This window comes from Arachis hypogaea, chromosome 16 (genome assembly GCF_003086295.3).
Source record: "Arachis hypogaea cultivar Tifrunner chromosome 16, arahy.Tifrunner.gnm2.J5K5, whole genome shotgun sequence".
In the NCBI taxonomy this organism is placed as follows: domain Eukaryota; kingdom Viridiplantae; phylum Streptophyta; class Magnoliopsida; order Fabales; family Fabaceae; genus Arachis; species Arachis hypogaea.
The window spans coordinates 44,611,291-44,683,379 of NC_092051.1; the positions used below are offsets into that span (position 1 = coordinate 44,611,291).

At 36.5% G+C, this 72,089-nt stretch overlaps 2 protein-coding genes, 1 non-coding gene and 1 pseudogene across 3 annotated transcripts; all 4 read left to right on the plus strand.

Annotated features, from left to right (window-relative positions):
- Positions 1-1,310, plus strand: part of LOC112757041 (uncharacterized) — a 1,367-nt pseudogene extending 57 nt beyond the window's left edge.
- Positions 1,311-24,429: 23,119 nt separating this feature from the next.
- LOC112760424 (small nucleolar RNA R71) lies at positions 24,430-24,537 on the plus strand. Its single transcript, XR_003180866.1, has one exon. It is a non-coding gene; the product is annotated as a small nucleolar RNA R71 (small nucleolar RNA).
- A 12,287-nt stretch (positions 24,538-36,824) lies between these two features.
- Positions 36,825-40,749, plus strand: LOC112754096 (RNA polymerase sigma factor sigF, chloroplastic). Its single transcript, XM_025801685.3, has 10 exons — positions 36,825-36,958; positions 37,052-37,184; positions 37,333-37,484; positions 37,611-37,735; positions 37,854-38,057; positions 38,128-38,416; positions 38,507-38,737; positions 38,842-38,982; positions 39,206-39,406; positions 40,244-40,749. The coding sequence occupies exons 1-10, from the start codon at positions 36,905-36,907 to the stop codon at positions 40,529-40,531; spliced, it is 1,818 nt and encodes a 605-aa protein (XP_025657470.1). The 5' UTR covers positions 36,825-36,904; the 3' UTR covers positions 40,532-40,749.
- Positions 40,750-44,483: 3,734 nt separating this feature from the next.
- Positions 44,484-45,365, plus strand: LOC112754118 (small polypeptide DEVIL 16-like). Its single transcript, XM_025801706.3, has one exon. It carries the CDS (start codon positions 44,764-44,766, stop codon positions 44,977-44,979), a length of 216 nt encoding a protein of 71 aa, XP_025657491.1. The 5' UTR covers positions 44,484-44,763; the 3' UTR covers positions 44,980-45,365.
- Positions 45,366-72,089: the final 26,724 nt, after the last annotated feature.

A 72,089-nucleotide genomic window follows, 5' to 3' on the forward strand; every position in this document is an offset into this window, starting at 1 on the left:
ATGAACCAAATTCAGTTTTCATTCCATTCATATTTGATGTGCACACAGAAATAAAAAGCATAGCTTGGATCTACTAAGTCATCAAAAACAGATGAAAAGATTCGGACATCACCTTAAACTATTGTTCAGTGATAAGAAACCATCATAATCTCAGACAAAACAACTCTGCAGAGGTTTCTGTCAGGTAAACACTGATAAGATTTGTTCATTCTTAATGGTTTCAATATTATATATGTTGTTGGGTTTTTGTTTCAGGGGACTAAGGTTGTTTCTCCAAACCAAGATGATTTTGCTATGATTTCATCAAGGATTAAACTCAGAGATGGGAAGCACCTGGCTTATCTTGAGAGAGGGGTTTCTAAGGATGTGGCAAAGTACAATATCATCATTGTCCATGGTTTTGGAAGCTCCAAAGAGATGAACTTTCTCGCACCCCAAGTACAATTACTCATTCCCTTTCAACTTAAACAGAATAGTAGTACTATACAATTAAGATATTCATATGCTGAATAAGGTTACTCAACGTGTATATATACATATATACAGGAACTAATAGATGAACTAGGCATATATCTGCTGATCAGTTAGAGTTAGGGCCACAGTTCAATGTCATTGGAGTCTCAATGGGTTCATATGCTACATGGAGTTGCCTTGAGTACTTACCCCACAGGTACATAATTACAACCTTCCATATGGATATATAGATTGCAAGACAAAATAGTCTATTAGGATTTGTTTGATAAGAGGGAAATTGATAAGAGATTAATTGAGTATCCAGCTGGATTTTGATCTGAGATTGCATCGCAGTTAGGGAAACAGAAATGAGTTCAGAACGTCTACAAGAAAATTAAGTTAAATAAATTTTCTTCTTGCTTATATTTATATAAATTATATTTATAAATAATTTTTCTTATTGCTTATATTTTCTTCGAATTTGTGTGCTCAGGTGAGAGAGTTAAGCATAGAATTCGCTCGAGTTGGCGGAGTGGAGATTCCGAACAACAAGAGAATTGAGTTCTCGCTGCAGTACATCCATGGAATCGGAAGGAGCAGAGCTCGCAAGATTCTCTGCAATATAAGCATGGACAACAAGGTCACTAAGGATCTCAGCGAAGAGGATCTCATCACTCTTAGAGATGAAGTCTCCAAATACGTCATTGAAGGCGATTTGGTTAGTTTCCTTTCGCTTAAACCATTCAATTAATTAAGAAGAAAGTTTAATTTATTGATGTGTTTATTGATTTTCTCAGAGGAGGTTTAATGCGCTGAATATAAGGAGATTGAAGGAGATTCAATGTTACAGAGGATAGGTAGATAGGTACGTTTGCTGAAGAAGGCAAACGAAATATCAGTGCTATGCGATGCCGAAGTCGCACTAATCATCTTCTCTACCAAAGGCAAGCTCTTCGAATATTCCAGCGATCCCTGGTTCGTACCTCTTCATTCTCCCTCTCTCTGACCCAATATCACCTTTACTTAATTTCACTGCTCATAACTATACATAATATGGATCTTGATTAATTAGTGAAATTTTAATTTCTGTGTGGAAATTACTTAATTCAGAATGCCACCGATTATGTATTTTCCTCTGTTTCACATTAAGTGTACTGTCCACATGCAGTAGTAGGAGTATATATGCTTTTATATTTCCTATTTCCTCTTATATATATACTTTCTGTATGTAACAAACTCTGCTTTTATGCTTAATTAAATTTGATTAGCTTTCATATTCCTAATTAAGATAGTATTTTGTTGAACTAGATTGGGGTTGGGTGCTTATTAGAGTAGCTAATAAGGCTAATAATTTGAATTTCCTCATATAGAACTGAAGCTTGCCAGACTTATTTTTCTTCTTGCTTATATTTATATAAATTATATTTAATTTGCTCTTTTTTTGTGGTTTAGTAATTTTTTTTTGAGATAATGCATATTTTAGAACGAGTGAAATGAGAAGAACCGGTTGATTGTAGAAAGAGAAAAAGCTTTTAGATATTTGTGCAAAAATGTTCATGATTTGTTCAATTAAATTTGACAATCAGTTACTATCTGATTGGAATTCGGCTAAATATTTGTGCAAGTGACATATATTAGATACACACGTGGAAAAAAAGAACAAAAAGCAAAATTGATACTGATATTATTGGGTATGTGCGATGGGCCTTTTGTATTGGAATAATTTAGAAATGACATTATTTCCTCTCGAAAACATGGAATATTACGGAAGAAATTATTTACTTTGTATTTTTAATGCATATTTGCTTTACAAATAGATGTCTTATCTATTTTTATTGAAACAATTATGCAGAAGTTGGAAAGGAAATTTGTTTTTTTTTATGGTTCTGTTATCCAAATGCTTTTGTAGAACCTAATGAAAAAGAAATGCTTGATAGAGGACAAACATGGTTCCTGAGATTGCATAAGGATATTCCTTGCTTGCACCTTATAATTAACAAAAAAGGTATCTCGCATAATTTATGATTTGAAATCATGTACTCATTTTATTACATGTGACTTCTGTAAATTAAATTACTACTAAAACTTGAAAGGTAGATGCAATGATGAAAGTTATCATTTTATGTCATTTCAAGATATGATCTAAACATATGGTGCTTACTTTTGCTCTTTTATATTTTTTTTTTGCAACGATGAAACAGTTGTTTTCAGTAGCTGAAGAATTTGGTTACTCTAATAAATAGATTCAATTTGATACTCCAGTTGTTCAAATAAAAGTAACAAAGAACATCCTGTGTTTTGGCTTTCTTTTGATTTTAATGCATTCTCTTTTATTAAAATGCCTATTGCTACTCAAGAAAATGAGAATTTATATTGAAAATTTTTTCAATCACCGGACAAATTTACAAGTTTTAAAATTATGAAGGGTAGAGTATGGAGGAGGACAGCAACTTGAGGGTCATTTGTTTTACGGCGAAGGATTTTAGTGTGGATCACTTTCTGTAGGTAAGTTTAAGTTTTGCCCGTTCTGTTTATTTTTTAAAGGTTAGCTTTTGGAATTTGCTTTCTGGCTTCGCTCATTTTGGTTTTTTCTGACTTTATTTTGTTTCAATATTAAAGGGTTAGTTTGTGTGTATGGAATGTTCACTGTTTTTTATTCATATTTCCTAAAAGAATTTAGTATGTTATTTTTCACAATTTAGGAATTAGGTTGAATAAGTTCTGTAGGTCTGGGATTCAGAGTTATGCATGTGTCGGATGTAGATTAGATGATAATGTTGTTGTGTCTCTTTTTTATTTTACCTTTTGTTTATGTATTTTTTCCATCTGAAACATGTATTGTGGAAGCATTTTTATGAGGTGACACTTTGCATGATATCGATTTTTATTGGTTTAAAGTTGATTGAGTTAAGTTATTGTGGCGTATTAAGCATTGGCAATTGATCTATAAATTTATTAATATTTGATGTCTATAACCAATTTGAGTTTAAGAAAATAATCTCACTTCATATTATAAGCATTAGAACTAATAAAAATGAGATAGATAATTGGGTATTAGGTTAGAGAGACGTTATATTTTTGCTCCATTTACGTTTAATTTTGAGATTGGATTACTATCTTTCATTGGTTGATTCAGAATTTTTTCACTTTTATCTAGCCCATTGTATTTTCTAATAGAGTTTGTTTTATTAATTGTAGTCTGGTTTTCCTTCATCTTTTTCATCCCATTTCAAAATGAGAACCCCATGGATATGATAAATAAGATTAATCTTGAGAAGGAAACATTGAGTCTTAAGGTTAGGGTGATTAGGCTTTGGACTATTTTCAATTTCAGTGGTCAGTTCTTCCCAAATTCTACGATGTTGATTTTAATTGATGAATCTGTGAGTTCTTGTGTTCCAAGCATACCTCAATTAATATATTATGGTCTAATCTTTTGTTATAAATGCATTGTTCTTGGGTTGATTTGGGGTGTTTTCTTTGTTGTGTTTGTAACTCTTAAACATGTGAAATTTAGCATGTTTTGTCCTTATCTCATTCTCACTTTAATCTACTCCTGGATTTTTTGTATTTAATGTTTGGCTCTTTGCAATTTGTCTTATATTTTGTCCTTTTTATTTTTCGAACTGTTATTTCATTTAATGTGTCAATTATACATTTTCTTTCCTTGGTCAATGATGCCAAATTTGATACAAATTATCTTGTGTATTGACAGAGGTGCAAAATACAAGTTACTGTTCAGAGGCCTATGATTTTGTCGGAGGGTCAAGTATATGTGATGAAGCACTTTTCTTATATTTTGATTTTGTAATTCTGAATAATTATTTGTACAGTTGTTAAGTCACCTATATACTTATATTACTTATATCACCTTTTTTTTAAACCATTAAAGTTATTACTTTACCTATGTCATTTTTGAAAATGATTCATTATACGGTAAGCTTATTCACTGGGATTCATGATTTAATTATGGTTGGAAATTAAGAAAGAGAAAAAAAGAGGAACAGAATATTTGTCGACTGTAAACACCCTTTGAGAATTCATGTTTTTAAAATTTTAATATAGAGCTAGACTAGAGTGGTATGAGGCTATTAGAAATTTGTATTTCCTACACACAAATGCATTTTTGATTTTTTGCAATTGTTGTTTAAGTTGACCTCTTTCTTTTATTGTTATTGTACAACTCTATACTTCTTTAATTTTATATCTTTGTTGGTTGGATAGATATTTTTAGTAGTAGTAGTAGTATAGGTTGAAAAAAATTTAGAGGCACATTAGGAAGTATTTTTGAAATACTACTCTTTATTTTTCAAATGGTATATTAAAAGTAAATTATATTTTTGCTTTACCTTTCAAATAAAAGGTAAAACAAAAAGCAACATCCGAAAGCAAAAAGTAACGTCCTCTACAGTGCTTTTTTTTTTTAACTAAGTTAGGATTCAAATTAAAAGGTAGTGGTTAAGAGATTTGAAGGATAGTTCAAGTTGAAAAAAAGCTTTGTTTTTATTTCTGTATTTCTCTTTTTCATTTTGAAAAATAAGTTTGATGAGAGATTTCAGATATTTATTCTTTCTCTTTTTTTCAATCAACAAATAAATAAAATCAAAGGTCAAAATAGTAGTTTTTTTAAATCTTTAAGTTCCTCGTCTTTTTATGCACTGGGTCTTTTAAATTTGAGTAAAGTATTGTTTTTGTCCCCAACGTTTGGGGTAAGTTCTATTTGTATCCTTAACGTTTAAATCGTCTTATTTGTATCCTTAACGTTTATAAAAGTGATTCAATGTTATCCTACTATGAATTATACTAACAAATCAGATTATATTTTTTAATTATTCTCACTTGAATGTATTCATTCTCAATTAGGTTTCACTTGGATGTGTTTGGTTTTAATATTATACCCACTATTTGTGTTTAGATTCAATTATGTCTCAGAAAAGTGAATTATGTAAATGTTGTAGGAATTAGTTTCAACATTAGATGAGCTATTTTTCGGAGTAGATCATCGATTCTATCCCAGACATTTGTATTCTAACTTCAAGAATAGATTTTTAAAACTCAAACTAAAGCGCTCATGATGTGTAATTGACGGCAGGATAACATTGAATCACTTTTACAAATGTTAGAGATACAAATAGGACGATTTAAACATTAGGGACACAAATAGGATTTACCCCAAACGTTGGGGACAAAAACGATACTTTACTTTTTAAATTTTATAGACTTTCATTAGCATTGAAAAATGATAACTTATATTTTTGTAAAATAATTTTTTTATCTAAGAAATAAATTATTTTAACACAATAAATCAAAGAATTTTTACATAAATGATATTGGTTATGGTTCTTATTTATGTTTTATCTTTTAAATTGTGTCGTTTATATGTTTAAATTGTATTTGTTCTCGCATAATTTATGAAGTTGAATATAATACAATATACTGTGAGGCATGATTTTTTTAGCCAATTCTAAGTGCTCATCAAATGGTATGCTTACATTCAAATGAATGTTTTAAAAAATAAGAATAGAAAGAATGAGTATAAATTTAGTTTTAATTAAAATTTTTTTTACAAATTATGATAGATTAAGAAATGATACTTATGCATTTTGAGTAATGATAAAATAAATATTCTTTAAATAAAAAAATTAAACAACAAAAATACTTTTATTAATGTAAAAAATAACAATATAAAAGTACTGAAAAAAGAAATAGAAATTTTCAATCCGTGCAATGCACGGTCTTCTGCTAGTATATAAACAAGCCACGTTTGGCTTTTCTTTTTTTTTTTTTTTTTTTTTCTTTATGGCCTCATATACATAATGTAAACAAGTCATACGTTTGCCTTTTTCTTGATTTTTGTTTCCTTAATGGCTTAAACTAAAAGAAAGGAATCAAGGAAATTAATATCAAATAATAATACTAATCAAGGTATCATACTTCCATTAAATAAAGGGTCGGATGTACACGGTCATATATATATATATATATATAAAGCCAAGTTTCATTTCTTTTTTTTAATAGCTTTGTTGAATATATAAAAGCCTAGTTTCATTTTTTTTAATAGCTTTGTTGATATTTTTTTATTATTATATGTACATAACGAACTCATTAATAATAATAATAATAATAATAATAGATTAATTTAATTTTGTTTATCAAAATAGTTTTTAATAAATAATTTAAATTAATAGAACAAGTCATAATTAAATTAAACTTTAATAATCATAAAATTTAATTTAATTATTTTTGTTAAAAATATTTTTTTTTTAAAAAAACAAAATCTCAACAAATATAATAACTCATAAATAACTAATTATTTAATTTTTAAAATTTTGGGGTATTACAAATCCCGCTTACGTTGAGAGGTGAGGTCAGGCAGTGTTTTTCGCTCGCATCCTTTCTGATCACAAAAGTGTGCTCAGGCATTATATCTCGTAAGAATGTGCTAGGATACTATATCTTAGGGGCTAATTTATATACGTGATGTAAGACTCCGGATTTTTGAAAATTAAAAAATAAATTATTTATTATTTATTTTATTTATTCGAGAATATATTTTCAGATATTTTTATATTAATTGGATATTTTCTTATTATTGATTTAAAGTTTAGTAATTAAAAAGTAATAAGAATTTTATATGCTTTAATTTGAATAGGGAGCCACCGTAGCCGTCGCTGTCGAAGGAGGACAGGAGAGAGAGATCGAGCAGAGATAAGAAGACAGAGGAAAAAGGGAGCACGCGACGGAAAAAGAGGCGCTGCTTGCACCGTCGCACCTCGTTGCCATTAATGGAAAAGAAGCCGCCGAGCTTGCCTTCGTCGTCGCCGTCGATGGAGAAGACGCCGGCACGCCGCCGAGCAGCAGAGATCCCCGGTTTCGTGCCAGTCACGACGAATCTGCCACGTTTGTTGCTGTCTTGCCGCCACCAAAGGTCCATCGCTGCCATGCTCGTCGTCTTGTCCGCCCGCGGAACTGTCAGAGGCTGCTATCGCCGCTGCCTAGGTCGTGCTAGTCCGAACTTTCGAGGATGGAGCTCACTGGAGTTGCTCGGGGTTTGCCGCCACTTGTTCTACCTGTGCTGCTATGTCTGGTCGCCGTGAGCAGTGCTGATGTCGCTGGAGTCAACCGCTAGAGCTGTGGCTATTATTGGTTCTTTTTTGGTATAGTAAGTGTCTTTTGTTATAAATTATTAAGGATTTTGCAACATTGATGTCATAGGGTTGAGTTTCAGTTTTTGCATGGTGCATGTGATGATTGTTGCTGCTGAGTGGATAGTCGAATTTGATGTTGCTACTGCAAAATCAGAGTTTTATGGGTTTCGCCGCGTAGTTAAGTCACGATCGAGGTAGGAGCGCTTTCTTTAAACTCATTTTATCGTCAAAAATTGCTATAAGTCAACATTGATGCAAAAATATATTTTTGGTGATTATGTGAGTCTTATGGATTGAACTGTGTTGCTTTGAATAAATTTAATTACTTTTCTGGTTGGTTGTTGTTGAAGTGGTCGTGTAACACCCTAACTTTTAGCACATCATGATCGTACCAAAAGTAAGAAGTTACTAACCTGTTTTCCTTATTTACTATTTAATATTGAGCCTTTAGTTCGATATCGTATTTCAGTTTTATAGAAAATGCCAGAAAATTTTGTTTTTAGTTTTAAAATCATAAATAAAAAATCATCAAGTAATAATAATCACATAATTATTAATAATAATAAATATTATACAAAAGAATTCAAAAGAAACTCAGACACAATTCCTATCCCTCTGTATAAAATAAAATCTTAAATAACAAAGGCGAGAGAATTCTATGAAAGCAACTTGTTCCGAGGGTTACCTGAAACGGAGTGGTCGATCTCGGGTGAGACCTTCTAGTCTGGTTATAACTGCTGTGTCCGACTTGTTGCAGCGGAGGATCAGCTGCTCAGTTCTTGATCACCGGTGGATGGTGGTACCTGCAAGAGACTCCGATGCTTAAGTCAGTATGGGCTTTAGGCATGTTTCTTGTAGAATTGGAGTATGAGTTATACCTGGGTGCTCCAGTGTATTTATAGTAGTGTTTGATGATCTTCCTTTGAGGTAAGTTTGTTATCTTATCTTATCTTTCGTGGGTGAGATCATTATCTTTGGCTAACCGCTTTCTAGTAGTCGGCGGTCCTTTCATTCTGGGCCTCCTTGGGCCTCTGTGGTGATCTTCCGAGCTCTTTGAGGATAGTTCATTGTAATGGGCCAACCTTTTAAAGAGGTTGGTCCCTTGTCTTCGTGCAACCCGGACCCTATAGCTCGGTCTAGGGTATGAACAGTGCCCCTGCTTGAGCTTCGACATTTCCACGAGGTTGTGCTTCCGAGCTTCGACCTCTTTGAAAAAAGTCGTGTTCAAGCATCTGTTCGGTTGCGCCCGGTCTACTCCTTCTCATGCGAGTTTTGCGTCTTTAAATGCTTCTTCAAAATGCAAGCGTTTTTGTTTTTGCTCTTTAATTGATGTGTCATTTTTTGAGGGCGTTATTTTCTTGGGAGCATGCAAGCGCTTTTAAAGCCTATTGATTTGGGCTTTTATTCTTTTTGCCATTTCTTTTCCCTCTTTGGATTTTGTTTGAAAGCAGAGGGGTTTTGCTTCCTTTCAGTTTCTTAGTTCTTATTTGCTTCTGTTCTGCTTTCACTTTTCTGGAGAAAGAGCCTTTTTCCTTTGCCTTTGTTCCTTTGGTTTGCCCCAAGCTTTCTTCCTTCTCTGTAGTTTTGAAAACTTCGTTGGTGTAGATCGTTCGTGACTCTGCTGTACGCTTGCTGCCACTATTTCTTCTTGCTGCAAGTTGGTACTTGTCTTATGCCTTTCGCATTTTCCTTGTTTGTTGATAGTTGCAATCCTCCTTTGTGCTGGCTTCTGGTGATGCTGCATGCTTTTATTTCTTGAAAAATTTTGATCTTTTATCTTGTTGTTTGTTTGAAACATGTTGGCACTTGGGTTTTTGGTTTTCATTCGCACTTTCCTTTTTTTACTGAAAGGGCTAGGGTTTTGATTCCTTGTGTTTTTTTCTTTCTGTATCTTTCATTGCCTCCAAAGGGTGCTCCTAGGTTTTGATGGTGGTCTTCTTGTTTCATGTAAACCTTGGGGCGTTCTTTTGTTATTGTGTTGCTGTTTGCTTGTTCGCTTTTTCATGTTTCATATTTCTGGCCAAGTTGTTTGGTAGTGACATCCCTTTCATTTTTCTTGCTGTAGGCATAGTTTCCATGTCTTCTTGTAGAAATATTGTTGAAATGTCTACAAAGGTCACCACTGGTATGGCTAACTGGTTAGATTTCGTAGTGTTAGGATGTGTTTCTGTAGCAGACCCAGAGTATTGTGAGAAGTTTAGGAGGTTTCATAGGATCTACGAGAATTGGAGGATGAGAAAAACTACAAGCTATTGTCGCTTGACCCTGAGGAGAGGGTTAGTTTCCCTCCCTTAAGTCGGGCAAAGCTTCCCTTCTTTTATGCTTATGACTGCTTTTTTACCGAATTAGGTATTACCCTTCCCTTTACCGCATTTGAGACTGATATCCTGTGGAACTGTAATGTGGCTCCTTCTCAGCTTTATCCAAACTCTTGGGCTTTCATGAAGATTTTTCAGTTGTTGTGTCAGGAGCTGGGTGTTTGACCTACCATTTCTCTTTTTCTTTATCTGTTTCTGATGACCAAACCAGGGGCGGCCAAGAAGAAGGCTTCTTGGTTCTCTTTCCGAGCCACTCAGAGAAAGAAAGTCTTTTCTGTTTTTGATGATTCCTTCCATGATTTTAAAAACTTTTATTTTAAAGTCCAAGCTGTCGAGGATGTTCACCCCTACTTTCTAAATGAGAACAATGAACCGACCTTCCCTCTTTGGTGGCAAAAGGACCCTGTAGTTCTTGAGTATCCTTTAGAGAGTCTTGATGTGGTGGAGAGGGCCTTTGTGAATATTTTGGAGGAGCACTGGGGAGAGCTTCCTCATCTGGATACTAAGAGGTTTTTAGGGGATCCCGCTCTTTCCCGTTCTGAGCTAAGTAGTGCCCGACTTTTCAAAAAGAAATTTATTGTTATTTGCTTGTCATTTGTCCATTATGTGACTTGTTTCCGTGGTTTCCTTTTTCCAAAGATGGTTGCCAGTTCTGATTCAATGAAGTTCTTACGGAAGACCAAGAAAACGGTGGCCGTCCAGAACATCCAAAAGAAGACGTCGGGGGAGGGTCTAGCCAGGTCCCACCGAAGAAGCCGGAATATGATCATCAGGGTCCGAGGAAGGTCATCCCGACCCCTCGAGTTTGGGTGGCCTCTACTGATCCACCCCTGGTAACTTCTGGAGCTGCCTCCTCTCCTTCTTCATCTGTCCCTTCCCCTAAGAGGCCGAGGATTGCTGAGGCTTATGATCTTAATGACAAGGACTTCGACGGCGTGGCCATTGCTGCGGAGCATATCGCCTCGTACAGTTTCATTCCAACTAATGACATATTCATTCTTCACCATCTTGATTTCATATCTAGCAAAACAGCATCTAGATGGCCAATCTTAGCGCCGCTCTATCTAGGGATTTCAAGAAGTCTCCCATCCATGCTACTAGTGCTTTTCTTGAGAAGGCTAAGGCTGCTTATGATAGGGTGGAGGGGTTGAGGCTTGAGTTGGAGGCAAAGAATGTTGGGCTGGAGCTTATGGTGGAGAGGGAGAAGACCTGGGCTACTGCTGCGGAGGCGGCTGCTAATTTGGCTGAAGACATGGCCAAGAAGGCTAAGGAGAGCTACACCCGGACTTATGGCGAGCTTCTGGAGGTTAAGGAGAAACTTCAGTCTTCTTACGATGACTATGCTGAGCTTCAAGGCCACGTAGTGAATGGAATGAGAGCTCTGTACGAAAATTTAAAAGCTCAGGTCCGAGTTCTTGCTCCAGATGCCGATCTTACCTTGTTTAGTATGGACAATATTATTGAAGATGGTAAGATCGTGCCTGCTCCTGTAAGATCCCTGTGTCGGACCCTTCCGCCAAATTTTCTGCAGCCTCGTCTGCCGAGGCGTCCCGACTTGAGGCTGATCCCGAGTTGGAGATCTTGAATGGCCCGGATGGTGTTGTCGGAGCTGTTCCAATCTCAGCTATCCCTCCTACTCCTCAGGATGCAGCGACTGGGGCAAAGCTGGATCCTTTGTGATTCTATCTTTTATTTCTCTTTTTATTATGTATTGATGCGATCTGACTTGTGGACCTTTTGCACTCTCGGTTTTGTAACTGTTTGCATAACTCTTCTGACACTTTATAGTTGCTCACTAGTAACTTTTGGTTTTTAATCAAAACACTTTTACTCTTGGGTTGCTGTTGGGTAACATTTGAGTTTTTAATGTTTTAATTTTTTAAGACTTTTGTGTTGATTTGTTCTGGTGGTGTGCTGGCCGACTTTAGCAAAACGCTTTTGTCTTTAGGTTGTTTCCTCAACCTTTTATGGTGATAGCGTTCCTTGGGTTTTCCAGTCATGCCTTAGAATTAGGTGTTTAAGCTTTCCAGCCAGTATCTTTTTTGACAATTCTTGAGGTAGTGTTCGTTTTATGAACTTCTACCTTTGCTTCTTGGACCTCGCCTTTTCTTAGTTGTGTTGTCAACCTTCTGCTTTGGCGATATCGTCCTTGCAGCGTTTTAGTCAGCTTCCAATAACTTTCTAGGTAGTGTTCTTATGTAGAACCTTTTCTTTTTAGTTTATTTGGACGACTTTCGAGCCTTGTGTTGGGTTTGAGGTTGCCTTTTTGCTTTTTAGGTAGCGTCCTTTTCAGACCTTTACCTTTTAACTCGGCGGTTTTAACACTTACCTTTTCGGGCCTTTGCAAGGCTAAGTAGGCTTTGTTCCCTTTTTAGTGATCCTTTAGCTGGTCCAACTTCTCTGTCGGGTCTTTTCAAGTTATTTTTTGCAACCATATTTTTTGTCCGACCTCATCAGGCCGCTTTGTACGGGTTGCTTTTATAACTTCTCACATTAATTTTGGCTTTGTCGCTTCACCTTGCCGACCTCTAGCTAATCGGACGATGAATTTTGCATTTTTTCGAGCATAAATTAATACACCTTGGTAGGAAACTTTTTTAGGGACTCTCTATGTTTATTAAAATGAAATGCAATAAATAAAAAGTGTAAGTAAGAGTATGTACATGTGTAGGGCTACCCTGCAAGTCGGGCCACCTTGGGGTCTTGGCTTGGTGTCTCGTTAAAAAACCCTTTAGTGGAAAAAAAGTACACCTTGGCTCAAGGCCTTTCTCTAGCTATAGTAGATTCTTAGGTCACAGGCGTGCCATGACCTTGGGAGCTCCTGCCCTTGGAGGTCGGCCACCTTGTAGTAACCTTTTTCTAGTACTCCCGTGATCCGGTATGGGCCTTTCCAGTTTGCTGCCAGCTTTCCTTTTCCTAACCGTCCTGTTCCGATGTCATTTCAAATTAGGATGAGGTCGTCGGTAGCGAAGCTTCATTGGACTACCTTCCAGTTGTACCTTGAGGCCATTCGACGCTTCAGGACTTCCTCTCTTATCCGAGCTCTTTCTCGGACTTCTGGAAGTAGGTCGAGTTCTTCCTTTTCTGCTTGGGAGTTGGTGTCCTCGTTGTAGAAGATCACCCTAGGAGATCTTTCATCTACTTATATGGGGATCATTGCCTCCATTCCATAAGCAAGTCGGAAGGGCGATTCCCCGGTGGTGGAATGAGGCGTTGTTCGGTATGCCCATAGGATTTGGGAGAGCTCTTCAGCCCAAGCTCCTTTGCATCTTATAAGTGACGTTTCAACCCGGCCAATATGACTTTGTTGGTGGTTTCCGCCTGTCTGTTGGTTTGTGGGTGTTCTACCGAGGTGAACTGGTGCTTGATTTTTAGGTCAGCGACCAGGTTTTTGAAGCACGTGTCGGTGAACTGTGTCCCGTTGTCTGTGGTCATGGAGTGGGGGACTCCAAACCTTGTGACAATGCTTCTATACAGGAACTTCTGACTTTTCTAAGCGGTAGCGACAGCCAATGGCTCTGCCTCAATCCACTTTGTGAAGTAGTCTATTCCTACTTTGGGAAATTTGACTTGCCCTGATCTCTGGGAGAATGGTCCGAGGAGGTCGAGCCCCCACTTTGCGAATGACCAGGGTGAGGTGATGCAAATGAGCTCTTCAGGCGGGGCGACGTGGAAACTGGCGTGTTTCTGGCATGGAGGGCATGTTTTGACGAACTTGGTTGTTTCCCTCTATAAGGTCGGCCAGTAGAAGCCGGCTCGGAGTACCTTTTTGGATAGAGCCCGTGCCCTGAGGTGGTTGCCACACATGCCGCTATGAAACCTCCAAGACCTCTCTTGTGGAAGAAGTCGGGACACACTTTAGGAGGGGTGTTGAGATTCCTCTTCTATACAGGACATCGTGTATCAAGGTGTAGTGTTGTGCCTCCCGTATGAGCCTCTTTGCGTCCTTCTTTTCTATGGGGAGTGTTTCGGACTTGAGGTAGTTAATTATAGGGGTCATCCATCCTTGGTCCTGGTCTGCTATGTTTAGGACCTTCTCTTCCCCTGAGGTTGATGGGTACTATAGAGTTTCTTGGATGAGGCTTCTATTATTGCCCTCTGTTTTGGTGCTGGCTAATTTTGAAAGTGCATCAGCTCGGGCGTTTTGTTCTCGAGGTATATGTCGGATCTCATATTCCATGAAATTCCCGAGCTGTTCTTTAGTTATGTCTAGGTACTTTTTCATGGTGGGATCCTTTGCCTGGTAGCTTCCTTCTATTTGCGAGGTGATTACTTGTGAATTGCTGAAAATGGTAAGTTTTTGGGCTCCGACCTCCCTAGCCAGCTTCAAACCAGCCAGTAGGGCTTCGTATTCGACTTGATTGTTTAAGGCAGGGAACTCAAATCTTAAGGAGAGTTCGAGTTGGGTCCCTTGGTCGCTTTCCAGGATAGCGCCTGCTTCACTCCCGGCTTTGTTTAATGAGCCGTCAACGTAGAGGTTCCATTCAACGGGGGTTCCTGAGGTGTCAGTATACTCTGCGATGAAATCAGCTAAATATTGGGACTTGATGGCCGTGCGAGCTTCGTACTTGAGGTCGAATTCAGACAAATCGATCGCCCATTGTAGGATTCTTCCAGCTAAGTTAGTTTTCTGCAGGATGCTTTTTATGGGTTGGTTGGTTCATATTCTGATGGTGTGGACTTGAAAATATGGTCGAAGTCGCCAGGAGGTAAGTATGAGGGCGTAGGCAAACTTTTCTATCTTTTGGTAGTTTAGTTCAGCTCCTTGCAAAGCCTTGCTGATGAAGTGGACGGGTTGTTCTCCGTTTTTGTCTTCTTGGACTAGCGCAGATGTTATCGCCCGACTTTCAACGGCGAGGTATAGTATCAGCTCTTCTCCCTGTCGAGGTCGGGTCAGGATGGGTGGTTGCCCCAGGAATGTTTTGAAGTTTTAGAAGGCTTGTTCGCATTCTGGGGTCCATTCGAACTTCTTCCCTTTCCTTAGTATTGCATAGAAAGGGAGAGATCTTAGCGCCGACCCGGCTAAAAATCTGGACAGGGCCGTTAGTCTTCTGTTTAGCTATTGTACCTCTTTCATGCAGGTCGGGCTCTTCATGTTGAGTATGGCTTAGCATTTGTTTGGGTTTGCCTCAATGCCTCTCTGCGTAAGCATGAACCCTAGGAATTTGCCGGCCTCTACTGCAAAGGTACATTTTGTCAGGTTTAGTCTCATCCTGTGCTTTATTATAGTGCCGAATACTTCGGCGAGGTCAGGCAGTAGTGTTTCTTTTTTTTTTTTGTTTTTATTAGCATGTTGTCTACGTAGACTTCCATCAGCTTTCCGATGTGGTAGGCAAACACTTTGTTCATTTGGCATTACTACGTAGTAGTAGTTCGCTCTCGGGGTTAGGAACGAGGTCTTCTCTTGGTCGGGTCGATGCATTGGGATCTGGTTGTACCCTGAGTAAGCGTCCATGAAGGAGAGGTACTGGTATCCCGACGAGGCGTCGACTAGGGTGTCGATGTTCGGGAGGGGATAAGGGTCCTTTAGGCAGGCTTTATTGAGATCGGTGTAGTCTACACACATCTGTCACTTTCCATTTGGCTTTTTGACCAGTACAACGTTGGCCAGCCACAGTGGGTACTTGACCTCCCTTATGAACCCAGCCTCTAGCAAAGGCTTGCACCTGTTCTTCTACGACTTGTGATCTTTCCGGGCCGACCTTTCTGCACTTTTGTTACACTGGTCGAGATCTAGGGTACACTGCCAGTTTGTGGCACATTAAGGCGGGGTCTATGCCAGGCATGTCCGCGGCCTTCCATGCGAAGAGGTCGGAATTATCCCTTAGCAACTTTATCAGTAGCTCCTTTAGGTCTTCTTTTAGGTTTGCACCTATATTGGTTGTTTTATCTCTGGTGTTACCGATTTGGACCTCTTCTGTCTCGCCTTCCGATGGGGGACGAAGTTCCTCGCGAGTTCGGGCTCCTCCGAGTTCGGGCTCCTCCGAGTTCGATTGCATTGGCTTCTTTACCTCTGGGATCGCCCTTTCGGTTCAAGTTTTCATTATAGCAGCGTCGCGCGAGCTTTTGGTCTCCTTTGACGGTGGCTATGCCTTCTAGGGTTGGAAATTTCATGCATAGGTGGGGCGTGGAGACTACCGCGGTGAGCTGATTTAGGGTTGTCTGGCCTATAGAGCGTTGTATGCGGAGTTCACGTCAACCACGATGTAGTCTATGCTCAGTGTCCTGGACCGGGTTCCCTTTCCGAAGGTCGTGTGCAGTGGGATGTATTTGAGGGGTTGGATCGGAGCGTCTCCTAGCCCGAATAGGCTGTTGGGATATGCTCTGAACTCCTTTTCTTGTTGTCCGAGTTTGTCGAAAGCGGATTTGAATAGGATATCTGCGGAGCTTCCCTGGTCAACCAGTGTTCGGTGTAGGTTGGCATTGGCCAGTATGATGGTAATGACCACAGGGTCATCATGCCCCGGGATGATACCCGCGGCATCTTCTTTGGTGAAAGAGATAGTGGGGAGGTCGGGCGACCTATCCCCTTCTCCTACGTGGTATATTTCCTTAAGGTGTCTTTTACGAGATGGTTTGGAGATCCCTCCTCCTGCAAATCCTCCGTTGATCATATGAATGTGCCTTTCCGGGAATGTGAGGGGGACGTTCAGCCCGTCCACCCTCTTCATCCCTTCTTCTCTTTTTTGGCTCGTCCGTCCTGTTGGCTAGGAATCGATCTAGTCTTCCTTCCCGAGCCAGTTTTTCTATGACATTCTTCAAGTCATCGCACTCGTTAGTGGGGTGCCCATAGATCCTGTGGTATTCACAGTACTCGGTCTAACTTCCTCCACTTTTGTGTTTAATTGGGCGAGGTGGTGGGATCTTTTCCGTGTTGCATATTTCCCGGTAGACGTCCACTAAAGATACCCGAAGAGGGGTGTAGTTGTGGTATTTCCTGGGCTTCTCTGTGGGTTGGTCCTCCTTTTTTCTTAACTCTTTATCTTTGTCGTGAGGTGGGTAGGAGAACCCGACTTTGGAGGTTTTCCTTAGTCGGGAGTTTTCCTCCATGTTAATGTATTTCTCAGCTCGTTCCTGTACTTCGTTCAAGGATGTCGGGTGTTTTTTAGATATAAAGTGGTTGAAGAGCCCCTCACGTAGACCATTAATAAGTCCCATGATGGCCGCTTCTGTGAGGAGGTTCTGTATGTCGAGGCATTCTTTATTGAACCTTTCCATGTAGCTTCGGAGGCTTTCCCGATCTCCCTGCTTGATCCCTAGCAGGCTTGAAGCGTGTTTAGCTTTATCCTTTTGTATGGAGAACCTGGCTAGGAATTTTTTGGCGAGGTCGTCGAAGCTTGTGATTGATTTTGGTGGTAGACTGTCGAACCACTTTATAGCTATTTTGGTGAGAGTAGTCAAGAAGGCTTTGCAGCGAGTTGCGTCCGAGGCATCCGTGAGGTACATCCGGCTCCTAAAATTGCTGAGATGATGGCTTGGGTCAGATGTCTCATCGTATGGGGTCATATCAGGAGCTTTGAAGCCTTTTGAAACTTTAGCTTTCATAATTTCTCTTGTGAATGGGTCTTGCTCCCTGTGGGGGCTAGTGTCGCGGTCGGATCGTGTAGTTTTGGCTTTGAGGTCGGCCTCGAGTTTTTGGAGTTTTTCTTCCAGCTCTCTGCGCCATCTTGTTTCTCTTTGCAGATCCCGCTCGGCTTCTCGTTGCCGTTCTGCCTCTTGTTCGAGCTGTTTGAGGCGATCTTGTTGCTCACGGATGGCATCTAGGATTTCTGCATTCTGTGCTAGTTTGTCTTTTTTAAAGGTATTCGCTTCTTTTGGGGACGGAGGTGTGGCATCTGTGTTTTTTGTTGGTGTACCATCTTCTAAGCCAGAGGTATGGTCGTTGTTAGGAGGGTCGTTTGCCATGATGTTGGAATGACTTCAAGGTTCCCCGGCAACGGCGCCAATGTTTCGAGGGTTACCTGAAACGGAGTGATCGATCTCGGGTGAGACCTTCTAGTCCGGTTATAGCTGCTGTGTCCGACTTGTTGCAGCGGAGGAGCTGCTCAGTCCTTGATCACCGGTGGGTGGTGGTACCTGCAAGAGACTCCGATGCTTAAGTCAGTATGGGCTTTAGGCAAGTTTTTTGTAGAATTGGAGTATGAGTTATACCTGGGTGCTCCAGTGTATTTATAGTAATGTTTGATGATCTTCCTTTGAGGTAAGTTTGTTATCTTATCTTATCTTTCGTGGATGAGAACATTATCTTTGGCTAACCGCTTTCTAGTAGTCGGCGGTCCTTTCATTCTGGGCCTCCTTGGGCCTCTGTGGTGATCTTCTGAGCTCTTTGAGGAGAGTTCGTTGTAATGGGCCAACCTTTTAAAGAGGTCGGTCCCTTGTCTTCGTGCAACCCAGACCCTATAGCTCAGTCTAAGGTATGAAGTTTGAACACAACTCAAAACATAAACTTAACTCGAATAAGATTAATAATCGCCCGCAGCTTCAAACTGAGTCTTCGAATCTGTGGCACTGTAAGGGTGGAAGATTTTGGGGTGAGAACCAACCACACGTTCTCAGTAGGGAATGGGAATACCGTAAAAGTAATGAATATGATGCAAATAATTAACTTACTCAATAAAACTATTTTGTTAAACCTTTGAAAATACTTTTTACTTTTACTTTATATAATTAATTGCCTTCTTTAAATTTCCAAACTTAAAACAAATCTCAATCACAACCCCAGTTCTCAGTCACCTTAATACACAAACAAATAGCACAAGAAACAGATCAACACACAAACAAATTGTAATAAGACAAATAGCAAAATCACAGAGAAACAAGATAAGTAAACACAATCAAATGCAAATGCACAAATAAGGATGATGCATGTCTGGTCCTATACAGGCCATGAGCTCCTATGTCGGTTTGTTGCCCGATTCCCGACACTGGTCTTGAGATAAGCGTTCATACCGCCGTCCTTATCTCAGCCATCGTCCACTCCATGAGCGTTACGTATCACTGTCCTCATGGGGGAAACTTCCTTTCGGTCTCCAGTGAGCGTTACGCATCGCCGTCCTCACTGAACCGTAACCTTTCTTTCGGTCTCCAGTGAGCGTTACGTATCGCCGTCTGGTGCACGAAATTGTGATCTCAGGCAAAGGTGCCAAAAACTCTGTACGCACGTCTTAATAAATCGTTTTTCATTCACAACTTTGATACAACTAACCAGCAAGTGCACTGGGTTGTCTAAGTAATAAAACCTTACGTGAGTAAGGGTCGATCTCACGGAGATTGTTAGTATGAAGCAAGCTATGGTCATCTTGTAAATCTCGGTTAGGCGGATAATAATTGATTATGGAGTTTTCGAAAATTAATAATAAATAGACAGAAAATAAAGATAGAAATACTTATGTATATCATTGGTGAGAATTTCAGATAAACGTATAGAGATGCTTTCGTCCCTCTGAACTTCTGCTTTCCTGCTGTCTTCATCCAATCAGTCCTACTCCTTTCCATGGCTGGCTTTATGTAAGGACATCACCATTGTCAATGGCTACTTTTAATCCTCTCTGGAAAATAGTCCGATGTGCTGTCACTGCATGGCTAATCGTCTGGAGGCATCACCGTGGTCAATGGCTGCATCCCATCCTCTTGTGAAAATGGTCCAAATGCTCTGTCACAGCACGGCTAATCATCTGAGGTTCTCGATCATACTGGAATAGGATTCACCCTCCTTTTGCGTTTGTCACTACGCCCAGTACTCGCGAGTTTGAAGTTCGTCACAGTCATTCAATCCCAGAATCCTACTCGGAATACCACAGACAAGGTTTAGACTTTCCGGATTCTCATGAATGCCGCCATCAATCTAGCTTATACCACGAAGATTCTGATTAAGAGATCCAAGAGATAATCATCCAATCTAAGGTGGAACGGAAGTGGTTGTCAGGCACGCGTTCGTGAGGGAATGATGATGATTGTCACGTTCATCACATTCATATTGAAGTACGAATGAATATCTTAGAAGCGGAATAAGTTGAATTAAATAGAAAAACAGTAGTACTTTGCATTAATTCATGAGGAACAGCAGAGCTCCACACCTTAATCTATGGAGTGCAGAAACTCTACCGTTGAAAAATACATAAGTGAATAGAGGGTAAGCATGGCCGAGTGGCCAGCCTCCCATGGGGTCTAGAGATCTAAAAATGATCAAAAGATGTCTAATACAATAGTAAAAAGTCCTATTTATACTAGACTAGCTACTAGGGTTTACAGAAATAAGTAATTGATGCATAAATCCACTTCCGGAGCCCACTTGGTGTGTGCTTGGGCTGAGCTTGAATGTTACACGTGCAGAGGCTCTTTCTGGAGTTGAACGCCAAGTTGTAACGTATTTCTGGCGTTCAACTCTGGTTCGTGACGTGTTTCTGGCGTTTAACTCCAGACAGCAGCATAGAACTGGCGTTCAACACCCATTTGCGTCATCTAAACTCGGCCAAAGTATGGACTATTATATATTGCTGGAAAGCCCTGGATGTCTACTTTCCAACGCAATTGGAATCGCGCCATTTTGAGTTCTGTAGCTCCAGAAAATCCACATTGAGTGAAGGGAGGTCAGAATCCAACAGCATCAGCAGTCCTTCTTCAACCTCTGAATCTGATTTTTGCTCAAGTCCCTCAATTTCAGCCAGAAAATACCTGAAATCACAAAAAAAATACACAAACTCATAGTAAAGTCCATAAATATGAATTTAACATAAAAACTAATAAAAACATCCCTAAAAGTAACTAGATCCTACTAAAAATATACTAAAAACAATGCCAAAAAGCGTATAAATTATCCGCTCATCACAACACCAAACTTAAATTGTTGCTTGTCCCCAAACAATTAAAAATCAAATAGGATAAAAAGAAGAGAATATACTATAAGTTCCAAACTATCAATGAAACATAGCTCTAATCAGATGAGCGGGACTTGTAGCTTTTTGCCTTTTGAATAGTTTTGGCATCTCACTTTATCCATTGAGGTTCAGAATGATTGGCATCTATAGGAACTCAGAGTTTAGATAGTGTTATTGATTCTCCTAGTTCAGTATGTTGATTCTTGAACACAGCTACTTTATGAGTCTTGGCCGTGGCCCTAAGCACTTTGTTTTCCAGTATTACCACCGGATACATAAATGCCACAGACACATAATTGGGTGAACCTTTTCAGATTGTGACTCAGCTTTGCTAAAGTCCCCAATTAGAGGTGTCCAGGGTTCTTAAGCACACTCTTCTTTTGCTTTGGACATTGACTTTAACCGCTCAGTCTCAAGTTTTCACTTGACACCTTCACGCCACAAGCACATGGTTAGGGACAGCTTGGTTTAGCCGCTTAGGCCAGAATTTTATTCCTTTAGGCCATCCTATCCACTGATGCTCAAAGCCTTGGGATCCTTTTTATTTACCCTTGCCTTTTGGTTTTAAGGGTTACTGGCTTTTTGCTCTTGCCTCTTGGTTTTAAGAGCTTTTGGCTTTTTCTGCTTGCTTTTTCTCTCTTCTTTTTTTTTCTATTTTTTTCGCCATATTTTTTTCTGCAAGCTTTGTTCTTTGCTGCTTTTTCTTGCTTCAAGAATCATTTTTATGATTTTTCAGATTATCAAATAACATGTCTCCTTGTCATCATTCTTTCAAGAGCCAACATATTTAACATTCTTAAACAACAACTTCAAAATACATATGCACTGTTCAAGCATTCATTCAGAAAACAAGAAGCATTGTCACCACATCAATATAATTAAACTAAGTTCAAGGATAAATTCGAAACTCATGTACTTCTTGTTCTTTTGAATTAAAACATTTTTCATTTAAGAGAGGTGATGGATTCATAGGATATTCATAACTTTAAGACATAGTTACTAAATACTAATGATCATGTAATAAGACACAAACATGGATAAGCACTTAACATAAAGAAAACGAAAAACAGAAAATGTAAGAACAAGGAATGAGTCCACCTTAGTGATGGTGGCGTTTCCTTCTTGAGGAACCAATGGTATCCTTGAGCTCTTCTATGTCTCTTCCTTGTCTTTGTTGCTCCTCCCTTATTGCTTTTTGATCTTCTCTAATTTTATGAAGGATGATGGAGTGCTCTTGATGTTCCACCCTTAGTTGCTCCCAATAATTGTGTGGGGGAAAATGTATCCCCTGAGGTATCTCAGGGATCTCTTGATTTGCAGTCAAATGTTCTACCACTGAGCTATAGATCCTTGATGGAAGCTTTTGTTTTCCCCTTTAAAAAAAAAGCTATGCTTTTACCACACCAAACTTAGAATGTTGCTCGCCCTCGAGCAAAAGAAGAAAGAATAGATGAAGAAGAAGATGTGGAAAAAACTAGGATTATGAGGAGGGAAGGTGGGGATCTTGTGGGGTTCACAGATCTTGAGGTGTCAAGGAATTGCATCTCTGCACCAATTAGGCATGTAAAATGCCTTTGCATGCAATTCTGGCGTTTAAACACTGAATTGATGCTTGTTCTGGGTGTTCAACGCCCAGATGCTTGTTTCTGGCGTTCAGCACCAACTCTTCTTCACTGCGCATTTCTGGCGTCTGGACGCCAGGATGCTGCTTGTTTCTGGCGTTCAACGCTAGAAACATGCTCTGTTCTGGCGTTGAACGCCAGACAAATGCTCTTTACTGGCGTTTAAACGCCAGTAAGATCCTCCTCCAGGGTGTGATTTTTCTTCTGCTGTTTTTTATTTCGTTTTTAATTTTTATATTTATTTTGTGACTCCACATGATCATGAACCTAATAAAACATGAAAGAACAATAAAAATAAAATAGAATTAGATAAATAAAAATTGGGTTGCCTCCCAACAAGCGCTTCTTTAATGTCAATAGCTTGACAGTGGGCTCTCATGGAGCCTCACAGATGTTCAGAGCATTGTTGAGACTCCCCAACACCAAACTTAGAGTTTGACTGTGGGGGCTCTGGTTGACTCTGTTTTGAGAGAAGCTTACTGTGCCTCTTTTCCATGTTTACAGAAGGATGTCCTTGAGTTTTAAACTCAAGGGAGTCCTTATTCAATTGAAGGATTAGTTCACCTCTGTTAACATCAATCACAGCTCTTGCTGTGGCTAGGAAGGGTCTTCCAAGGATGATGGATTCATCCTCATCTTTCCCATTATCTAGGATTATGAAATCAGCAGGGATGTAAAGGCCTTCAACCTTTACTAATATGTCCTCTACTTGTCCATAAGCCTGTTTTCTGGAATTGTCTGCCATCTCTAATGAGATTTTAGCAGCTTGTACCTCAAAGATTCCCAGTTTCTCCATTACAGAGAGTGGCATGAGGTTTATTCCTGACCCCAGGTCACATAGAGCCTTCTCAAAGGTCATGGTGCCTATGGTACAAGGTATCAGGAACTTTCCAGGATCCTGTTTCTTCTGAGGCAATCTCAGTTGATCCAATGTATTCAGTTCATTGGTGAACAGGGGAGGTTCATCTCCCCAAGTCTCAATACCAAATAAATTGGCATTCAGCTTCATGATTGCACCAAGGAACTTGGCAACTTGCTCTTCAGTAACATCTTCATTCTCTTTAGAAGAAGAGTACTCTTCAGAGCTCATGAATGGAATAAGGAGGTTCAATGGAATCTCTATGGTCTCTAGATGAGTCTCAGATTCCTTTGGTTCCTCAGAGGGAAACTCCTTATTGATCACTGGACGTCCCAGGAGGTCTTCCTCCTTGGGATTCACGTCCTTCTCCTCTCTTGTGGGTTCGGCCATGATGGTCAATTCAATGGCCTTGCACTCTCCTTTTGGATTTTCTTCTGTATTGCTTGGGAGAGTACTAGGAGGGATTTCAGTGATTCTTTTACTCAGCTGGCCCACTTGTGCTTCCAAATTTCTAATGGAGGACCTTGTTTCATTCATGAAACTCACAGTGACCTTAGATAGATCAGAGACTAATTTTGCTAAATTAGAGGTATTTTGTTCAGAGTTCTCTGTCTGTTGCTGAGTAGGTGATGGAAAAGGCTTGCTATTGCTAAACCTGTTTTTTCCACTATTATTAAAGCCTTGTTGAGGCTTTTGTTGATCCTTCCAGGAGAAATTTGGGTGATTTCTCCATGAGGGGTTATAGGTGTTTCCATAAGGTTCACCCATATAATTTACCTCTGCTATTGCAGGGTTCTCAGGATCATAAGCTTCTTCTTCAGAAGATGCCGCTTGAGTACTGTTGGATGCAGCTTGCATTCCATTCAGACTCTGGGAAATCATATTGACTTGCTGAGTCAATATTTTATTCTGAGCCAATATGGCATTCAGAGTATCAATTTCAAGAACTCCCTTCTTCTGAGGCGTCCCATTACTCACAGGATTCTTCTCAGAAGTGTACATGAACTGGTTATTAGCAACTATGTCAATGAGTTCTTGAGCTTCTGCAGGCGTTTTCTTTAGGTGTATGGATCCACCTACAAAAGTATCCAATGACATCTTAGCTAATTCAGACAGACCATCATAGAATATATCCAGGATGGTCCATTCTGAAAGCATGTCAGAAGGACACTTTTTGGTCAGTTCCATGTATCTCTCCCAAGCTTCATAGAGGGATTCACCTTCTTTCTGTCTGAAGGTTTGAACATCCACTCTAAGCTTGCTCAGCTTTTGAGGAGGAAAGAACTTGGCTAAAAAAGCCATGACCAGCTTATCCCAAGAGTTCAGGCTATCTTTGGGTTGAGAGTCCAACCACACTCTCGCTCTGTCTCTTACAGCAAAGGGGAAAAGCATGAGCCTGTAGACTTCAGGATTTACTCCATTAGTCTTAACAGTATCACAGATCTACAAGAATTCAGTTAAGAACTGAAAAGGATCTTCAGATGGAAGTCCATGAAACTTGCAGTTCTGCTGCATCAGAGAAACTAATTGAGGTTTCAGCTCAAAATTGTTTGCTCCAATGGTAGGGATGGAGATGCTTCTTCCATGTAAATTGGAATTAGGTGCAGTAAAGTCACCGAGCATCCTCCTTGCATTATTATTATTTTCGGCTGCCATCTCATCTTCCTGTTCGAAAATTTCTGAAAGGTGCTTGCTGGATTGTTGTAATTTAGCTTTTCTTAGTTTCCTCTTCAGAGCCCTTTCAGGTTCTGGATCTGCTTCAACAAGAATGTTCTTGTCCTTGCTCCTGCTCATAAGAAAAAGAGGGAACATAAAAATAATAATAATAATAATAGGGATCCTTTTTACCCAAGTATAGAGGTTCCCCTGTGTGAGTAGAAGAAAAGAAGAAGAGAAAATCTGAACTCAGAGAGAGAGGGGGGTTCAGATTTTTGGTGAGTGAGGAAGAGATGTTAGTAAATGAATAAATAAATAGAAGAAGATGAGAAGGGAGAGGATTTTCGAAAATAATTTTTGAAAAATTGGTTAGTGATTTTCGAAAATTAAAATCAAAATTTGAAACAATTAGTTAATTAAAAAGAATTTTTGAAAAAGAGGGAAGAGATTTTCGAAAATTAGAGAGAGAGAGTTAGTTAGGTAGTTTTGAAAAAGATAAGAAACAAACAAAAAGTTAGTTAGTTAGTTGAAACAAATTTGAAAATCCATTTTTGAAAAGATAAGAAGATAGGAAGTTAGAAAAGATATTTTAAAATCAATTTTTTTTTTTGAAAAAGATAAGATAAGAAGATATTTTTGAAAAGATATGATTGAAATTAGCTTTTGAAAAAGATTTGATTTTTAAAATCACAATTAATGACTTGATTCACAAGAAATCACAAGATATGATTCTAGAACTTAAAGTTTGAATCTTTCTTAGCAAGCAAGTAACATACTTGAAATTTTTGAATCAAAACATTAATTGATGATGATATTTTCGAAAATTATGTGATAAAATTAAGAAAAAGATTTTTGAAAAATATTTTTATAATTTTCGAAAATAAATAAGAAAAATGAAAAAGATTTGATTTTTGAAAAAGATTTTGAAAAAGATAAGATTTTTAAATTGAAAATTTGATTTGACTCATAAAAACAACTAGATTTTAAAATTTTTTGAAAAAGTCAAATCTAATTTTCGAAATTTTAAGAGAGAAAAAGGGAAAGATATTTTTTTGATTTTTGAATTTTTAATGATGAAAGAGAAAAACATGAAAATGATGCAATGCATGAAAATTTTTTAGATCAAAACAATGAATGCATGCAAGAATGCTATGAATGTCAAGATGAACACCAAGAACACTTTGAAGATCATGATGAACATCAAGAACATGTTTTTGAAAATTTTTATATGCAGAGAAAACATGCATGACACCAAACTTAGAAATCTTTAATGCTTAGGCACTAAGAATTCAAGAATGCATATGAAAAACACCATACAACACAAAACAATATAATATGAAGATCAATCAAGAAGGTTTACCAAGAACAACTTGAAGATCATGATGAATGCAATGCATGAATGCATGAATTTTCGAAAAAATGCAAGATGAGTATGCAATTGACACCAAACTTAAAAATTGACTCAAGACTCAAACAAGAAACACAATATATTTTTTTTATGATTTTATGATTTTTTTTGGATTTTTTCAAAAATTATTTGAAAAAGAAAAATAAGGATTCCAAAATTTTTAATATGAATTCCAGGAATCTTCCACTCTTAGTCTAAAGCTCCAATCTGAGGGTTAGACATGGCTTAATAGCCAGTCAAGCTTTAGCATGTAACATCAGAATATACTGCTCATTACTTATCAAATTAACTTGCCTCTATGCTGATGGTTTGGAAGCCTCAGTCCAAAAGAATTTAGACATGGCTTTACAGCCAGTCAGGCTCCAACATTTTTTTATGAAACTCTAGAATTCATTCTTAAAAATTTAGAATAATTTTCGAAAACAGATGAGAAATTTTTGAAAGATTTTTGAAAAATTTTTGAAAATAAAACAAAAAGAAAATTACCTAATCTGAGCAACAAGATGAACTGTCAGTTGTCCAAACTCGAACAATCCCCGGCAACGGTGCCAAAAACTTGGTGCACGAAATTGTGATCTCAGACAACGGCGCCAAAAACTCTGTACGCACGTCTTAATAAATCGTTTTTCATTCACAACTTCGATACAACTAACCAGCAAGTGCATTGGGTCGTCCAAGTAATAAAACCTTACGTGAGTAAGGGTCGATCCCACGGAGATTGTTGGTATGAAGCAAACTATGGTCATCTTGTAAATCTCGGTTAGGCGGATAATAATTGATTATGTAGTTTTCGAAAATTAATAATAAATAGACAGAAAATAAAGATAGAAATACTTATGTATATCATTGATGAGAATTTCAGATAAACGTATAGAGATGCTTTCGTCCCTCTGAACTTCTGCTTTCCTGCTATCTTCATCCAATCAGTCCTACTCATTTCCATGGCTGGCTTTATGTAAGGACATCACCATTGTCAATGGCTACTTTTAATCCTCTCTGGAAAATGGTCCGATGCGCTGTCACTGCATGGCTAATCGTCTGGAGGCATCACCGTGGTCAATGGCTGCATCCCATCCTCTTGTGAAAATGGTCCAAATGCTCTGTCACAGCACGGCTAATCATCTGAGGTTCTCGATCATACTGGAATAGGATTCACCCTCCTTTTGCGTCTATCACTACGCCCAGCACTCGCGATTTTGAAGTTCGTCACAGTCATTCAATCCCAGAATCCTACTCGGAATACCACAGACAAGGTTTAGACTTTCCGGATTCTCATGAATGCCGCCATCAATCTAGCTTATACCACGAAGATTCTGATTAAGAGATCCAAGAGATAATCATCCAATCTAAGGTGGAACGGAAGTGGTTGTCAGGCACGCGTTCGTGAGGGAATGATGATGATTGTCACGTTCATCACATTCATATTGAAGTACGAATGAATATCTTAGAAGCGGAATAAGTTGAATTGAATAGAAAAACAGTAGTACTTTGCATTAATTCATGAGGAACAGCAGAGCTCCACACCTTAATCTATGGAGTGCAGAAACTCTACCGTTGAAAAATACATAAGTGAATAGAGGGTAAGCATGGCCGAGTGGCCAGCCTCCCATGGGGTCTAGAGATCTAAAAATGATCAAAAGATGTCTAATACAATAGTAAAAAGTCCTATTTATACTAGACTAGCTACTAGGGTTTACAGAAATAAGTAATTGATGCATAAATCCACTTCCGGGGCCCACTTGGTGTGTGCTTGGGCTGAGCTTGAATGTTACACGTGCAGAGGCTCTTTCTGGAGTTGAACGCCAGGTTGTAACGTATTTCTGGCGTTCAACTCTGGTTCGTGACGTGTTTCTGGCGTTTAACTCCAGACAGCAGCGTAGAACTGGCGTTCAATGCCCATTTGCGTCATCTAAACTCGGCCAAAGTATGGACTATTATATATTGCTGGAAAGCCCTGGATGTCTACTTTCCAACGCAATTGGAATCACACCATTTTGAGTTCTGTAGCTCCAGAAAATCCACGTTGAGTGCAGGGAGGTCAGAATCCAACAGCATCAGCAGTCCTTCTTCAACCTCTGAATCTGATTTTTGCTCAAGTCCCTCAATTTCAGCCAGAAAATACCTGAAATCATAGAAAAATACACAAACTCATAGTAAAGTCCAGAAATGTGAATTTAACATAAAAACTAATAAAAACTTCCCTAGAAGTAACTAGATCCTACTAAAAACATACTAAAAACAATGCCAAAAAGCGTATAAATTATCCGCTCATCACCGTCCTCACTAAGCCGTCCTTATAGTGTCAAGTGAGCGTTACGTATCACCGTCCCCACTAGACACCTGGCACTAAGGTCCAAATAGCATTCAATTTCTTTTCAATCTTTGCTCTCTACTCTCCTGTGGTTGAGATCCCTTTAATTATCTCTCTTTCCTTTACTTTTCATTCTTCTTCTTTTCTTTCTCATCAAACCGAACTCAAAATATAACTTAAAACACAATCTCAAAAGATTGGATTTAAAACTTTATACTTTTCTTAATAAATCGAATTCAAAATAGAATAAATCTTTTCTTAGCTAAATAAATCTTAAATAATTTAATTTTTTCAAAACCAAATATTTTTAAAATAGCATTTCAAACAAAGTCTTAAATTTTATAAAATTTCGACAGCACCTTCCTTAAAACTCGGACTTAGCCACCCTTACAGGTTCCCCATTTTCAACAATTCACCAGCCCTTTTCTCAACAATTATCAAATCAGCGGAATTCTTAATAATCAACATATTTTATAGCCATATAATTTTTGGTAATTCTAAAATTATTCAAAAACCCTCAAAATTATTGCTTCAGTTAAGGAATCAATTTTAAGAAATCAGTTTAGAAATCCAAGCTCAATCTATTTTTGGTTCATCAAACCTTAATCTCCACAATTAACTTGTCTTTTTCTCAACAATGACCAAAACATCAGGGTTCTCAACCCATTCAGTTTAGTGACCAAGGTTATTGATAATATAACCAAAATTTACAAGCACTCATTCTCAATACTCAGGAAACAGTCAAAATCAAACCATCATCACAATAATTCCAAACCGAGCAGAAGCCTTAATCAATTTGACACTCAACACAATATTATTCAGTCAAATTAACATATCCAACAACCAATAATTCTCAAACAAGCTTGCAACAATATCCATCATCATCAAATAAATCTCAATTTCACAACTAAATCAAAAAATCAGCGTAACCAGGAATTCGAGTAATTAGTTACCTTCAAATAATTAAATCATTATTCACGAATCACAGGCTCAAATCAAAATCATTCACAATACCACACCAATCACAATTTCACAACCTCAATCCAAGCTTATCTCTATCAATTAATCACACAAAATGTTTATAAATTATTTGCAGTTACTCACTATACCTCATTGGCATTTCATGAATTAAAATAATTAATTTTGAAATAATCCCCTACCTGAACTCGTCGAAACTCGAAAGCTATACATGCAAGAATCGAATACCACATGCAAGAATCGAAGCTTAACCCTATCACAATAACGCCGTAGAATACTCATTCGCAATTAACAGAAATTGATATATCAAGGGTTTCAGAACAAAATACTCACTGTAACAAAAGGAACAAACAACAGAGCGGTGGCAGAAAGCTTCGACGGTGACCGAGCAGTGACGAATGACGGCGCACAACCCCGAACGGCGATGGCGACGGTCAACAAGGAGCACGGCGATGTCCTTTTTTCTTTTCTGCGTATGTGGGGTAATAGAAGAATGGGGAATGGCGGCTGAAGGTTTAAGGTAGGGCTGGGGTAAAATTAGGGTTTCAATTTGAGGATTAGGGTTTATTTTTGGGGAAAATATAAAATTAGGAACTTTTAGGCAAATTGGGATATAGTAATTTTAATTAAATTAGGGTATACAGTATTAATTAAAAATCTAATTTAATCTATTAAAATTACATTCAAAATATTATTTGCTTATCAATTTACTAATTGACGTTTAATCAAATATTCTAATTTAGAATTAGAAATAATATAATTAATTTTCTTTGTTTACAAAAATTTAGGTATTAAATTCTGAAAACTCAATTATTTAACTAAATTTTATAAAATTCTTATTCTTTTACAACTGTTAAGCTGTATAATTTAAATATAAAAAATTATTCAATAATTATAAAATTTAGTAAAATTTATAATTTAATTATCAAGACTTGATTTAATTAGCTTTAATAAAATAATTTCTGAAATTAAAGTCTTAAATGAATAAATAATTTAAAATTGATTCATAATAAGACTTTCGAAAAGTTCTGGGTCTTACAGATCGCTTGATTGATTATATTGGTTTCTTGATTGTGTTGGAGTCACCGAAAATTCTGATTTTTTGATTTATTTTATTAAATTGGTGTTTCTGAAATAATTTGAGACTTGAAAATGTTTTGATATTGGAAACGAGTTTAATTTATTGAATTATTGAGAATGCTGATTATTTTGATTTTTTATTTAGTTTGTTGAGTTGGTCGTTGTTGGACTGGTTTCTTGAAAATTGTTTTCGGATTATGATAGAACAATTTGAGATATTGAAATTGGTTTTGTTTGATTTATCAGAAATGATTTTGAGAATTGGAATCAATTTGAGATTCGGAATTGGTTTTGTTTGATTTATCGAAAATAATTTTGAGAACTGGAAATGATTTGAGATATTGGAATTGGTCTAATTTTGGAAATGATTTGAAAAGAGTTTGAGAAATGGTTTGGTTAGGACCCTTGAAGAGTGGCAAAGTCCGTATTTTAGGGAAGATGCTGCCAAAATTTTTATAAAAATTGGAGATTTGGTTTGAAGTGTTATTTAAAAAATTTTGGATTCAAGAATTATATTATTTGATTTCTATTTATTAAGAAAAGAAATGAATTATGTTTTGAGTTTTATTTATTTAAGAAAAGAATTATACCATTTTGAATTCGATTTATCAAGAAGAGAATTATGTTTCAAGTTTGATTCACTGAGAAAAGAATTATGTTTTGAAGTTGACTTATTAAGAGAAGACTTGTACTATTTTGAGTTCAATTTATTAAGAAAAGAACTATACAAGTTTGAGTTTGATTTATTCAGAAAGGAATTATCTTTTCAGTTTGATTTGATATGAAAAGACTCATGTTTGAGTTTTATTAAAGAATGATTTTTTTAGGGGTTTTGGTGAATTTACAGTATATAAATCTGATTGGTGAAGAAAAATGATTTTTGGGTCTCGAAAAATTATTGACCTTGAGAATGAAGTTAAAAGTGGGCTTTATGCAATTACTTCAAATCTGAGAGTTATGCTTTTGGGGATTTTCAAACAGAATTGAAAAATATATTATCGAGGTTAATTTGAGACTTTTGATTTGGTGAAAATGAGTTTTATTGAATTGATTTGAATTAAAGATGAGGTTGAGGATTCCATCTCTTGTTGCGATGGACAAGCTTGAGGTTGAGGATTCCCTCCCTTGTCACACCGAAAAGTTGGATAGAAGGTCAGGAATTCCCTTCGGTTCAATTCTGTATTCTTAATTCTAATTTTGGTTATGTTTGACTATGTTGTATTGAAATGAATTTTGGATTGATATGGTGAAGACAGTAGTTTTATCCCGCTCATGTATAGGCAAGTTAAGATTGAGAATTCTCTCTCTTGCTGTGATAGACAAGTTGAGGTTAAAGATTCCCTCTCTCGTTGTGGTGGGCAAGCGAGATTGAGAATTTCTTCTCTTGTTACATCGGGAAACTGAATGGAGAAGGTTGAAGATTCCCTTTGATTCAATTTCCGGTTGTGGTATGAACGAGTCAGGTTAAGGATTTTCTACCGTTATATCACAGTCTCTCTCTGATTGGGAGGTTGAGGATTCCCTCCTAGAAGGTGGTGCAGAATTTAAAGTCCACAAACTAACCGACAAGTGCACCGGGTCGTACCAAGTAGTACCTCAAGTGAACGAGGATCGATCCCACGAGGATTGATGGATCAAGCAACAATGGTCAAGTGATTGTCTTAGTCAGACAAATAGAAAATAGTGTTGAAGGTTCAAAAACATTAACAGTAAATTCAGAATATCAGAAAGCAAGCAGTAAACAAGTAGTGAATAATATATGGAGAAACAGTTAAGGCTTCAGAGTTATCTATTTTCCAGATTGACTTTTCTTACTAACTATTTTAATCATGCAAGATTTAATTCATGGCAACTATATGTGACTAAACCCTAATTCCTTAGACCTTTTTAGTCTCCTCTAACCTTCATCAACCGCCAATTCCTTGGTCACTCAATTCCAATTAGAGGGTAAAGTTCAATTCTAGTTATATGCCACAAAAATCCTAATTACCCAAATATAAGAGAATTATATGTCACGTATCCCGTTAAGTCCAGATAATTAGAAATTTAGGAGAAATTATTTTCAAGCTATTGTTCAAGTAAAGAGCTTTTCCAAGTTATACAAGAACTCAATTAGAACCAAGGTCATACTTCCGTTCCACGCAGATTCATAAAATAAAGAACAAAAACAATTCTTGAAATATAAATCAGTACATGAATTAAAATAGAAAAATAATAGTATCAATCCATACAATAGACAGAGCTCCTAACCTTAACAGTGGAGGTTTAGTTGCTCATGGTTCAGAGAGAAAACTAGGATTCTGTAAAACTGTAAAGTGCGGAATGAGGTAGAAGAGAAGAGAAGAGCCCGAAGAGCTGATTCTTTTTCCCTTTTATATCTAATCATAATTAATGTAAATTATAGTTTATAAAACTAAATAATATTTTTTCCTATTTTTAATTGAATTAAAGTTTAAATCAGAATAAATAAAGATCTTCGCAAGCCTTCAAGTGGAGCGTGGAAACCATGTGGTTCAGGGAGAGCTTGCGCCTAACTTGTGAGAAGCTGTGCCTTACTTGAGGTGGGCAGTGTGTGTTGGTGTGCATTGCTTGAACATTGGCGCCTTACTTGAGGTCTTCATGCGCCTAACTTGAAGTCAAAGGGCATTACTTGCGTGTTGTTGTTGTGCCTTGCGCCTAACTTGAGATTTCTCAAGTTAGGCGCAGCCTTGGCAGCGTTTCTTGGAGAGCTTTTCTTTGTCCTGGCGCCTAACTTGAGATTTCTCAAGTTAGGCGCCACCCTTACAGCATGCAATTGGTGGCTTATGTTCATCTTGGCGCCTAACTTGAGAAACCTCAAGTTAGGCGCCACCCTTGCAGAATAGATGGAGAAGAAGTATGGACTATTATATATCTTTGGAAAGCTCTGGAAGTTAGCTTTTCCAACGCCACTGAAATCACATCCATTGGACCTCTGTAGCTCGAGTTATTCAGGTTTGAGTGCAGAGAGGTCAGGGTTGATAGCATCATTCGCCTTCTTCTCTTTTTCTGTGGGAACTCCATCAAATCTAACCCAATGCTACCTAAAATAAATAGAATTGCACATGACTCAAAGTAGCATCCATAGTGGCTAAAAGATAATTAATTCTTGATTAAACTCAACAAATTGAATGCAAATTTACTAGGAAAAGATAGGAAAGATACTCACGCATCAGAAGGTTGATAATTCCCTTCGTGTAAAGAGACGATATCCGGGTTAGCTATATAACCGATAGATGAGCTCATTGGCCATAGAGCAGGCATGTATCATTTGCATTTGTGTATATTTTTTGGGTATGCATCTTATATTTGGCTTGCTTATTTGCATAATTGTATCTATATGCTAATTGAACTAATTTTTGTAACTGTTCTCTCTGTTTGTGTATTCCTTGTATTGTTTTAATTGTGCTTGAACAACTAAGAGATCCCTTATGCTGGCGGTGGTGACGCTGAGGATTGTTCCTGATGTGGTATTGGCTGAAATTGTTCTCTGAGTGTATTGCCTTGTACCGTTTGATGCCGGTAATTGATTCTGTTTTGAAACTGAGTATTGATGGTGATTTGATTTGAGTTGGGCTGGAGGCCGTGTTTTGACTTGATTTGGGCCGGAGGCTGTAACGAGATTTGATTATATGTTGGGTCGGAAGCTGAAATTGATTTATGTTATGATTTATTAATTGAGTTTTGAAATTTTTTTAACTAAAGAAGTGAACTTTGAATTTTTGGATAATTAATTATTAATGTTTTGAATATATTCATAAGATGAGCGATAATTACTACAGGTGAAATCAATTCTTTTCTTATACGTATCCTCTTATGACAATTCTTAAAAACTCTCTACTAAGAATCAGCGAGGACGATATTCTCACCCCTACAGATTTTCCTTGTCAGGACAGACGAAGAGTTTAAGAAGTTCCTTCTATGCATCTGATTGTGTTGTATATTGTTGTATATATTATAGTTTTTTCTCGCCTCTATTATTATATTTTGTAAGAGGGATAGGAGTTGTAATGATATGTATGCTTATACTATTTATAAGTTACTTGTATATGAAGTTTGGTATATTTGTGTGTGCATTCGTGCGTGCGTGCGTGCCTGCGTGTGTGTGTGATTGAATTTAGTTATATATGAATGTTTGATTAAGAAAAAGTATTTTTCAGGTTTCTAAAAGAAATCGACGATACCTTTCGAGTTAAAGGCTCATATCTTATTATTAAATATAAGGAAGTCGTCGTAATATTCTCACTATCAGATGGCACAGAAAGAAGCGTGACATTCTGACAGTAAGGGTGTTACACGTGACAGAAAGGCGACATCCCGAGGGAATGTGTTGGTTTGGCAGTTGAACCGACAAGTGATATCACGGCAAATAGTACAGACATTCATCATATGCATTCTTATTTGTTTGTATGGTTTGTTTACTTGCATTGTGCCAACTTGAATAAAATGTTTACCTGCTACTTGTATTACTTGCAGTATATGCTCCTTACTTATGTTTTACTTGCTTGCATCTATTTGTGTTTTCTGCTGGAATTGAGGTGACTCAGTAAGCGGTAACGATGGGATCGCATGGAGGATAGGTTGGCGAATGTTGTGGGATAGCGGTGTTCTGTATATTAGAAAAGCATTAAGCTAGATAACCCTTTTATGGTTTAAGTTTTTATTATAAGTTAAATCTTTATATTGGTTTGAAGTTCTAGGATTGCCTTTGACTTTCCGGAACTTTATATCTTATCTATTGGGCACTGTTATCATATTAAGAACCCCCAATTCTCATACCAGATGTTGTTGTTGTTTTCAGATGCAGGTCGCAACCCACCTTGGTGAGTTTACGGATGGTGACAGAGTATATGATGACTCATTTTTGTCTTTTGTTTATTTTTCTATAGTTATTCTCTCAATTTTGATTATTATATTTTGTTACCTTAGAGGCTTAAACATTGAGAGACAGGATGTATCTGTTTTAACTTTTAAAACTCTATTGTATCTGTTCTAACTAGTCGGCCTAAACTTCACAGGCTGTGACTAGATTTCTTTTGGATATATATATATACCTATAACTTTGTATATCGTGCCTTTGCACTTTAGTTATCGTGTGTGAACGTTTCACGCTTTGTATCTTTGTTTTATCCGTCTTTGATCCTATATTCCTTCATCGGGCTTCTAGTCTTAATATTCCTTGATTATATAATGTTGTATTGAGCTTTAAAATTGTCGTGATGCTTTGTCATTCTTTGCTTTACGGCTAGAAGTAAGGCTTAAGGTGATAGGGTATTACAGGTAATTTCGTCGATAGCCAAAAATCTGTCTGTAATAAGCAATTTTCTAGTTGTGATAAACTTACGAGAGAATGACATTTTATCTAAATTTATTAATATCAAAACTCACAAACAATAGATAATATAAATAAATATAAATAGATAGATAAATAATAGATGTTATGAACTTTTAAGTTTTTTAATTTTTAAAATAGAGAATTAAGATTGATTTAATTAATAAAAATTGTCTTACTTAATAAGAATAAATCCTTATTTAAATAGGAGATAAAAATACACTTAATCTATCTCAAGTTTTTTTTTTTTTCAGAATTTACATTTTTTTTCTATTTAAGAGTTTTTACATTGATTAATGGGTTAATTCATCAAGGTTCAAACTCAGGTGCAGCGTATTAAGAGACACATGAATAACCATTTGAGCTAAACCTCAGCTACATTCGTGACACTTATTTAAGTAAACCAGTGTACTAACTACTAAATCAACCCAACTTAGTTTACTTATTTATTTATTTATTTATTTTTGTCGGTGGATTGGACAAACCCCAATCCTAGGTACCCCAATGGATTGGATAACTCTAAATTCTAGGTACACTTAGTTTACTTATTCAATGTGATTTAATTGTTTTTTTTTTTTTTTTTTTTTTTTGAGACAAGGATATGTTAATTTTTTATTTTTTTTGGTATAATGGATCAAGGATTTAACCTTGTTTATGGGTGAAGACAAAAGAAAGGGAATAGCAGGCCACACGGTCCGGCCCACGTCCATACGGATACTTTGAGGGAACCCAAAGGTGGTCATGAATTGGGCTTCAGGAAGGCGATAGAGGTGGATTGGTCGGCACTCATCACTCCGCAAAACATAGCATGATATTTTCCCCCTTGAGTCACTAAGATCTTTTTATGTTGTTCACTTGTTTGTGTTTGATACAAGTTGAAGACTTGAACTATCCTTTGGTTCGCTTTTGCTCCTCTATCACATTCCATTATTCTCAATATCTCTGCACAATCTGCATATATTAATCCACCTAATGCGATATTTGCTCTCAGGCTACTCAACACTCAACAACACTCTGTATATATAGTGACAATTTCAGAAGCATGGAATCCGCCAAAACAATGTTTATTACATCTCCACCCTTCCCTCCAAGAACTCTCCTTTCTTCTACCTCTTCGGCTTCAGGTCCACTTCCTACACTTGTTTCTTTTTTACTTCAGGACAGGGTTTATTTTACACATACATAATTTGTTGAATTTTGAGGGAAAAAGAAAAGAAAGCTTTTGTTTTTTGCCCCCAATTTGTGTGTCTGAGTTGAAGTTGGCACCTACAGTTCTGATGCTTCATGAACAAGCTGCACCTTTAGTTGCTTCTTGGTCTTCAAGTTTTGCTGCTCAGCATTTTCCTACCTCTGTTCTCTCGCAAGAGCAGCGTGATGAGTATAAGCCTCTGCTTCACTTGTATAAGGAAGATAAGAACTCTCAGGTTCAAATTTTGTTCGTTCATTAACTCTATTTACCCTAGTTTCGGACGAAACTCTAGTCTTGTTGTATGTAGTGACCTCATTTATTGTGCAAGTTTTCGATTAATCTCGCCTATGCTTTACTAAAGGTTACATCAAATACAAGAAATGTGGATACGGGCTTGGTCCGCGATAATGATAGCAATGATAATGCTGATCAGTTAGTGCATCACTTTAGGCAGCAGTTGCAACTCTGGTCACATTTGCAGAATGTGTAAGATACACTGAATCGTACTTATCGGCCTCGATTGCTAATTAGAACTCTTGTACACCAAAGTTGTCTCATTATAGTGTGTGTGTGTGTGCACGTGTGCGTGTATCGTATATTGTAGATTGAAATCCTCAACAGGGGAAACTGCTGCGGCTTCATCTCTGCAGCCCGAAAGAGTTGATTCAGATAGACCTGCAGATGGTTTGCAATTTGATGCAGTATCCCTCTCTAAGCAAGCTCTGTCGGCCGCAAAACAAGCAGCATTAGTGGCTGAAGAGATGAAAATGATTGAAGATGACGAAGATGATGATCCACTTCCTCTTGGGTTAGTTCCACTTCTATCTTTGTGATAATTAATTTGTTTTGAGAATAACACCTATAATATGCCTTTTCAGTCTGGCTTCCACAAGCTTAGCTGACACTTCAATTGGAAAGAATAAAATTGTGCGGTCAAGAAGGCTTCTAGAAAGGAGATTGAAGCAAAGAAAAGTTTCAAAATCAAAATTTCTTGATGAAGAAAGTTATCTTGCAAGAAAATCAGACCTACAGGGAAGGCTACAAGTAGAAAAGAAGATAAAGGAAGGATTCGATCAAAATGATCCCCTGCGCTTGTTCTTGTGGGGTCCTGAGACAAAGAAACTTTTGACCTCTGAAGAAGAGTCTCAATTGTTTGTTCAGCTACAGGTGTGACTCGACATTCCATATGAACTTTAAATTCATGGCATGCACTATTGAAGATATTTGTTTGCTCTAATGTGGAAGAATATGTAACAGGATTTTCTGAGATTAGAAGAAGTAAAGATCAGGCTCCAATCTCAATTTGGACGGGAACCAACTTTGATTGAATGGGCTGAAGGTGTGGGTCTTAGCTGCCATGCCCTGCAGACACAGATCCATCATGGTAACATAATCAGAGGAAAGATAATTAATGCCAATTTACGGATGGTTGTTCATATTGCTAAACAGTATCAGGGTCGTGGTCTCAGTCTTCAGGACTTATTGCAGGTAGCCTCAATCTTCTTATATATGTACTCTCTACACTGTTTATTCTCAGAATAACATTATTAGCATCTACATAGTTGATGTTTCATTTCTGGTGCTGTTTTTAGGAGGGAAGTATGGGACTTATGAAGAGTGTTGAAAGGTTTAAACCTCGAGTTGGTTGCCGGTTTGGTACCTATGCATACTGGTGGATAAGGCAAACAATTAGAAAGGCCATATTTCTACATTCCAGGTCAATCCGTCTGCCGGTAAAAATTGTTATTTCTCTGTATTCTTGTTAGTTAAAATTAAGCGTCCTTCTGCAGCGTCAGTATTTCAGGAATTCACTTTCTGTTGACAGATGATATTTTTCTTAGGGCGGAGAATTGATGTCATTATATTGCTCCTTTGTTTTTATTAGTAGGTTTGTTATTTATAAAGCAAACATCAATTCTATTTCGAGGTAACACGTAGTCTGTGCAAAATCTTCAGGAGAGTTTATATACCCTTTTGGGCAAGGTCATGGAAGCAAAGAAATTATTCATTCAAGAAGGAAATCTTCACCCCAGTAAAGAAGAATTAGCAGAAAGGGTAGGAATTACCGTAGAAAAGTTTGAAAAGTTGTTATTTTCTGCAAGAATACCAATATCAATGCAGCAACCTGTGTGGGCAGACCAAGATACAACTTACCAGGTAGGGTACTCAAGTAAAGTAAATGTGATTTTCCCCTTGATATGGTATAATTTCGTAGATCTATTAAATGAAACAATGCAAAAATATTCTTTATCAATGTTTAGAACTGCTGACAGGCTCTTCTATTTTCCATTTAAATCGCTAAGTATATGTATCGAGTCTTTTTCTGCCAATAATTGTATAAGCAAATTTGTTGAAATATAATTGCTAAGAATTGAGAACGTAATATACTGCTAATAATCTTGAATATCCATAGTTATTGCATTTTGCTGTGTGGTCGAAGGGAACAGGAGCAACACCCTGCAGGTTTTTAAAGGTGTAATGGAGATTGTAGATCAGATGACATCAGAACAATTCAGTAAAAGATAGCAGTGTGCTTCAGTTTAGCTTTTGAACTCATTGCTTGGGTGGTTGGTTTTGTAAACCAAGCCAATCTATATGACAATTGTTTCTCACAACATTGTAGTCTATGTTGATCATTTACATTATTACTTTTTTTTTTTCAAGTTGTTAATATGTCCCACTTCGGTCTAACGGTTTTCATTGGCCCATGGAGGCTGCTGACTGTCCAAAATTCTCTTGCATTTATCAAAATAGCCAATCATTTTTTGGAGGGAGGGGGGAATTTGGAATTACAAGATCCTATTTGTGTTTTCCATATGATTGTTTAATTGTTTTGTTAGGAACTCTATTGGCATGCTAGATTAATTCAAAACTTCTGCCATGCTTGTCTTGGATGCTCTGGGATTAGTATTGATGAACACTCCGCCTTTTCAGTTTATCATAATGCAAATGTTCCAAGGTTAATAGTCTATGACCTTTTTCTTATATATGCAGGAAATTACTGCAGATAGTGCAATTGAGATCCCAGGCTTGAGTGTCGAAAAAGAGCTTATGAGGAGGCACGTGCGCAACCTCCTAAGCATCTTAAGCCCAAAGGAGAAGAGGATAGTCAGTCTAAGATTTGGTATCGAGGATGGCCGCGAGAAATCTCTGCAAGAAATTGGAAACGTACTTGGTTTGACAAAGGAGAGGGTCCGACAGTTGGAGAGCCGAGCACTGAAGAAGCTCAAGCAGTGCCTTGAGAGCGAAGGACTTCATGCATATATGGACTTGATTGTATAGTGATAGTATAGTACTTGTGTATACACCAAGGTTATGCCAATTCATCTTACTTTGCTTTAAGTACAAAAGCAGTGACTATTTGAAGGAAAATCTTCACACTCAGCCATGGTAATTGAGGATGGAACTGCATGACCAACCAAAGAACTTGTACTGTTGTAAGAAAGAAAATTCAAGTAAAAAAGAAAAGAATGAATATGGTTGATTTATATGCACACTCAGATAATTGGTGTTTGTTTTCATTATTTTCTACAGATTTTGTTTTGTTCATTTAGTTTTATTGGCATTAACGATAACATTGTTCTCAGGATTTTTTTTTTCGGTCATACAAGCATACTCACTTGTTCTCAGGAATTTTGAAACTGGCTCCTCAATGAGTACTATCGGCAAGTTCTTTTCTCTCTGCTACCAACCAAGCGCATATCGTGTTGTTCACTTCGTTAGAGATCCCCCACCCCCAATAGAAATGAGACTGCCTGAGGAAGACTATTCAATTTTCATTTTTTCTGTTCTCACGGTATTTACTGGCCAATCGGTTATTACATGACATAAAACGAGATTTAAACTCTCAATATTTACTTAAATAGAAGAATATTTTCATAAAAAAAAATTAATTTATCAGATGTATTAGATTACTTATCTAGACTAAATTGACTTAACTATCGGATTCTATTATTTTTCATGAAGTACCAAATTCTTATCCATATTGTTTGACAACCACTCATTTATCGTTTTTTATTATATTTCTTTCACTTTTTAAAAATTATTTTGTAGTAATAAATTAATGTAGAAAAAGAATTACTCTTAATAATATATATAAGAATTACACTTTTTTGAACTAATGAGATTTGTAAGCGCCACTTTTGAACCAAGTGTTTGCAGAAGGATGATTCCGTACAAGAAAAGCAAGGAAAATACTGTTAGCGATAATTGAATAATTGATACATCCACGTAAACCAAGTGCAAAATAACATTTAAAGGAGAAAAATATGCATTTAAAGTGAGATGCCCAAGTGGTTTGCAGCCAAATAGTACTACTTGGCTTAAAAAGAAATACTATATACATAAAAAAACATACTATATAAATACATATATTATTTAATTTATTTTTAATATATTTTATATAAATAAGTAATTTTTAGTATATACCAAACATAATTAATTTGACTTATTTCTTATATTTCATTCTCGTTATGAAATGGGGCTAAATTAGTCTATCATTCTAGCTAGGATAATCTATTATTTATTTGAAATTAATAAACTTTCTTCTATTTTTTTATCTATATATCTCTTTTTTTCTAATCTTTCTACTCTATAATATACATAATTTATAATGTTTATTTTTTTAACTAATTTGATAAATCAAAATATATCATGCGACATTTTTTAATTAGAATTAAAATAAAATATTTTTTTAAAAATTAACAAACTCTCTCTTTTCTTCTTTTTTACCTTTCTCTCTTTTCTCTCTCATTCTCTATTTCTTTCTACGTTTCTATTCTACAAAAAATAAAATTAATAAAGTAATATAATTCAAATAAATTCATAAAACTATAAGAAACACATTAAATTTATAATTAAATATAATTAAAAAATAATCTCATAATATTTATTCACATAAAAAATATAATATTATTATATACATATTTTTTTATTTTTTTATTTAGTTTCAGATTTTTACCACTTATCTTTTATTTCAATCTACATTTTTATTTCGATTCTTTCAAATATTTATTACATATAATTTCGAGAAATACCAGTGTTATGATTAATAATTAGAATTAAGATTCAATTGTTTCAAAAAAATTTTAAATTAATTTTATAACTATCAATATAAATATTTTTATATTAATATCTAATTATATTTTTATATATAAAGAGAGAAAAATTATTATTTTTAAATATCAAGTCTGAAAATTAATTAATTTTATTTGTACAACAGACTTAATACATAATCAAAGATAAAAATATACACATTAAATTATTTTAAATTTTAGATAATAAATATTAAAATTAACTATTAGTAAAAAATTAAACTCTTTTACATAAAACTAATAACTAAAAAACTTATTGGAATCCTTACCTTAACTGATAGAAACTTTTATCTCTACAATCTTTTTATAAAAATAGTTTAATTTTATAAATCTTTTCTGTCATAATTTATAATGTCAAGACAAAATCAACGCATTTTCAAAAAATTTACATTCTCGGACAAAAACACTAGTATTTACAAATTACAAACTGTAAAAATACTAAACCAACCAAAAGGTATGCATGATGAAGACTCCCATGGGAAAAGGCATCCTCAAACCCACTAAAAAGGCTTTGCAAAAAAAAAAAAACATATGTCCCTTGAAGTGGACCTATGCCTAATTAACTTGTTAACGTCACCAAACATAACACAAAACCTGCTTAATTTGTGCACCTCACTTTCTTGTCAAATAATCCCCCACCAATATCGTTATCTCTTTGGCAAAAAACACAAGTTTGGGTGCAAGTTTCTTAATCCGACTATGGCTATCAAAACGGTTGAATGCATGCTTGCAAAGGAACACACTGACCCAAATGAAGCAATGATTAAGTTAGTAAAACTTGTATCTTTCTCATTTTATGCAATGGAATTAGCACATGAAGGTAGAAGAGTAATTCGAAGAAGCCAAAATATAATAAGGAACCGTTCTATAGACATATATTATTACAACTTGCAAGCGTGACCATACATATTGTTTCATCGATGAGAATTTCATGTCACGGTTTCCACAAACAATGTTGCAACATTATTAAGAAAAGGAAAAGAAGAAAAAGAAAAAGAAAAGTTGCATTATGCTTGTATGTCACTAGATTCTAAGAGCAAAAAACAATATCATTAGGGGTATCATATAGGCACTCTAAATATCCAGTTTTTGCTATCTCTATCCATTTTATTGCATATGCAAGGCGTATACATTTGCTGGGCCACCATTTGTATCTTTCCTAGTTGGCAAAAAGGATTAGTACTTAGGACTCCATTAACAATTTAGCCCTTTGATCCAAGAATTCTAAGTCACTACTACTATTATAAGGAAGGGTTATAGTTGTCATCGATCCATAAAATAAAGTATATTGTATGTCATCTAACTAGGTTTTTTGTTTTCATAATTATTTAAATAGAGAAAGTATACTAAACTAATATTCCTCAAACAATATTATAGCTAATATTTATCACTTAAAATTGAACATTAAAAAAAACCTCTAAAACTAAATATAATTAAAACATCCAAAAGTCAAATAAAAAATTATTTGAAAGTCAAACAAAATAAAACTAAAATTTAGGGTATAGAATTCATGATATAGGGTTTGGAATATAAGGTGGTCAGAGGTAGCGGTAGTGGTTGAGATAGTCGACGACGGTGGTCGGTCAAAGTTGGTAGTTGGTTGGGGACGGTGGTCGCCGACTTGGTGGTAGTGATAAAATTACGATGGTGAAAGAAAAAAAATAAAAAGATAAAAGTTAATTGAAGATAAATGATTTTTTTTTTATATTGGTTGAAATTAACTGATTAGTTATTGATTTTCTAATTCTATTCATTTAAATAATAATGGTTAATATCAATGATAATCACTCAAATAACTATTTTTTATTGATGATAATATAAAAAAAATATTTATTCTAATTTAATCTTACCAGAAATACGTTATTGTCAAATTTGACATTAAATGCTTGTCTTGCATGTGATATTTATTTCCTATGAAACATTTCAACATAGTCCAACATCAAGAACCAAGAGTACTAACATAAGAATTTACCCTTTTCAGAAAAAAAAAAAAAAAAAAAAAAGAGCTCACACAGAACATTAAGTAGCACAAAATTTAGTCCATAATCTTTATATAGGAAATCCATGATTATACTTAATAAGATGACCTTTTATTTTTACGTTTTTTCTGGCATTTTGGTTGTGAATGAGATTAATATAGTATAATATCAAGGAAGGTAAAATATATAGCAACGTTGGCCCATTCCATTTACATATAGTTTTTTTTTTCTCTGACAACTTGTGGGATTGGAATAGTAACACAGTCCATAGTCCATACTTGATCTAGAAGACCCAGAATTGATTACCCAAATAGACATAAATATATATCTCTCTATCTATATCTCTATTCTTTTGCTATATAAACACCTTTGTGGAAGCAGAGAGCAGTAGTAGTACTACACACAAGAACATAAAATAAATTCACTTCATTTCATTCATGTAATGGCAGTGAAAGAAAGTAACACAGGCCAAAACCAAAATAATAACAATAATAATACAAGTAGTAATCAGCAGAAGCAAGAACAAGAAGGTTGTGATCCTTGCAAGTCTTTTGGGCAGAAGTGTAGCCACCTTGTGAAGAAGCAGAGAGCCAAATTCTACATTCTACGCCGCTGCGTCGCCATGCTTTTGTGCTGGCACGAGCGTGCCGACCACTGAAGATTCTCAACTCAATTCAGAGCAGGGAGTAGAGCAGTTAATTGGTCAAGTATCATCGTCTTTTAATTTCTTTTTACCCTTTTATTGTGATCATTATTATAAGATTTGTGGAACATAAAATTGGGTACTATGCCATAATAGTAGACAATGTTACTTTTTATGATTGATTCCTTATCGAACTACATTGTTCTGTGTGTAATTAATTATGTGCAGCTAACATGTGAGGAAGCGGGTAAGATCCGTTTCAACTCTCAGAATTATTGCTGAGTAGATCTCCCTTCATGTCTTACAGTTTTATTATTCTCAGCTCAAAGGCTTCACTCATATCAGATTCTGAATTACAAAGTTATATATGAGAATATAAAGGTTTTTCAATTTAATTTTAAGTTTTACTTCATGAGGCAGAATTATGGTGCATAAAGTAACATTATTGCCTTTTCTATAAACTCAGATAGACCCCCCATTTTTTCAGGTGGGTTTCCTTACAATTAATTAATGTCCTAAGGACAAGATTCTAACTTTTTGAATCTTAATTTCTTGGCCCCTCTCATCTGTGTTTCTCTAGTGCATATTTCTCGTGGAAGAGTAGGCAGTGACTAATTACTAGAAATTTATTTTAGGGGAAAATAAAATAAAATAAAAAAATATACTTGAAAGAAACCCTACTTTGAATTGTGAAATTATTATAGGTGTCTGAATTTAATTTTGATACACTGATAATGTAAAGTATATACATATAACTTTTATAAAGAAAAGGGTTACAACTTGGCACTTGCTGGTTCAGTGAGAGTAGGATGGAGCAGAGAGCTTCAAAATTCAATAATATAAAAGTATTATTATTATTATTTAAAAATTAAATATTTGGATTAAAAATTGTAACTTGTTTTATGCAACAAATAATCATCGTAATAATGCATTACACACCTTCAAAATCAAATATGATTTGTCAATTTTTCAAAAGCATCTAATCACAATGGTCCTTGTGCTAAGGAAACATGAGACAATGTAGATCAAATCTCAAATTTTCATTTAATTTCTTCGGTCCATATAACTTTTTGAACCCTTTATTTTCTATATAACACCTTGTATCCCCAAATCCCACACCATTTACTTTAATAATAATGATATCATATAGGTTAAACGTGTTTGGATCCAAGCAACAAATGAGAGAATTCAACACTCAAGAATTAAACTAGAAAGTTGGAAAATTAATTTAAAATATTATATTATTTTGTTAAGTTATGTTATTAATGATTTTGTCTTTGATAGACCGTAGGAGAATCTTGGATCTTGATGGTCATTAATAATAAAAAAACTTACGAATAATAGAATTATACTTCTATCTTTATTTCGAACATTTTCCTTTTAAAATCTCTTGTTTTTTTTTTTTTTTCATTGAAAACCATAATTTTTAACGTATAAGATGCTCTGCTTCTTACGTGTTAAATTCAGTATTTAACTCTTTATGCTGTTGATTATACTTTCTTATTTTTATCACTTTTCAATTACTACATATTATCTTATGGAAGAAAAATTAGACGAGAAAAACACCAAGCAAATATGGTTGTTCATTCTCCAGTCAACAATTATAGACAACTCTCTCAAAACTATCATTCTTTGACCAGTTTTGGGAATAAAAGAGTAGTAGTTACAAATAGCACCAAATTATTTCTACTATTATGGTCCTACAAAACTCATAAGTTTATTTTTCTTCATTTCTAGGATGAACACAATTCTTATAGTAAAAAAAAAAGATATTTTACATGTAATTGTTTTTAAATATTAAAATATAAATATAATTAATTACAAAACCAGTAATAAAATAGTTCAATTTCAACCATTCGTTCATCATGGTTCATCAAAACTCAAAAGACTTAAAATAGTCTTTGACCCATTTGGTAAGTAGTATGTATGAGGCTGAACATTTGCAACACAAGAAACGACAAAGCTAAGCGTAGAGAAAAAGGTTTATGGCAATAAAGATTTGATTCGATTTGACGTGGGTGAAACTGGAACACACATGGTTGCCCAATTGCAATTAGTGAAACTTGTTCGTAGCAATTCAGTACTTTTTCTTTCGTTTATTAATTATCTTTTTAGTTAATATTGCAAATTTTTTATTATTTTTAATTTAAATTTAAAAATATTAATAACAAAAATGAATTCCAAACTTGTAAAGAGCATTTATGTGGCCTGTGGGAACACATAATTCTCATTTGAAGCGAAATAGTGACAGAGTGACTCAGCATGAAACTAAATGTTCTGTGTCGTTGCTTTCTCAAAATTCTTCATCCAAACTGTTTTCCCACTCTATTCTTCTACCATGAAACTTCATAGAAATTTCCACATCTCAATTAATATATATGAGGAAGAGATTAACATATTCACTTATTTTAGGGAAATATGCTTGCAGTACACCCAATTCACTATTTCTGATTTTCACTATTCACTTCAATTATTTGCATATCTTAGTTGCCTAACTTTCTTAAGATTTTTTTTTTCGAGCTACCTCACTAAATTGCTCAGGAAAATAACAGATTGACGCCCTAGGACGTTGAATAAATGGCCGTTGGGTCTGTTAGAGAAAGTGATGAGGGTTTGAATAAACAATTTTGCTATTTCAACAACCAACACAAACAATTAGACATACTGTTGACTCTGTATGGTCTATGTGAAAACACATTTGGTGCCATTGTTGCTCCACGCACTCCGTGGGTGTCACACGAGCGATTCCCAATTACTTTCAATAAAACTCTTAAATGGTAATTTAGTTAAACATGTAAAATTAATAAATTATCTAATACTTTTTAACTATCTACTTTTAAACGAAAACAACTGTACGTAAATTTTACTATGAGTTTTGAAAAGTTTATACAATTTAATTTTAATGCACCGATAGATATAAAAAAAAACTTTACATATATATTTAATTACATATCATAATTTAATAACTATTTTCAACAATTAATACGTGAATAGTTATTTAAACAAATGCATATAAATAAAGCACTATATAAAGTGTTTTATAGTTCGATACATTAAAATTAAACTCCAGCTTATAAATATAAAAGATTTGTCACTATTTAAATTATCTTTTGGGATTGAGTTAGACCCGCTCAATTCAAATATAATATATATACAACTATAGTGAATTCTTATTCTACCATATGTATGATCGATTATCTAGATCAAACGAGATTATCATTGAGTCCTATATTATGTTAATCTAGTATATGTATGAAAAAATAAATCCTCTGCTAAAAATGACATCATATAATGTATCAACATAAAAGTCTTACAATTTATCATTAATTTTATAAAAAAAAAAAATATACTTCCTTTAAAATTATATTTTAATTTCAAGTTAGGTCGAATCAAATAAACTTGAAGTAGAACACTCTTAAATGGAGAACACCGGGACGCAATCCAAAAAGGTTTTGGGGTCATTCTAGGTTTTCAGGTTGAAGCAAATTGTGAACAGTAGTTGAACTCCCTTAATAGAATTATGAATGGAGAAATATGGTTGGTGAAGTATAGAATATACGTAGTATATAAAGTATATGAATTGGGTCATATAGATAGCACATATTCTAACAATACATAAAGCAAGACTAAAATGAGAAGGTAAACTTTGGTTCGCATGATGAAACATGAGTAGAAGAGTAATACAAGGAATATGGGTTAATGTACTGAATTTGGCATGAGTTGGTGATGTGAATAAAAGTAGTTGATGAATGATGACAATGCCTAATAGTTACTATATAAGCATTGCATTGCATAGGGCATCATAGTTGGGGGATGTGGGCCAACAAAACTAGTGTGCTGAACCGACAGCAAGAATCACAATGAAAAAATAAAAAGACATTTTTGGATAGACACAATTCTAACACTTTATAACACAAAAGGGGAAAAAAATCATTAACTTTATTTTAAGGTGAAATAGTAGGGGAATAAATCATTTTCGTAACTAAGTTTAATTAAAATTGTTTTTATGTGTCTTCTTTTTCTCTTACTTTTTTAGTTAAATTTTTTTATTATTAATTCTTAAGCTATTGAACTAACTTAATTGAATTTGTTATTAAATAACTTGATCATATAACATCACTGATATATATTAAAAAAATTATATCATATCAAATTTTCGTGAGTTTGTATAAATATGTAAGCGTTAGAATTGGACATAAAAAAATAAAAACAATAAAAATAAAAGAGAAAAAGGGGGTGTGTGTTGTGGCAAGCTGGTTCCCTGAGGCTCGTGCGGCCCTCTCTGGTGAGTGGGCTCTCATTTTGTTTTTGGGGTCCACTCACTCACCCACCCACTCCATTTCCTCTTCTACTGCTTCAACCTTCATTTAATTTGCATGTTACCCCCATTCTCAATTCAATAGCTATAATATAATTGAAACTTGAAAGAGGTTAATTTTGATATATATAATGATATTCTGTTATTTCATTTAATTGCATTCATGATTTTAGATAATATTATTTATAATAAATTTAAAAAATAAAATTTTTTATTGAATATATGTATAAATAAATTCTTTTATACTCACAAATTAAACCCCAATTCAAATCCGATCCCTTTTAGTCTAAAAGTAGCTTTTTGTGAAAATATTATAAAATTCTTCTATGATTTATCTTGAGTAATATGTAACAATGCTAACGTTATTTCTATATGGCTTCATGGTAGTTTGTAACAATTATTTTGGATATCATATATATATATATACCAAAATTAATGCAATAAAACTTTTTTTTACCAAAATTTACATAAAAGAAAATTATAGAAATCAAATCAAAAAATATAATTTTCTAATAAATATATTATATAAAAATAGTCTAAATCTAAATGATTAGCAATTTTTTAACCAGCATAGAGCTAACAATTTCACTTTTCATCTTTCACAAAAGAAAGACAACATACTTGTTTGTTTGATTTTCTTGTTTTTCCTTATAAAGATTACATGTTGACTACTGAACTGGTAGCCATTAACATCGCTCTATATTATATATAACGGTTTATTTTTCCTCTTTATTTGTGAATTATATATATATATATATAAGACTTTTATTAAATATAATGAGTTTAATCTGAAAATTATGATGACAAAGTAAATAGTTTTATACAGTGCAGTTATATTTCTGTGTTTAAATAATTTTTAAATAATAAAATTAAAAATAATTATTTTTACTAATGTGATAATATACTATTTAAATATTATGACTTATTGTCTTTGTAAAGCGTTTTTTATACTGCATGGAAAAAAGATTCTAATATAATAATATATAATGAAAAAAAAAAGAAGGAAATGATGAGTAGCTAGCATGGTTTTCCCTGCCTCATGGACTCCTCCCACTCCCAGCGATGTTTTCAAGTACATGCATCGTGCAAAAGTAGATTCCCCAATATTCAAACTTCAACTTCTATTATTTGTATTATTGAAGATAATTATTGGTCAAAATGATTTTAAGAGTGCAAAGAGCGCTAGTGACCTAGTTCAATTTTATGTGAAAATTCTACAGGTAGATGTTAGGACCATTGGAGTCATACGGTGCACGTGCTTTGCCACAATAATCTACATTATCATATTACTAAGAATAATCCAATTTAATTCTGCCACATATAACTTGACTGAATAGGTAGAGATTTAATTAATAAGAGTAAAGTATCTTTTTCTCTAAATTTTGTAAAAGAAATTTTAAAATATTTTTAAATTTTATTTTATTTTAATTTTATTCTTAAATTTTTCAGTTTATATTAATTGTATTCTTAATGGCTAAATTTTTAAAAATTTAAAATTAATTCAACTATAATACTTGATAACTACTAAAATTTAGCAACAAAACTTTGTGTTTGGCTAATTAATTTCCATAGCTGAACTTTTCCATTCTTATTAGGATTCATGCATGTTCAAGATCTATGATTAAAAACTGATCAAAATATTTATAAACTTAATCAACTTCACATTAGTTTCTATTGGAGAAAGGATTAAAATAGAAGAAAAGATTAGCTTTCAAAAATCAGGAGAAGCTTATCGAGAAAATAAGATAGTTAGTTAGTTGGTTTTGTTATTGATGAGCTAAGCTAGTAGTTAGGAGAATATGGTTATAAATAGAATACAATTCAGTTCAATAAATTATCAATTCAATTATTATTTTTTATGCTCATCGTTCTGTTTTAATAACTACACTTGATTTGTGCAATTCTGCAAACTCTCAGCATTTTGTTTCTCTTTAATAACTACACTTGAAAAATCATTTGCCTCTCTTGCTGCAGCATAGAGAAAGCAGGCTTCATAATCACGCATAAACCATATTTACATCGATCCATGCAATCGCAACTTGGAATCGTCTTGAATTCCTCTAATTCTTTCTATATGTGAAATAGGAGGTTGCGGATAACTCTCCTTCTTTGGTCAAAAACCTCTCTTCCTGTAATTTAGCTATGCGAAAAAAGATCATATTAATATAATCTCTGACTCAAATCTTTTCATATTCCAGCAGCAACATACGCCATAAAACACTTCCTAAGATTTCAGAACTAACGAAAGCATGAAGTCAAGACAAAACAAAAAGACTTACATTTGTCCCATCCCTCAATATGTAGCATCATTTTTTCTGTCCAAGGTACTGGACCATCGACAAACTTGAGCTTGCTCTTGGTTTTCACGGACAACCACATTGATCTAGACCAGGAATGGTAATTCTCATTATTAAGAGGAATTGTAGTCAGAGATATACTTGGACTCTTTCAAATCTAAGAAAAATACTAAAAGAAAAACGCTGATTACTATTGGATTTATCGTCAGATTTTTTAAATATATTCGACAGTAATCAATTTATTGTTGAATATACTATTGAAAATAATCAGACGGTATAAATCTTGCTGATAAATTTTTATCATTAGATTTATTTTGTCTAATGGTAATTATCGTCAAATTTTATAACGGATTACCAACTAATGAAACAAATTGGTTACTGTTAAATTTTTCTGACCATATTGTTAGCGCCAAAACATGTTTCGCATCAAGTTATCGTCGGATTATTCCTACAGTAATTCCGACGATAATATCATTTTATTATTTTTTTTTTTGAAATTTGAAATGAGTGGTCAATTTTAATTTTAAATTTATTTTTTTCAAGCAATTATTAGTGGTCAATTCATAAATAACGAAGAATTTTTATTTAAAATAAATAAATAATACAATGTACAAATTAAATAAAAGTCAAGTACACCAAATAAATGTATGAAATAATAAAACAAAACCTATGGTCCTACTAAGGCGGCGGAGAAAAGAGTGATGTCTGTATCCCACTAGTAGGGCTGATGCCAGCGGTGTGCATCTGAGCTTAGTAGACCTCCCTCTGCTGCTCCATTCGCTGAAGTCGTTCCACCTGCTCCCTCCACTCCAGCCTGAGGTCATCCATGTTCGTCACGTGTGTGAGGATCTCCTGATACTTCTCTCGAGTCTCAATCAGCTCCTGAGCCTGTTCGTGAAGGCTCTGGGTGAGCTTCTGCACTTGCAGCCTCAAATCAATGCCTTCTTTGAGATCGATGGCTCGAATGGTGGCATAGGCGGACGATGGGCTCAACGTGGAGGTACGGAGGCTGTTAGCAAAGAAAGACCCCAGCCTGTATATGCGGTTCTTGTACATCTCCCGCCAAACCGCATCGGGATCGACGACTGAAATAGCAATGCCACTAGTGTCCTCCCCACTTTGCTGAGATTGCTGAGTTGCAGCCTCCAGTCTCTACGTGTAGGATTCTTGTGTAACACATGTTATTATCATTAGGACGACAGTTGTATAGTTAATTGAAAATTTTATATTTATATCGCAAGATCACATGTTTACTCATATAATGATCTACAGATTGCTGATCAGCAAATCTCCTTTGTTCTCCTTCAAAGTGTGGGTGCACTTGAAGGTCTCCGCCAATGTCGCGTCGCAATCCAACGACTTAAATTACACATGTTGCATTGAAATAAGTTGTTAGGATGCTGACTAATGATATGTCAAAGAATATAACTGAGTTAATAATAAAATTAGAGAAGGTATATACCAGCTTAGCCTTAGTCTTCATGAAGGTCGCTGAGCCGCCGGTATATTTGGACGACCTGGCTAATGCCCTGTTAGCTCTGTTTGTGAGACGTCGATGCTTGAACGTTTCATCGGTCTCCCAATAAATGTATAGAGCCCTCTTGATTTCCGGACGGAGCCAGGAAGTGAGGTGGTCCCCCCTCTCACGTATATCCTCCAGCATCTGTTGCAGCCGCCTACCCATACGATCGTCGTATATCTTCCTGATGAAGATATCGTGCTCCTTGTTCTATATAAATTAAAGTTCAACAGCACAAAAATCAACTAAAACTAGAATCAACTATCAAGAATCACTAATCACGATATATTAAACATTTTCAACAATTCAAATATACAACCATAAATCCACTAAAACTACAATCAACTATCAAGAATCACTAATCACAATATATCAAACACTTTCATTAGTTCAAACATACAACCTTAAATTCACTAAAACTAGAGTCAATAATAAAGAATCACTAATCACGAGTTATCAAATATTTTCAACATATATCAGACTTAAAGTAGTCGTTCTACCATCAGGCCAAATCGTTATCCGTACAATGGAAGGTAGTGGAAGGGCATTAGATGGCTGGCTTCAGTGAGAGGATTTTGGCGCCGCAGTGTCTGTCGCTGGAGGCGGCATCCCCGAGACAGTGGGCTGCTGAACGGATGGAGGCGACGTCGTTGGTCGTAGGTGCAGGGACGTAGTTAGGGTTAGGGAGCATGATGAACAGCTGGTTTGATGCACCCGCAATCTATGACGTCACCGGAGTAGTCAGTGTAGAGGAAGAGGATCCAGAGTTCCCAAGGGTACCGACAGAAACCCTCCTTCTACCATGACCACGACCACTTGGCTGGTCCGCAACACCTCTACCCGTCGTCATGTCTGCAAATAAGAAACAGAAATCAGAACATGTTCTAATTACAATTGAAACTAAACAAGTCCAGTACCCTAAGTTCAGATTTTTACAAAATCCTAAGTTCAAAACAAGTTCAGTACTCTAAGTTCAGAACTAAATAAAGAATACAAATCAGAACATGTTCTAATTAAATTTGAAACTAAATAGGTTTAGTACCATAAATTCAGAATTTTAGAAAATCCTAAGTTCAAAATAAGTTTAGTACCCTAAGTTTAGAACTAAATAAGGAACACAAATCAGAACATGCTCTAATTAAAACTAAAACTAACAAACAAGTTCAATACCCTAAGTTCAGAATTTTAGAAAATCCTAAGTTAAAAATAATTTCAGTACCCTAAGTTTAGAGCTAAATAAGGAACACAAATCATAACATGTTCTAATTAAAATTGAAACTAACAAACAAGTTCAATACCATAAGTTCAAAACAAGTTCAGTACCCTAAATTTAGAACTAAATAAGGAACACAAATCATAACATGTTCTAATTAAAATTGAAACTAACAAACAAGCTCAGTACCCTAAGTTCAGAATTCTGGAAAATCCTATGTTCAAAACAAGTTCAATACCCTAAGTTCAGAACCAAATAAGGAACAAAAATTAAACCATATATTTTAATTAAAATGGAAACTAAACGAGTTCGGTACCCTCAGTTTAGAATTTTAGAAAATCCTAAGTTCAAAACAAGTTTGGTATCCTAAGTTTAGAACTGAATAAGGAACACAAATCAAAACATATTCTAACTAAAATTGAAAGTAAACAAGTTAAGTACCCTAAGTTCAGAATTTTAAAAAATCCTAAGTTCAAAACAAGCTTAGTATCCTAAGTTCAGAACTAAATAATCAACAATAATAAGGAGTCTCAAATCAGCAAATAAACCTTATAAATTACATCAAAAAATCAGAATTTTAGAAAATCCTAAGTTCAGAAGCATTACCTGAAGAAGAGCACCAGAGCTAAGAAGAAAAAGCGACATAGGCGGCGGCAGCAGCAGCAGCAGCGGCGTAGACGACGATAGAAGTAGCGGCATTGGCAGCGGCAGTAGTAGCTGTAGCAGCTCGTTCAGAATTCGGCAGCTGCAATGGTAATGGCGAAAATGACAAGGAGTGGCTCCTGGAGAGGAGGGGGCTGCTGGGGAGATGAGACGGGTAGAGAGAGAGTGGGAGGCGAGAGGGTTAGTAAGAGAGAGAGAGAGAGAGAGAGAGAGAGAGACGAATTCAAATAAGGGGGAAGAAGGTTCGCACTTCAAATTTATGGCACAGTTACCATTGGCTTTACTATTGAAAAAATCCGACGGTAAGTATTGCGGTTCACCAAAATGAAAGGTTTCATTAAGTGGGTTTACTGTCGGATTTTTTTGCCGGTAAATCCGACCCTAAAGGACGTGCCAGTATTTTTTTCCTCTAATTATTACTGGCGATTTTACCGTCGAAATCGTAAATCCACCAGAAATAATTTGACCTGACGAATTTCATGCCTATTCCGTCAATAAATCTACCGGTAAAATCGCGGCTACTCTACGATGCTAAATACGACGATGCTCAACATTTTTCTTATAGTGTCGAGTAGCCATGGATAAAGATCTATATTTAGCCTCACAATTATAATCATCGATACACCTTGAACATGCTGGTATTGGGCAAAAATTGTGGAGTTCCTCCAAAACTGCCTTCTATTTGGTGTAGTATGCTCTTATAAATAATTCTCCTTGCTTAATCATGAATAGTTCTTCTTCTAATTATATAATCCTATAGATATCTGATAAACCACTATTTTATGGTTTATCTTGTGCTCAATTGAGTGGTTTTTATCAAGTCTTTGCACACTTATTCATACAAATTGCATGATTTTACAATTCCTTTCCAATTTTGTTCTATGATTGAAAATTTGCTTCCTGAGCCTTTAAATTGTGTATTTTTAATTTCCCTTTATACCATTTGATGCCGTGATCTGTGCGTTAAGTGTTTTCAGGCTTTATAGGGCATGAATGGCTTAAAGGATGGAAAGGAAGCTTGCAAAAATGGAAGGAGCACAAGAAGTAAAGGAGATAACCAGCGAGAAGCGACGCGCACGCATGGCTCATGCGTGCGCGTGAATTGGAGTTTTGCACGGCGACGCGTGCGCGTGCCTGACGCGTACGCGTGACATGCGCTACCTGCAGAAAATGCAGAAAACGATGGGGGCGATTTTGGGCCGAGTTTGGACCCAGTTTTCAGCCCAGAAGCATAGATTAGAGCCAGAGGACGAGTAGAGACTCAAGACACATTCTCATTCGCATAGTTTTTAGTTTTAGATTAGAATCTTAGAGAGAAATTAATACTTCCTCTAGGTTTCCTTCACATTCATAGTTTTAGAGTTTATGCTTTTGATTTGGATATTGAGAAGAGTCATTACCTTCGTTGAAGTTCCATTATTCTAGTTTGTTTTCTTATCCCTTTACTCTTTTAATCACCCATTAACCCTGTTCAGATAAGGATGTTGCATTTTGGGATTTATTAATGCAAAGAACTATTTTTACCTTTAATTGATTTTCAGTTATTATTTTAATTATTTTATCATGTCTTCTTTTTATTCTCTTTATATGCCTGTGAACGTTGTATTCATGTCAATGGAGTAGACTCCCAACTTGACTTGGTAGTTGATTAAAAGGAAACCTTGAGTTGGAATACTCAAATGTCAATTAGGAATTGGAAGTTGTTGGCTGGCTCTCTAGTTTCTGACTCCAATCCTTCCTTAGGAGAGGATTAGGACCTGGGATTCAGAGTTGGTTAGTTAGTTACTTGACTTTCCTTTATTCAGTAAAGGATAACTAAGTAGAACAATAACCTCTTACTATTGCACTTGAGAAATCCAACAAGGATAGAAATTACAATTAATCTTCTCCCAATCAAGACTTTTATTTTAATTCTATAAATTCTCTCTTTAATTTTCATTGTCTTAAATTATAATTATTTACTTTCCTGTTCTCCACTCTTAAAATATATCGGAAAATTTATGACTAATAAAATAGCACTCTTTTGTCAACTCGTTGGGAGACGACCTAGGATTTCTACTCCTAGTATTTCTATTCTAAATTTGTGACAACCCTTTTTAAACTGATAAGAGGATTTTTCGTCGGTTAGGAACTGTACTTGCAACATTATTTCTATACTAATTTCTTAATCGGCTGATTTCCGCCACATCAATTTTTGGCGCCGTTGCCGAGGAGTTGCAACAGTGTGCTAAATTATTGGTTGGTGTACATATTTTTAATTTTTGCATATTTTTATTTTACTTATTTACCATGAGCTGTATGTTTCTTTCATTGAATGACCCGTTCACTGCCTGATCTGAGTATAGCCGTGTTTGATCCTGAAATTGAAAGAACTATTTCACGTATTAGGTGAGCTCGGCGTCGGTTGGCCTCTGAGGGCAGTGAAGTGGTTACCACCAATTCACCAGTCTCTTCTGAAGGTGAATCTGAAGCGCCATCTGAGGAAGAAACACGCTCCCTTTCTACTAAATCTTACTAATTTATGTGCAGGTAATATGGCGGAGTCCAGAAGGATTACTCTCCAGGAAGCAGGAGCTCCAGACTTTACACTGCAACCGTATCAAGTGCGTCACCCAAATCTGGCTGTAGATTTTGAATTGAAAACTGCGCTAATCAACTTATTGCCCAAGTGTCATGGCTTACCTGCTCAAGAGCCCATAAAGCACCTCAAAGATTTTCAGACGGCCTGCTCAACTACTAGGCGTCATGGTGCAGATGAAACTACTATTTGGCTGTATGCTTTCCCATTTTCTCTTGAGGGAAAGGCAAGAGAGTGGTTCTACACTCAACCTGAAGAAGTCGTTACTAATTGGGATCTCCTTAGAAGGGAGTTCCTGGAAAAATACTTCCTAGCTGAAGTTACAGATAGACTGAGAAAAGAAATTTCCTGCATTATCCAAGGCGAGTCAGAGACCCTTTATGAGTATTGGGAATGTTTCAGGAATCTCCTAGACTCATGTCCCCACCACAAGATTGATCAGATGGTGTTGATCAGCTACTTCACACAAGGCATGAAGCCTCAGGATAAGACTATATTAGATGCTGCAAGTAATGGTTCTCTGAAGAAGTACAAGATGGCGGCGAAAGCTTGGCAACTGATTACCGATCTAGCAGAGTCTACCCAGAATGTCAAGCACAGGAACAACCACCCCAAGGCTATTGTGGAGGTTTCCTCTAGTAGTGAGACTGCTGTTCTCACACAGACTCTGGGAAAGATGACCAACTTACTGAAGCAGCTACAGTTGAATCAACAACAGCCTTAGCCTCCCCCACAATAACAATGTCAATAGATGGTTCCTCAGAGAGTGTGCGGAATATGTGCCTACAATACTCATTATACTGATGAGTGTCCGCAGCTCTGATAAACCATTATTTTATGATTTATATTGTGTTTAATTGTGTGGTTTTATCAAATCTTTATCCACTTATTCATATGATTAGCATGTGTTTACAATTCCTTCCCAAAATCACTCCATGGTTGAAAACTTGCTTCCTAGAGACCTTTAATTATGTATTTTAATTCTCATTTATCCCATTCGATGCCGTGATTTGTGTGTTAAGTATTTCAGGCTTCATAGGGCATGAATGACCTAGAAATTAGAGAGGAGGCTTGCAAAAATGGAAGGAACACAAGAAACTAAGGAGATGACCAGCGAGCAATGATGCGAGCGCATGGCCCACGCGAATGCGCAAAATGGAGAATTCGCAATGACGCGGACGCGTGCCTGACGTAAACGTGTGGATTGGAGTCTGCACGCATGATGCGAACGCGTGAACCACACAAACGCGTGGTAAGAAAAAACGCTGAATGACGCGAACGCGTGGACGACGCGTACGCGTGACCTGCGCGATTTGCAAAAAATAACAGAATACGCTAGGGGCAATTTTGGGCCGCTTTTTGACCCAGTTCTTTGCCTAGAAACACAGACTAAACCTAGAAAACATGCAGAAACTCAACACGCATCCACACACATTGAGATTCATCACATTAGGATTACACTTAGTTTCAGATATGAGTTTTTAAAGTTACATTACATTGATAGTTTATGCTTTTTCTTGGATTTTTGGATGCTGAAAGTCATTACCTCCGTTGAAGACATTACTTTAGTTTGTTTCCTTATTCCTTTATTTTTAATTAGTTACTCATTGACTCTATTCAATTAAGTATGTTACATTTTGAATTATTAATATATGAAGTTATTTTTATTTTAATTAATTTTAATTCTCTATTTTATTTTAATTGATTATGTCTTCTCATATTTTTATGATTATTACTTTCATGTCAATGGAGTAGAATTTCTACTTGACATGGGGGTTGATTAAGAGGTGATACTTGAGTTGGAATGCTCAAGTGCTTGGTTAAACTGGACGTTGTTGGCTAATTCTATACCTACTAACACTAGACCTCCCGAAGGGAGAGGGCTAGGACCTGAGGGTAAGAGTTAGTTCAATCACCATACCTTTCCTTATTTAGTAAGGGAAAATCGAGTGAGAACAACAACCTTTTACACCACACTTGAGAAGATTCCAACAAGGATAGAAGTTTCACTTAATTATTCCCCCAGTCAAGGCCTTTTATTCAGAATATCAATAATTATTTTCAGTTTATTTTTATTGCCTTAGTTCACAATTATTTTAATTACTTATTATCAAACTCAACTTTCTGGGAATTTTTTGATTAATAAATTAGCACTCTTTCCTGAAACTCGTTAGGAGACGACCTGGGACTCATACTCCCAGTATTTTATTTCTAAAATTTGTGACAACCCTTTTTAAATTGGTGAGGCAGATCTTAGCTAGTTAAGAGCTATACGTGCAACGCTGTCTCTTAATTGAAATCTCTAAATTGGTTAACTTCTGCCACGCATCAATTTTTGGCGCCGTTGCCGGGGAGTTGCAATAGTGTGCTAAATTATTAATTAGTGTATATATTTTATTTTTATTTGCAGATTTTAATTTTATTTCTGTTACCATGAGTTACATGTCTTTCTCATTGAATGACGCGTTCATTGCCTGATCCGAGTTTTGTCCCATTTGATCCTGAAATTGAAAGAACTCTTTCACATATTAGACGAACTCGATGTCGGTTAGCCTCTGAGGGTGGTGAAGTGATTATTATCAATTCACCAGTCTCATCTGAGAGCGAATCTGAACCACCATCTGAGAGCGAGACAAGCTCATTTACTACTGATCCAGTTGATTTACGTGCAGGAAACATGGCAGCACCTAGGAGGATTACGCTCCAGGAGGCAGGAGCCCCAGATTTTAAACTGTAGCCATATCAAGTGCGTCACCCAACTGCAGCTGCAGATTTTGAACTAAAAACCGCACTGATCAACTTGATGCCCAAGTTTCATGGCTTACCTGCTTAAGAGCCTATCAAGCACCTTAGGGATTTCCAGACAGCCTGTTCTACTGTTAGGCGTCATGGTGCAGATGAAACTTCTATTCTGTTAACCGCTTTCCTGTTTTCTCTTGAGGGAAAGGCGAGGAAGTGGTACTACTCCTAACCTGAAGCAACTGCTACCAACTAGGATACGCTTAGTAGAGAATTTTTGGAAAAATACTTCCCAGCTGAAGTCACAGATAGACTGAGAAAAGAGATCTCCTGCATTGTTCAAGGTGAATCAGAGACTCTCTTTGAATATTGGGAGTGCTTCAACAATCTCCTGGACGCATGTCCCCATTACATGATTGGTAAACTAGTATTGATCAGCTACTTCACCCAAGGCATGAACCCCCATGATAAAACTACACTGGAAGGTGCCAGTAATGGTTCTCTGAAAAAGTACAAAACCGCAGATGAAGCATGGTAGCTGAGCAGCGACTTAGCTGAATCCACTAGGAATTACAGACAGAGGCGCAACCCCAAAGCTGTTGCAAAAATTTCTACTAGCAAAGAGACTACTGCTCTCACCCAGAGTATATGTGAAATGACCAACCTACTGAAGCATTTGCAGTTGAATCAACAACAAGCACAACAAGCTCAGTCTTCACCACAAGAAAGCCAACAGTTAGCTCTACAAAGAGTATGCGGGATCTGTGCTGATTATAGTCATTATACTGATGAATGCCCGCAACTCTAGGAAGAAAACACTGTGGCAGCCACTCACAACTTCTATGACCGCCCGAATTAAGGATACAATCAACAAGGCAGCAACTACAACCAAGGTGGCAACAATAGCCATGGATGGCAGGACAATTCCAACCAAGGTTGGAGAGATAATTCTAACTATGGCTGGAGGGATAACTTTAACAAAGGAGACCGAGACAATAATGGAAACCAGAGGTGGAATAATAATAACAACAACCGACAGCAGAGTCAGAACCAACTTTACATAGCACCTCACCTAAGACAATCACAAGGACCCCCAACAAACCCAACAACAAGTTTCTCAGATTGCTTATTCTAGTTCCTCATCAAATGACGAGATGCTCCGTTCTCTTGCACAAGGACAACAAGACATGCATGCTCAGCTTAACTCTAGTCTGAATGGCTTAATTGCCACTTTACAAGCTCTCGTCTCCCGGATGGATTCCTCACTTAATTCCACACATCAACCTTCAAGCTCTAGTGGAATTCCTTCTCAACCACTCTCTAATCCCAAGGGTGGCATCAATGCCATCACTCTAAGGTCCGGAACCACACTGCAGGAAAGGAACCATGAGGAGCCAAACCCACCAAAAAACGTGCCAACAAAGGATGTGGTGGAAGTGGAAGAAGCTGAAGAAGAAGAGGACGTACAAGACATAGTTGAAGAGGAAGAAGCTCAGCCACAGAATGAAACACCAAGGGGTGCTGAAGCTACAAATCGCGCCCCTCCTATTCCATTTCCACAACTTGTAAGGAAGCCCAGAAAACAGATGGAAGTTGACCCCAAAATGGTAGAAATATTCAAAAAGGTTGAGGTAACTGTTTCCCTTTTTGATGTTATTCAACAGGTAACTAAATACGCAAAGTTTCTAAAATATTTGTGCATACATAAAGATAAAATTAATGAATTAGAAACTATTCCTTTAGGTAGTTCTATATCTGCTTTAATGGGAAATATACCTGAAAAATATAGTGATCCAGGTCCATGTATGGTTAACTGTACCATTGGAGGTGTGATATTTTCTGATTGTATGTGTGATTTAAGAGCATGTGTTAGCATAATGCCTTTGTCTATATATGATACTTTGAGGCTCCCTCCCTTAAAAAGGTCGGCAACTCGTTTTGAGTTAGCAGATAAAAGTATTATTACAGTAGTTGGAATTGCTGAAGATGTACTGGTGAGCATTAAGGGGCTTACATTTCCCATTGATTTCTACATCTTGGAAATGCCCCCTAATGACTCAAGAAGACCATCATCAATCCTGCTTGGAAGACCATTCCTGAAGACTTCAAAGTTCAAGCTGGATGCATTCTCAGGAACTTACTCCTTTGAGATAGATGGCAGAACAGTGAGTTTCAGTTTAAATGAAGCTATGAAGCATCTTCCGGAAGATCATTCTATCTTCTAATGTGACATTATTGATGAAACTGTAGCTGAAGTTCACCAGGAAGAATTAGAAGAGAAGTACATGGAGCAAGGTCCAAGTGTGGGGACACTTTCTGAAAATAATGAGAAAACTTTACCATTATCACCAGCCCCGGATGATCCAGAGCCTAGCTATGAGCAGAAATTAGAATTAAAACCCCTTCCTCCACACCTCAAGTATGCTTACCTTGAGGACAAACAGAAGTTCCCAGTTATCATTGCAAGGGAACTCACCTCTCAATAGGAAGAACAACTACTCAGTGTGCTGAGAAAACATAAGAAAGCAATTGGATGGAGCTTGGCGGATATAGTAGGCATTAGCCCCCAAATTTGTGAACACAGAATATTCTTGGAAGAGGGAGCAAAGCCTCTCCGTAAGCCTCAAAGAAGATTGAATCACACCATCTTAGAAGTTGTCAAGAAGGAAGTAACCAGGCTACTTGAAGCAGATATCATTTACCCGATTTCAGATAGTGAATGGGTCAGCCCAGTACAAGTGGTGCCCAAGAAGTCTGGAGTCACAACAATAAAGAATGAGAATAGAGAGCTTCTGACAACTAGAGTGCAGAATTCATGGAGAGTTTGCATTGACTATAGGCGTCTCAACCAAGCCACTCGCAAGGATCATTACCCCTTGCCATTCATTGATCAAATGCTTGATCGCCTGTTAGGTAAATCTCATTATTGTTTCTTAGATGGTTATACAGGCTACTTTCAAATTCATATAGCTCCTGAAGATTAAGAAAAGACTACTTTTACATGTCCTTTTGGGACTTATGCTTATAAGAGAATGCCCTTTGGCTTATGCAATGCACCTGCTACTTTCCAAAGATGCATGATGAGTCTTTTCTCTGATCTTATTGAGAACTATATGGAGATTTTTATGGATGATTTCAGCGTATATGGTGATTTATTTAGCCTTTGATTAGATAGTTTATCTAGAGTGTTAGACAGATGTGTTAGTACAAACCTTGTATTAAATTTTGAAAAATGTCACTTTATGGTCAAACAAGGAATTGTACTAGGACATGTTGTGTCTAATACTGGCATTTCTGTAGATCCAGCAAAGGTGGATGTTATTTCTAGTTTACCTTACCCCTCCTCCATGAGGGAAGTCCGTTCGTTCCTTGGCCACACAGGTTTTTACAGGAGATTCATTAAGGACTTCAGCAAGGTAGCATTACCTTTATCCAGATTGCTGCAGAAGGAAATTGAGTTTGAGTTTAGTGAAAACTGTATGCAAGCATTCGATAAGCTGAAGACTGCCCTGACTCAAGCTCCAATTGTGAGAGGACCAGACTGGAGCCAGCCATTTGAAACCATGTGTGATGCTTCCAACCATGCAGTAGGAGCAGCACTGGCTCAGCGCGAAGGTAAGGACCCTTTTGTAATTGCTTATGCATCTAAGACTTTAGATGCTGCTCAGTCTAATTACACTACTACTGAAAAAGAGCTTCTTGCTATTGTTTTCACTCTGGATAAATTCCGAGCCTACTTACTTGGTACTAAGGTAGTAGTGTACTCAGACCATGCAGCTCTAAAATATTTATTAGCTAAAAAAGAGTTCAAAACAAGGCTAATACGTTGGATACTACTTTTGCAAGAATTTGATTTAGAAATTAAGGATAGGAGTGGTAACCAGAATTTAGTGGCAGACCACTTGAGTCGCCTTGAGCATATTAAGGGTGACTCCACTCCTATAAATGATAATTTTCCATTTGATAACTTACAAGCAGTAGCTGAAGTAGTTCCTTGGTATGCACCTGTAGCTAATTATCTAGTTAGCCACATTTTTCCTCTATACTTTACTAAGCACCAAAGAGACAAGCTGAAAAGCGAGTCCAAATATTAGATATGGGACGATCCATATTTATGGAGGTGTGGTGCTGACCAAGTAATTAGACGGTGTGTGCCTCAATCAGAATTCCAGTCCATTTTAGAGGCCTGCCACTCATCTGAGAGTGGAGGACATTTTGGCTCTCAAAGAACAGCTAGAAAAATTCTAGACTGTGGATTCTGGTGGCCTACTCTTTCTAAAGATGCTGCTGAATTTTATAAATCTTGTTCCCCATGCCAAAGGTTTGGTAATATATCCAAGAGGGATGAGATGCCTCAACAGCTTATGCTTTTCTGTGAAATTTTTTATGTTTGGGGCATTGACTTCATGGGTCCATTTCCAAATTCTAATGGTTACTCTTATATACTATTAGTCGTAGATTATGTTTCTAAGTGGGTGGAAGCAATTCCTACCCATATTGATGATGCTAACACTGTTGTTTCCTTTGTTAGAAACCATATTATCTGTTGCTTTGGATCACCATGAGCGATCGTGAGCGATCAAGGCACCCATTTTTATAACAGGAGACTAACAGGATTACTGAAAAAGCATGGGATAATTCATAAAGTAGTAACAGCTTATCATCCACAGACCAATGGGCAAGCAGAAGTCTCTAACAGAGAGATTAAACGTATTATGGAGAAGATAGTAAAACCTCACAGGAAGGACTGGAGTGCCAGGCTACAAGATGCACTCTGGGCATATAGAATAGCGTACAAGACACCCATTGGGATGAGCCCCTTCCGCTTGGTATACGGAAAGGCTTGCCACCTCCCCGTAGAGGTGGAACACAAGGCTGTGAAGGAGTGCAACATGAATCTTACGAAAGCTGGTGCTGAAAGAAAGCTGCAAGTAGCAGAACTAGAGACCCTCCGCCTAGAAGCATATGACAACTCCAGGCATTACAAAGAGAAAATGAAGGCTGTCCATGACTAGCACATAAACAGGAAAGAATTCAGACTAGGGGAGTTAGTTCTACTATATAACTCCAGACTGAGGCTCATGCCAGGTAAATTGAGATCAAGATGGGAAGGTCCATACAGAGTAGAAAAGGTAGAGCCATACGGAGTTTTCCACCTGCGTCATCCTGTTAACTCCAAATTTTTCAAGGTTAATGGACATCGCCTAAAGCTTTACCATGGTGAGAAGATGAAGAATCAAAAGGAACTAGAGATCTTACTCTTGGAAGATCCACCAAGAGAAGCTGAATGAGCCTAAAGAGCGTCCAACTTAAGGATTTAGAAGCAAAGTGCTAGGTGGGAGACAACCCACCATAGTATGATCATTCCGTTTCAGTCTTAGTTTTATTTTTACTTTATTTTATGATGTTAATGATTCTTCTCATCATCCCTGCATTTAGCTACATATAGTTTGCATATGCATTTTGCATATTATTTTTATTTTAATTAAAAAAAAAGAAGCACGCGACGCGGCAGCGTCGCTGACGCGTCCGCGTCACCAGTGCGTTATGAAGAAAAGAAAGCTGAACAGCGAGTCACGTGAAAGCGTGGCTGGAGGTGTGCCTTAGGCACAAACATGCCCACGCGTCCGTGTCACCCACGCAGCCACGTCGTTTGCGAAATAGCCTCCCCACACGTCCGCGTCACTGATGAGCGGATAATTTATACGCTTTTTGGCATTGTTTTTAGTATGTTTTCAGTATGATTTAGTTAGTTTTCAGTATATTTTTATTAGTTTTTAATTAAAAATCACATTTCTGGACTTTACTATGAGTTTGTGTGTTTTTCTGTGATTTCAGGTATTTTCTGGCTGAAATTGAGGGACCTGAGCAAAAATCAGATTCAGAGGTTGAAGAAGGACTGCAGATGCTGTTGGATTCTGACCTCCATGCACTCAAAGTGGATTTTTTGGAGCTACAGAATTCTAAATGGAGCGCTTCTAATTGCGTTGGAAAGTAGACATCCAGGGCTTTCCAGAAATATATAATAGTCCATATTTTGAATAAGGATTGTCGACGTAAACTGGCGTTCAACGTCAGTTCTATGCTGCATTCTGGAGTCAAACGCCAGAAACAAGTTGCAAAGTGGAGTTCAACGCTAGAAACACGTTACAAACTGGCGTTCAACTCCAAGAATGACCTTTCCACGTGTAAACTTCAAGCTCAGCCCAAGCACACACCAAGTGGGCCCCGGAAGTGGATTTCTACATCATTTACTCAATTCTGTAAACCCTAGTAACGAGTTTAGTATAAATAGGACTTTTTACTATTGTATTAGACATCTTGGGACGTTTAGTTCTTAGAACATGGGGGCTGGCCATTCGGCCATGCCTGAACCTTTCACTTATGTATTTTTCAACGGTAGAGTTTCTACACACCATAGATTAAGGTGTGGAGCTCTGCTGTTCCTCAAAGATTAATGCAAAGTACTACTGTTTTTCTATTCAATTCAACTTATTCCGCTTTTAAGATATTCATTCGCACTTCAATATGATGGATGTGATGATTGTGACAGTCATCATCATTCTCAACTTATGAATGCATGCCTGACAACCACTTCCGTTCTACCTTAGATTGAGTGGATATCTCTGGGATATCTAATACAGGGGACCGAGTCCGAGCTATTAGAGTCTTCGTGGTATAAGTTAGAACCCATAGATGGCCATTCTTGAGATCCGAAAAGTCTAAACCTTGTCTGTGGTATTCTGAGTAGGATCTGGGAAGGGATGGCTGTGACGAGCTTCAAACTCGCGAGTGCTGGGCGTAGTGACAGACGCAAAAGGATAGTAAATCCTATTCCAGTATGATCGAGAACCGACAGATGATTAGCCATGCAGTGATAGCGCATTGGACCATTTTCACAGGAGGATGGGATGTAGCAATTGATAATGGTGATGCCCTACATAAAGCTTGCCATGAAAAGGAGTAGGATTGATTGGATGAAGACAGCAGGAAAGCAGAGATCAGAGGAACGAAAGCATCTCTATACGCTTATCTGAAATTCTCACCAATAAATTACATAAGTACCACTATCCTATTTTATATTTTATTTATTTTCATCCACTATAATTTCTTAATACAATTTAATCCGCCTGAGTGAGATTTACAAGGTGACCATAGCTTGCTTCAAGCCGACAATCTTCGTGGGATCGACCCTTACTCACGTAAGGTTTATTACTTGGACGACCCAGTGCACTTGCTGGTTAGTTGTACGAAGTTGTGAAACAGATATAAGATCATGAACGTGTGTACCAAGTTTTTAGCGCTGTTACCAAGGAATGGAATGATCACGATTTCGCACACCAGTCACCCACGCAAACGCTTGGCCCTGTAAAATCGACGTAAATAGGTGTATGGCAGCATGTTGCGATGGAGCTGGGCTGAACTGATGCTAGAAGCACCAGCTACATCACGTGACCGCGTGCCCCATGTGGCCGCGTCGTTTTCAAAACATCACCATTCACGCGATCGCGTCAACCATACGATCTCGTCACCTTGAAAATTTGGCAAAAAAAGTTTGAAACAGAGAGTCGCGCGAACGCGCGGCTACTCTCGCGCCATTCGCACAATCAAGTCATGCGACTGCGTGACCCACACGTCCGCGTGACTTGACAAATTCACATGCCACGCGATCGCGTCACTCACGCGTCCACGTCACATGCAGCACACAGAATATCCAGATCAGCCAAAATATTTTATCTTTTCTTCCTCAAATCCAAATTTTTCTTTTCCTTTGTTAATTCCTTCTTCCCCCTTCTTCTTTTTCTACTCATTCTAACTTTTTACTCTCCCCCGTTTCTTTCTTTTTCACCACCATTATCAAGGTTTTTATTTTCTTTTTCCTTCTTTACTTTTCCATTATTATTCTTATTTTTTTTATGTTTTATTCTTCTTTTTCTTTTTACTTTCTTTATCTATATTTTCTTTTTCTTTTTCTTCTTCTTTCTTTTTATCCCTTTTTAATTGGTGTTGAAAATTTATTTAGATCTTTATTTTCCATATTTTACTTGTGGATTATCATGGTTTTGTTTGACAATTATATATTACTTTTCATAAGGGTTGCTTGCATGTTCAAATTTCCTACTTTCAATAACATTTTCATCATGCATGCCAAGTGTTTGTGAAAAAGCTCGTATGGCATTGCACATTATTTTAATTTATTCTATTCCACTACTTTAATGCTTGCTTTTCACAAAACCCCTTTTATATTTTATTGATTAAAATATAATCGTCCATACAAACAGATTGTTAGTTTGAATGATGTGATAATATAACTTGGACATTGAATGCTTGATCTATGTTACTCATGCCTTTGTCGGCATGCCAATAAACATCTTGCATTTAATTTCCATCACATGCATTTACTATCTTCCCTTTGATGACCTTTTCACATGTAGTCTAGACCATGTGTTAACGACACCCCTCTTTACCATGCATTGATTACCACTCATAATATTCGCTGCCTTGCTCGAACCCTTAACTTTACATGTACTTACCTCTTTCCTTTTTCAGGATGGCCACCAAGAAAGGAAAAGAGAAAGCTATTTCTAAACCACCAGCGAGGAGAGGAACAAAAAGAGCATTAGTGGCTGATCCATCTTCAACAGCAGTAAAGCCCTCAACAAAAAGAATTAAGAGGATCATCAAGGTCGATGAGAAAGAAAAAGCCTTTCCAGCAAAGGATACTGCGCGGTTTCCTAACCGCTACTGTGAGCAGATGTTCTCCATCCTGGCAGAGAGGAATTACAACAATGAATACCATCTTATCCTCCCAACCCGCATTGTTGAATTTGTTGAGCCGCAAATCGAACGAAGACAATGGGAATTTCTACGGAGACAGCCACGGCAGGTTAATCTCTCATGGGTAGTAGAATTCTACTCCAACTTTCACATGCCAACCATACAGTCTGTCTATGTTCGTCAGAAGCAAGTCCCCATAACTGAAGAGGCCATTCAACAAGCTTTAGATCTTCCCCCTGCTCTAGAAGGATTGGACGCATTCCAAGAAGCCTCACTTAAGCGACAGACATACCAATTTGACTGGGACGCCGTTCTCAGAGTTATAGCATAATCTGGCAGCAGATGGATCTATGGATACCATCGATCCCAACCAAAAGGGATATCGGCTTCAGCACTTACCTTGGAGGCTCGAGTATGGGCACAGATTATGTCTCATTATGTCTTTCTGAGCATGCATGAGTCCTCCTTCACTGCAGACATGGCTGTTTTACTCTGGTGTATCCTCATAGACTAGCACCTAAACTTACCAAGACACATCCGAAATGCAATGGGACACGTACAAATTGCGGGCAACTTACCTTTTTCTGCCTTGGTTTCAGATCTTGTCTCGGCAGCCGGAGTCTCCTACAGAGCTGGGGACACCAAAGCCATACTCCTATGAGATGATTAGTATGTCCCTAACGGGAAATATATCAGACCATCAGCAGCCACTACAAGCCAGCCTACAGAACCGGCTGAAGACATTCCTCCTTCAACACCACAAGCACCTACAACAAACTAACTGCTCCATCAGATACTTGAAAGGTTGGATCGGTAGGAACACAAAGCAAAGCTAAGAGAGCACTGTAACAAGCGCCGATTCACATACCTCAAGGAGCTACTTTTGGGAAACTACAAAGACCCAGACACCTCGGAATCCACCTCATTTACCAGCACAGGGAGCCATGACGATCCCGATGGTGGAGATGCTGCTACCAGCCCCCCTTTATTCCTGACAGATAGCACCGAGGACGGTGCAAAGCCTTAAGTGTAGGGAGGTCGGTCAGTACCTGACTTCCGGAGGTAATTTCTTTTCCTTAAACACCAGTAAAATAGGATATTTAGTTAATTTTTCTCTTGTAGAATAGGATAGATTGCATAGAAGTAGGTTATTCACATGCATGTTCTACTTGATTGAAAATAATAAGTTTCTTCTAAGACCCTACTTTTCTGAAAAATTTCACTAATTTAAATCAAAATCTTTGTGTAAACTAGTTTGAAGTTGTATTTGGAACATAGTTTAAAAAGCTAAGAACACACAACCTGTGGATTTGAGCTTAATTACATGGTTACATTATTTAACCATAAATATTTTATTCTTGTGTGTTTGCTTCTCTATGATTGTGATCTTTATTTTGTTTCATCCTATATGTCCAATATTTAATATGTTATATGCATGCGTATGATTGAGGCCATTAATTGTTTAGCTCACTTATCCCAAATAAGCCTACCCTTTAAATTACCTTTGTCAGCCACTTTGAGCCTTTTTATCCCATTTGTTCTATATTTCACCACATTACTAGCCTTAAGCGGAAAAACAATTAAATATCCCAATTGAATCTTTGGTTAGCTTAAGATAGAAATTGTGTATTAATTGAGTATGGGAAAATTGTGGGAACAAGGGTTAATAAGGGGATGCTTCATGATAAAATAGATGAGAATTTGGGTACCTACTCATGTGAAACTATAAAATTTCAAAATCCATGTGCATTGATAAGCTGTGTTTATTTTCATGTTGAAAAAAATAATATTCAATAAATATTTAAATAAATAAGGAGACAAAATCACCCCAATGCTAAGTTAAGTTTAATAAAGATCAATGCATATGTGATACGAATTAAAGAAAAATTAATACATGAGTATGTAATACAAAAGTGAAGACTATGGGTAGCTAGGCATGATTCTAGAGTTATATAGAGTGTATGTATTTTAGGTGAAAGCTTAGGTTAATTAAAAGATTTGATTTATAAAGCTCACTTAGCCATATACATATACCCTTATCCTTACCTTAGCCCCATTACAACCTTGAAAAGACCTTATGATGTTTGCATTGGTATGTTAAATATTGTTGATTGGTTAGGTGAAGAACAAATCTTAGAAAGCATGACTAGAGAAGAGTAGAGTGATTACCCTATACACTTGAGAGAATAGAGTGCACATACACCATCAGTGAGGGTTCAGTGCTTAATTCTATGTTCCCTGCTTTCATGAGCTATCTTCTTACAACGTTACCTGTATTTACTATATGAATTGAGTTAGTGAAATCTAATTTATATTTGTCCTATATTTACTTACTTTTAACCAAGTAGATATGAAACATATAGTTGCATATATATATATATATATATATAGTTTCCATTGCATTTCATGAGTTTTACATGTTCCTACTCATTTACTTTATCTCCTTCAACTAAGCATGAGGACATGCTATATATATATATATATATATATATATATATATATATATATATATATATATATATATATATATATATATATGTTGCATTGCATTTCATGAGTTTTACATGTTCCTACTCATTTACTTTATCTCCTTCAACTAAGCATGAGGACATGCTAATGTTTAAGTGTGGGGAGGTTGATAAACTATTATTTTATAATTTATATTGTGTTTAATTGTGTGGTTTTATCAAATCTTTACCTACTTATTCATATGATTAGTATGTGTTTACAATTCCTTCCCAAAATCACTCCATGGTTGAAAACTTGCTTCCTAGAGACCTTTAATTATGTATTTTAATTCTCCTTTATCCCATTCGATGCCGTGATTTGTGTGTTAAGTGTTTCAGGCTTCATAGGGCATGAATGACCTAGAAATTGGAGAGGAGGCTTGCAAAAATGGAAGGAACACAAGAAACTAAGGAGATGACCAGCGAGCAATGATGCGAGCGCATGGCCCACGCAGACGCTCAAAATGGAGAATTTGCAATGACGCAGACGCGTGCCTGACGTAAACGCGTGGA

Coding starts and splice junctions, on each gene's coding strand:
- LOC112754096 (XM_025801685.3), top strand. CDS start 36,905: ATGTTGTTCACTTGTTTGTGTTTGATACAAGTTGAAGACTTGAACTAT. Junction 37,485..37,610: donor AGGAAGATAAGAACTCTCAG/GTTCAAATTTTG, acceptor GCTTTACTAAAG/GTTACATCAAATACAAGAAA. Junction 37,736..37,853: donor TGGTCACATTTGCAGAATGT/GTAAGATACACT, acceptor CGTATATTGTAG/ATTGAAATCCTCAACAGGGG.
- LOC112754118 (XM_025801706.3), top strand. CDS start 44,764: ATGGCAGTGAAAGAAAGTAACACAGGCCAAAACCAAAATAATAACAAT.